This window comes from Primulina huaijiensis, chromosome 6, assembly GCF_012295235.1.
Source record: "Primulina huaijiensis isolate GDHJ02 chromosome 6, ASM1229523v2, whole genome shotgun sequence".
Taxonomy (NCBI): Eukaryota; Viridiplantae; Streptophyta; class Magnoliopsida; order Lamiales; family Gesneriaceae; genus Primulina; species Primulina huaijiensis.
Window position 1 is genome coordinate 10299969 of NC_133311.1, and position 72089 is coordinate 10372057.

General features: G+C 36.3%; 4 protein-coding genes and 2 long non-coding RNA genes across 14 annotated transcripts in view; 1 reads left to right on the forward strand and 5 right to left on the reverse strand.

Annotated features, from left to right (window-relative positions):
* Positions 1-19492: 19492 nt before the first annotated feature.
* On the reverse strand, positions 19493-21522 carry LOC140978690 (transcription factor TCP4-like). Of its 3 annotated transcripts, none has more exons than XM_073443892.1 (2): positions 19889-21522; positions 19493-19764 (listed from the first exon to the last, which is right to left on the reverse strand). In XM_073443892.1, the coding sequence occupies exon 1, from the start codon at positions 21196-21198 to the stop codon at positions 19927-19929; it is 1272 nt and encodes a 423-aa protein (XP_073299993.1). In that variant the 5' UTR covers positions 21199-21522; the 3' UTR covers positions 19493-19764; positions 19889-19926. The 3 variants fall into 3 exon arrangements, with proteins under 3 accessions (XP_073299993.1, XP_073299991.1, XP_073299992.1); XM_073443890.1 differs by having other exon boundaries at positions 19493-19773; XM_073443891.1 differs by having other exon boundaries at positions 19493-19800.
* Positions 21523-35064: 13542 nt separating this feature from the next.
* LOC140978659 (uncharacterized) lies at positions 35065-36519 on the reverse strand. 3 transcript variants are annotated; one of them, XM_073443855.1, is made up of 5 exons: positions 36413-36519; positions 36173-36280; positions 35827-36090; positions 35512-35628; positions 35065-35422 (listed from the first exon to the last, which is right to left on the reverse strand). In XM_073443855.1, exons 1-5 carry the CDS (start codon positions 36479-36481, stop codon positions 35135-35137), a joined length of 846 nt encoding a protein of 281 aa, XP_073299956.1. In that variant the 5' UTR covers positions 36482-36519; the 3' UTR covers positions 35065-35134. The 3 variants fall into 3 exon arrangements, with proteins under 3 accessions (XP_073299956.1, XP_073299958.1, XP_073299957.1); XM_073443857.1 differs by having other exon boundaries at positions 35176-35422; positions 35553-35628; XM_073443856.1 differs by having other exon boundaries at positions 35192-35313.
* A 259-nt stretch (positions 36520-36778) lies between these two features.
* On the reverse strand, positions 36779-43374 carry LOC140978660 (uncharacterized). Its single transcript, XR_012175595.1, has 4 exons — positions 42996-43374; positions 42006-42069; positions 37092-37564; positions 36779-37015 (listed from the first exon to the last, which is right to left on the reverse strand). It is a non-coding gene; the product is annotated as an uncharacterized lncRNA (long non-coding RNA).
* Positions 38643-40164, reverse strand: LOC140978658 (uncharacterized). Its single transcript, XM_073443854.1, has 3 exons — positions 39631-40164; positions 38892-39523; positions 38643-38790 (listed from the first exon to the last, which is right to left on the reverse strand). Exons 1-3 carry the CDS (start codon positions 40066-40068, stop codon positions 38742-38744), a joined length of 1119 nt encoding a protein of 372 aa, XP_073299955.1. The 5' UTR covers positions 40069-40164; the 3' UTR covers positions 38643-38741.
* Positions 43375-54761: 11387 nt separating the features above from the next.
* LOC140979648 (uncharacterized) lies at positions 54762-56937 on the reverse strand. The gene is made up of 2 exons (XR_012175781.1): positions 56798-56937; positions 54762-54961 (listed from the first exon to the last, which is right to left on the reverse strand). It is a non-coding gene; the product is annotated as an uncharacterized lncRNA (long non-coding RNA).
* A 10074-nt stretch (positions 56938-67011) lies between these two features.
* Positions 67012-72089, forward strand: part of LOC140979368 (uncharacterized) — a 10195-nt gene continuing 5117 nt past the window's right edge. For 2 of the 5 annotated variants that reach the window (XM_073444730.1, XM_073444732.1), the window contains exons 1-4: positions 67012-69699; positions 69788-69833; positions 69936-70045; positions 70243-70315. In XM_073444730.1, coding sequence (XP_073300831.1) covers positions 67399-69699; positions 69788-69833; positions 69936-70045; positions 70243-70290 — 2505 coding nt within the window. In that variant the 5' untranslated portion in view covers positions 67012-67398 and the 3' untranslated portion in view covers positions 70291-70315. Of the gene's footprint in view, positions 69700-69787; positions 69834-69935; positions 70046-70242; positions 70316-70888 lie in introns of all 5 variants that reach the window. The other 3 variants (XR_012175725.1, XM_073444733.1, XM_073444731.1) reach the window with 3 other exon arrangements.

A 72089-nucleotide genomic window follows, 5' to 3' on the forward strand; every position in this document is an offset into this window, starting at 1 on the left:
GGGCTTATCCCAAATAATTAATTAAGCTTAAATCTAATTTTTCATAATTTTTTCAGCTTAATTCGAGGCTTTTCATTTAATTCTTTAATTAATAATTCGTGAGGCGTTTAATTCCCGAATAAATTCAAAACTTAATATTTTCTTCCCAAACTTTAAACATACATTTTTTATTACCTAAACTACCCTTGTGAATTATGAGCCACCCCCGTGGACCCATGGTTCGAATTATGTTCATTAACTTTGAGATTTTGACCCTTGATAGAACCCACCGAGCCATCTCCCTATTCTGTCGAGCTACGGTCAAGCCACCTCAAGCTAGACCCTAGCCAACCCACCTAGGTACCCTCTTGATCAGCCTTGACCCTTTGAACCAGCCCCTAGCTCGCGCACGATCCCTGCAACCAAGACACGAGTGCTGCGCATATGAAGATTCTTCCCTAGGACTCATGATCGAACTAGGTCTCCTCTAGCCACTTAACCATCAATAATCTCTGACCCTCACCGACCCTGGACAAAGCTTATCCCCAACCAAACCCAGCCCAAGACCCTAGACAAGCTCTGCAAGCCCTGCCATAAGAATAAGAGCCGCGCTCACTTCCCTTGGCTGCTGCTGCTTTCTTTGTGTGGGGGTTTCTGCCTAGACCACCACCGAGCCCAGCCCTTCCCAAAAGCAGTTTCAATGTTCTTTTAAGAACAACCCGCTCTTATAGCAATTGATAGGATCGATTAGGGGAATCATCGTTGAGCTACAATAGCTCACTTCCTGAAATATTGAACACCGATAAATTAAATCGAGTTTGATTTTCAAACCAAGCGGAAGACACTCGAAATAATCCTTCGTAGAAACCGATTAAATATTTTGTAAAGCATTTAAAATATATGCAAGTTGAATAAGTAAAAATATTTTAGTTGAAGCATTTTATCAAACACATGGTATGCAATATTTTTGTATTTGAAGAACACATAAAATGCTTCAACAAAGAATCTTCAAAACAGTGGAAATAATAAGTAAATGCAGTAAATAAATAGACACGAATTTGTTTATTGATGTTCGGAGACTTCAAATGCTTCTACGTCACCTCTTCTTCCCCTTGGGAAGGATTCACCAGAAGACTTTGATTTATACAACTCTTTGTACAAACCCACTCAGCTTATAACTTACACTACTGCCTGACTAAACTCCTAGCTCTCTAGATTGTAGGCAGCACCTCAGAATCAGTATATTGTTTAATGTCTCACATGCAAAGACTACATACCCAAGTTTATTGTCTTTGTGCAAGACTCACTCAACTAATCTTTGAAGTTCAACTCTTTTGTATATGTGTGAGTGATTTTGTGTGAGGAATTTTTCTTTTACAATGTACATCTCAAAATGTATCCTCACACAAGGGCTTGTGCTCTCAACTAGCTGATTTATTCATGCTAACTGCCCATGCTTTGAATCCTCTTCAAAATCTCTTGTTTGATCTTCAAATTGTTGTATTTATAAGCCCCAACAATGATATATATGTTAGATATAAGAATATGACCGTTTGGAAAGTTTATGTACTGTTTCTGAAATTGCAACGGTCAAATTCACCTTGCTGGACTTTTTCCCGAGTGGTCAACTCTGGTCAACTGATCAACTCAACTGGTCTAGTTCAGTTCAACTGGTCTGGTTAAGTTCAACTGGTTCGGTTCAGTTTCAGCTGGTCTGGTTCAGTTCAACTGGTTCAGCAGGTTAGTAGCTGGTTACAGTTCAATTTAATTCAGTTTAGTTGGTCAGCAGCTGGTTCAGTTCAGTTTCAGCTGGTGTACTGAAACTGAATCGCTTCACTTCGATAACCGAGATGAGAAATATGACCAAAATACCGCAATTGCTCAAACCCAACTGATTGCTATTTTCGTGCAATCAGTTCGGAAATTCAACGATCAGTTAGACCTCGATAACATCAATTTTGCCCAACTAATGTGAAATACGACTTGTTCCAAATTTAGTTTTTTTATCACTCAAGTTGGCGGATTGTCATTTGAATCATCAAGCAGAGTAATATCATCAAAACACTAAAGCTTGCCAGAAATTCAGTTTGTGCAGAATTCAGTTTCAGCTTGCTTCTTGTGTTAATAACTTCACACTTGAGTAAATATGTTAGAAACACAATAACAAATTTTGTTAACATCAAAATCAAGATTACGAACATAAAATGTTCCATAACTTAGACGTAGAAGTCATGCTCACCACCAAAAGGACAATTTACTTATGACGTTCTAAATCGCTCGGAACTTAATCTCGTTTAAACATCGTACTAAAACATGACATCGAACCCCAAAACAATCTTTATATAGAGTGTGACCATTTCCCAAGCAATGGAAGACACGGCAACTCAACCTACAGAATTTAACAAAGGCACGGACCCCGTGTCAGGGTCCGGGTCCGTGTAGACTCTGAAATTTCACACTTCGAAAGAAACGAGGGCACGTGCCCCGTGTCAGGGTCCGGCTCCGGCTCTGGGTCCATGTAGACTCTGAAAATGGTAAACCAACGGAAATCATTACACTTGTGGCTTAATCCTCCTAACTCGATCATACGGACCGTGAACCAACACCTCAAGACCCATCCTAGGATGCTAGGGCAATGATTCAAACTCCCATGACGCCTCAAAACAATGATGCAAATCATACAATGCAACTCAAACCGTGAACACGACATTTTGACACCAAAATGCTTCATACGACTTCTAATGCAACCAAGTGCCTATCGACACAAAACGATGCACCAAAAATCATCCCAGCATCATATTCACAATATTTAAATTCAGCAGCAATCACCCAACGGTTCCCAACAAAGCCTGCAACAAATAAACTTCAAGAACACGTTAAGAACACATTTTCATAAAATTACAGTCTGAGCAGTCCTACGAAAACAATCATAACTCACTCGTTTTTTGTCCAAAAATTACGAATTTACTGTCAAATCGAAGGTATCATAAAGTTCTACGTTTTATATGCTGAAAGTTGTTCCAGAAAATTGACAAAATTTTCGCAGAAATCGAAATGATAGCAGACACATTTTTAGATCTAAAAATTTTTATCCAAAAATCATTTCAAATGTTTTTGCTCAAACTTTTACATAACATACATAGATTTTCACGCATAATAAACAACAAAACATATAATATGACGAGATCGATGCAAAAACGAAATATTATACATGCATTGATCTTTAAAGTTACCGAAACGAAGACACCGAAGTGGGAAGGATGCGAGGGTTAATCCGGAACGAAACGTGTCACGATTTTCTTGAAGAAATGCACGATAATTTGCTGAAAATTTTGAAGGGGAGTGGCTACTGGGGAAAAGGCTTAGAACCCTAGCTATTCTCTCAAAAAAAATCAAACAAACCAAATGAAATATGTGTGTGTGTATCGTATATGGGTGTGCGTAAAAATGTGTGTGTGCGTACGTTTTTTTTTGTGTGTGTGTTAACGTGTGTGTGAGTTATTATTAGGGGTAATTAGGGGCTAATCATACTTAGGTAAATAATTAGTTATAAAAAAATAATAATAATCTAATTACTTACCCACATTAAAAGATTTAAATAACCTAATTTACAAGGTTTAAAAATTCCTACTACATTTACAAAATCTCCTAATTAACAAAATAAATTCCACAATTACTAAACTTTAAAAGTTAAAAATTTTAAAATCACCTAATAATTAAATTAGGCTTTAAAAATGCTAAAATTTAATAAATCATTTAAAATGATATTTTCTTGACTTGAAATAAAATACCACATTTTAAAATTGTCAAAATCGTCGCCGGCCTCTTTTCCCCGATCCCGCATCGAATAACCGTCTGAAACATGAAACTCGAGGAAACATTTTAATGTGCATCACAAAAACATAAATAATTTAAAATAATGTAATTAAATACATCATGCATCTCTAAAAATAAAATATTAAATTTAAATAAACGATTTAAATAAATGGATGAGTTTTACGTGTACTGAATTTGGGCCCTACAGTTACGACACATATAAGAGCCAGTGCATTGTAGTCGGGAATTCACCTCTCACCTACGGGTGTGGATATCCTCTGTGATCTGATGAAATAATAGTGCATGGAATATCTGGTCAGAGTATGAGATGTAAGTTGGAGAAGGAATTCTCCAATAGTACATCTGATGCCACTATTTATATGTGTCACATAGTTATCGAATTATTATACAACCCTCGATGAACCAATGGTTGCAGATTCGATCGTGATATATGAGATAAAGGGACCGTACTGTACGTTAATCATAATCGACCTGTTCTTGCAAGCACTATCAGTGATACCTAGGGAATCATGGGGACATGCTTCTAGACGTATTTACCATTATTCGATGTGTTTAATCATAAATATGATTTCTGACATTCTAATGATCAATTGTTGATACATAGAATGGGGCAATTTAGGATTCTAATGATCAATTGTTGATAAATAGAATGGGGCAATTTAGGGTAAGCCAGAATAAATGATTATGTCCTGAATCACAATGAGTTGTGAACCCACGGCTAGCTGTATCCGTGAACCATTGAGGATCACACAAGCACTGGACCATTTGTTCCCGTTGAGAGAATAAATTCAAGAAGTTGAATTTATATTATGATATAGTAAATTCAAGGAATTGAATTTATGATAATTGAATTTTGAGAAAAATAAATTCAAGGAGTTGAATTTATAAAATTTGAGAATTTAATTTATTAAACAAAAAAGTTGAGTTTATTAAATAATAAACTTTGGAGGTGATAAATTCAAGGAGTTGAATTTATAATTTAAATATTAAATTCAAATGTTGAATTTATAATTGATTTAATTTATTAAGCTCAAAAGTTGAGTTTATTAAATATTAAATTAAATATAGTGAGAAGTATGTTTAATGGGCTTGTATGAGTACAAGTCCAACGTACTAAATAATTAAAGTTCTTAATGGACTTTGATTAATTAATTAAACTAGTTGGACTAACCCAATTACATTAATTAATCAAAACCATTAATGTTAATTATGAATATTGAGTCCTGGCTTAATTATAAAAGGGAGTAAACAAGCCATAACCTTAGCCTCCAAGGGACTCCAAATTTTCGAAAATCTCCTCTCTCAAAGCCTCAAAATTTTCGGCCTCCCTCCTTGCAAAAGGAGATTGAGCCGCCTCTCGATTTTTGATCTCAACCTTAAAAGTTCTTTCAAATAATCTAGTGCTATTTGGAAGATGAACAAATGATCTAGTCATGGACTTGATAGGAGGATTAAAGAAAGGAGATTTGAAGAAAGTTCGTAGAGAATTCATCAAGAGCTATCTCCGCTAACCCCGGAATAGTTGGAGCTGTGTGAATCTTTCATCAAAGGTATAAAATTTAAATTCTCTATGAATGTTTAATTTTAAAACTATACGAGTCTCCAAAAACATCTTGTATGTCAAGATCTAAAATTTTTAAAAATTCCGCTGCGTTTTGGGCACGAGAAAACTGAGATCCAACAGTGATATCAGAGCCAGTTTTTTCTATATCTTATGGTTTTTAATCATATTGAATAGTTTGTTTCTAACCACAAAAGAAATTTTTTTAGAAAATTGATGCACCATAAAAATTTTATTTTTCCAGAAATCAAAAATAAAAAATAAAAAATTTCGGATCTGCCCAGAACTGAACAGGGCAGACCTGCGCGCACAGCGCCCTGTGCACAGAGACGCGTAATGCGGCGCAGCGTGCGGAGTGTCCGCACTCTGTGCGTCGCCCTGCGATCCGCACGCTGCGCGGCGCGCCGCGCGCACAGGGCTGCTGCCATTGCCCGAAACGTTCGGGCAACCGTTCTCGGGAACCGTTCTGGACAATGGGTTTGAATTGTTTGGGCCTAGGGTGTGATTTTCTGATTTTTCAAAACTTTGGATTAAATTGATATTTTATAAAAATTAGTTCAATTTATTTTTTTTTGAAAAATTAATTTTTTGGAAAATTAATAATTTTCTTGTAAAAATAAATAATTAAAATATGATTTTAATTATTTATGGTAAAAATGAGTTTTACAAAAAAATAAATTATTATTAAAATAATTGGTTGTTTATTTAATTTATTAAATTCTTTAATAATTGTGGTGGTTAGTAATAAAATTATTATATGTATGATTTATCAGTTAATTAAATTTGTTTTATTAATTGATGTTGATATTTGATATTAAATGCATGAGGATGATCGAGAGCCTTGACCAATGTGTTAGGCGTATGTTAGGATATTTTATTGTTTTATTCATTTCGTTAATATTTGATATTTTTAAAGTGAGCCTGATTTATGGCTCGTTCCCACCCCATGAGATGTATCCCTTATGTGCTATGGCTATTTAAATGTAATTATTAGAAATAGTGGGAGATCAAGACTAGAAGATGGTGGGCCTGATGCACAAGATGAAGACATGTGAAATATTGGAAGCTTTTGTAATAAGTTGCATTTGCATCCCTACATTCACCTAGGTTTTGGGCCTGGATCCATGTCTAGCTCACATTGATCTAATAGTGTTGGCGATCAATCATACTTATTTATTGTTGAATGTTATATTATGATATATTTGTGATATATAGTAGTATGCATGTATGTATATTATTAAATAATATAGTTGCATGAATTTGACAAACATATAAACTCGTGGCACACAATTTTAAATTAAAATGATGAGAAAATTTTAAAATTAAAATCCCTCATTTTGAATAAGATTCAAAATTTATATCAAACCACAAAAATAAAAATTAAAAGAGTTTAATTTATTCTTGGCTTCCATCAACCGTGGTTGCATGTTGAACACTACCCGCGGACAGTATCTGGCTCATATTATTGGGGAGGCCTGGACGCCGGAAAGCTGTGACTTCCACCGGACATATGATGTGAATTGAGTGGAACTCCCATAACTTTGGCTCATATTATTGGGGGACTCATGGCGACCGTCCACTACAATTCAATATTGATGGGTCGGTTTGAGACGTGAAAATAAACGGCGTCATATATTGGTCTTTATTAAACGTGAGGCGAAACACGTGGAGGTTGCATAAGGATACAATCGGATTATACCTTTTAGAAATTATAATTGGCTGATATTATTCAAGATTATAATTGTCTAATTGGGCTCTACGTGCCCACTAAGGAAATACGATTTCCCTTTTTCATCAGAGCGTGGTGGAAATGTCAAAATAGTGGGAGGGAAATTTATAAAATAAAATCCATATTTTATATATTAGAATTATTTTAAAATGATCAGTAACCATAATTTGTTTTCATTTTCAGTATATCTATGATGACTGCTCGTAACCTGTTTTTTATCATTCTCGATCAACACAAATTGACTAGCCCGAACTATCATGACTGGTTTTGAAATTTAAATATTGTTCTGAACTCGAAAAAGATTGTGTATGTGCTTAATAAGAAGCCACCGAAGGAAGTAGGTGCTAATGTCAGTCAGACTGAGTTAGCTAAGTTTGAGAAATGGTGGGACCATGATCTTAAAGTTAAGAGCTACATGTTGGCTTCTATGTCGAATGAACTTCAGAGGAGGTTCGAGGAGGCGGTGAATGTTGCTGACATTCACCTTCATTTGAAAGAATTGTATGTTGTACAAACTCGTTCAGAGAGACATGCTGCTGCGAAAGAACTCATGACTACATGCTCGCGAGATGGGACTTCGGTCCATAAGCATGGTGTTAGGATGATTGGGCTCATTGAGAAGTTGGTGGGACTCGACGTGGTTATTCCTAGTTAGCTCTCGACTGATATTCTCTTGCTGTCTTTGCCTGCCTCGTTCGATGGATTTGTGGTTAATTTTAACATGAACAAGCTTGAGGCCAGTCTTGAAGAGTTGGTCAATATACTTACTACTTATGAGGCCACAATTAAAAAAGAAAAAAATGTTCTTCTAGTGGGTTCTTCTGCCCCTCTGAAGAAGAACAAGCCCAACAAGAAGCCATACAAGAAACCTATTCTGGGGCCCAAAAATCCTGACAAGTCAGAACAAGTCTGTTTCCACTGCAACAAGCCTGGACATTGGAGGCATAATTTCGCGGATTATCTTGCCCAGAAGCGTTCTGGCCATGGTATGCTTTATATTGAAGTTAATGTTTCTATTATGTTGGAACATTTCATGTTCGCAATCTTGATTTTAATGTTAACAAAACTTGTTATTGTGTTTCTAACATATTTAATCTAGTGTGAAGTTATTAAAACAAGAAGCAAACTGAAACTGAATTCTGCACAAACTGAATTTCTGGCAAGCTTCGGTGTTTTGATAATATCTCTCAACTGGATGATTCAAATGACAATCCACCAATATGATTGATTAGAAAACTCAATTTGAAACAAGTCATATATCATGTCAGTTGGGCAAAACCGGATGTTATCAAGGTCTAACTGATCGCTGAAGTACCAAAATGATTGCACGAAAACAGCAATCAGTTGAGTATGAGCAATTACGGTATTTTGGTCATATCTCTCAGATCGGTTATCGAAATGAAGCGATTCAGTATGCGTTGGAAAGATAAGACGATGTCTATAAATCATCTTCAAAAATCAAAGTCTGAATCGAAGCTCAAGATGCTGACAAATGACGATGAAGCTACTGATTCTGCACAAACTGAAATCATCTAGGCTGATTTTAGCACACCAGCTGAATGAACCAGCTGCTGACCAACTAAACCGAACCAGCTGCTGACCAACTGAACCAGACCAGCTGCTGATCAACTGAACCAGCTGAACTGAACCGAACCAGCAGCTGACCAACTGAACTGAACTGAACTGAACCAGCTGCTGACCAGTTGAACTGAACGACCAGTTGAGTTGATCAGAGTTGACTAGTCGGGAAAATGTCCAGCAAGGCGAATTTGACCGTTGCAATCTCAGAAACAGTACAGAAACTTTCCAAATGGTCATATTATTGTGTCTAACATATATATCATTGTTGGGGCTTATAAATACAACATTTTGAAGATCAAACAAGAGCTTTTGAAGAGGATTCAAAGCATGGGAAGTTAGCATGAAGAAATCAGCTAGTTGAGAGCACAAGCCCTTGTGTGAGGATACATTTGAGATGTACACCGTAACTGATAAATTCCTCACATACAATCACTCACACATATACAAGAGAGTTGAACTTCAAAGATTAGTTGAGTGAGTCTTGCACAAAGACAATAAACTTGTTTATGTAGTCTTTGCATATGAGACATTAAACAATATGCTGATTGTGAGGTGCTGCCTACAATCATGAGAGCTAGGAGTTCAGTTAGGCAGTAGTGTAAGCCCTAAGTTGAGTGGGTTTGTACAAAGAGTTGTATAAATCAAAGTCTTCTACTGAATCTTTCCCAAGGCGAAGAGGGGGTGACGTAGGAGCATTTGAAGTCTCCGAACATCCATAAACAAATTCGTGTCTATTTGTTTATTGCATTTACTTATCATTTTCATTGCTTTTAAAGATGCATTGTTGAAGCATTTTATGTGTTCTTCAAATACCAAAATATTGCATACAAAGTGTTTGATAAAATGCTTCAACCAAAATATTTTACTCATTCAACTTGCATATATTTTAAATGCTTTACAAAGTTTCTACAAAGGATTATTTCAAGTGTATTCCGCTTGGTTTGAACACCAAACTCGATTTAATTCATCGGTGTTCAATATTTCAATAGCCGAGCTATTGTAGCTCAACTATTTTTCCCCAAACCGATCCTAACATATTAATTCCTCTTCTTGGGTATTACATACCGGATGTGGTTCTCATCTATGCAATGATTTACAGGTGATGGGAAGAAGCAAGAGGCTTAGAGATGGTGAGACATTTCAAATACTTGGAAATGGAGCAAGAGTTGCTGCCACTACCATTGGAGACATTACTTTAATTTTGGACAATGATTTTAAGTTATTTTTGAGAGACGTTTTATATGTTCCTAAATTGGTTAAAAACATTATTTCTATTTCTATGCTTGATAGAGATGGTTATTCTTGTGTTTTTGCTAAAGGTGTTTGCAATTTATATAAGAATGAATGTTTGATTGGAACCGGCGAATTAACAAACGATCTCTATAACTTAAAATTAAAAGATATTTCGTTAAAAAATATCCAAGCGCATACGAAAACAACAACAAACACAAGAAAAATAGAAGATCCGAATCTTGTACAAATATGGCACGCTAGATTAGGTCATATTTCCCAAAGAATGATGCACAAGCTAGTGGGAGAAGGCATGTTTGACTTGTCAAACATAAATTCTCTACCTAAAAGGAAAAATGACTAAGATTCCATTCAATGGAAACGTGGGACGTACTCATGGTCTACTGGATTTGATTCACACGGACGTTTGTGGCCCGCTAAGTGTTAGCACAAAATTTAAGCATTCCTACTTCATTACATTTACTGATGACCATTCGAGGTATGGGTACGTTATTTGATGAAACACAAATCTGAAGCATTTAAAAATTTCAAAGAATTCAGATCTGAAGTGGAAAACCAGCTAGAAAAAGTATCAAGACACTTCGATCTGATCGAGGTTGAGAATACTTGAGTGCTGAATTTTTGGGTTATCTAAAAGAGAATTGGATTCTCTCACAGTGGACTCCACCAGCAACTCCACAATTGAATGATGTTTCTGAACGTCGAAATCGAACCTTAATGGACATGGTTTGATCCATGATGGGATTCACTGAATTGCCTACATTGTTTTGGGGCTTTGCGCTCGAAATTGCGGCAATGTTGTTGAATAATGTCCATACCAAAGCAGTGGATAAAACACCATATGAAATATGGATGTTAAAAACTCCAAAATATTCTTACATGAGAATATGGGGATGTCCTGCTTACGTAAAACAGACAGTAGGAGACAAATTGGATAGTAGATCCACTTAGTGATACTTTGTAGGAAATCCAAAGAATTCTGTTGGATATTATTTCTATCATCCCAATGAAGCAAAATTGTTTGTTTCAAGAAATGTCACCTTTTTGGAAAAGAAATTTCTATTAGATAGAAAAGACAAGATGATAGAACTTGAAAAAATTCAAGATATTCCCTCAACTATAAAAGTTGAATGCAATCCCCAACAACCAGTAGTTGAAGTACAAGCTCTTAGAAGGTCTGATAGGGTTATTAGACCACCTGCAAGATATACGTTTTTTCATGAACAAAGCCATGATGAGGCTTGTGTTGGATATGATCCAATGAATATCAAAGAAGCAATATCTAATACTGATTCAACCAAATGGCTTCAAGCCATGCAGTCAGAAATGGACTATGTATTCAAACAAAGTCTGGACATTGGTGGATCCACCTGAGGAAATTGTTTCCATAGGATGCAAATGGATCTACAAAAGAAATCTTGGAGTGGATGGAAAGGTATTGACCTTCAAAGAAAGACTGGTTGCAAAAGGTTATACTCAAAGACAATGAATTTACTATGAGGAAACTTTTTCACCAATTGTTATGTTTAAGTCCATCAGAATACTACTAGCTATAGCAGCATAGTATGACTATGAAATATGGCAAATGTGTTGGAAACTTAATTTCGGATGTTTGACAAACCGATTATGTATTGGAACTAACAGATCAAATATTCGATCTATACAGCTTGCTTAACTGAAGAGTATCGCGCATATTATCTAAGGCAACTGAACCCAGCTGAACTGAACTTTCGAAGAAAACCAACTGATCAGTTGAACTTAATTGAATTCTCGAAGACAGCTGACTGATTAGTAGGAAACCGATCAGTTGATATATTCAGCCGTATGCTTCCTTCAACTAAACATGTCTCGGGAAAGAACATTCAACCGACAAAGAGTCATAGCAGATTGCAACTAAATACGAAACACCGCACTTCAATCAATACAGCTTAGAACAACACATTTCGGCTAAAGCAATTAAAACGCCGCATTACAACAAACGAAGCAAACAATGCCCAAGGAATGATGAAGTGGCAATCAACGGATACAAAGATTCAAATATATCTCAAGTTACCGTTGGAAGGGAAGATTATAAATATGACAGAAGATCAGCTGAAAAAGAGCAAAAACTCTCTATTCAAAGCTTGTTATTACTCTGTCAAAATTTCAGCTCACACTCACTTGATTTATTCGTAGCAGTCAAGGCTACAATTTGAGCTCACTAGCACTTTGTAATAATCCTTAAATTTGATAGTGCTAAGATCAGTTACGCACTGAGAACATTCTGTAATACTAAGAGTTTCAGTTTTTGGCAGTGATAAGTCCAAACTGAAGTGGGTCAGTACAAATCTTGTATTCGATCAAAGTATTTTAGTGGAAATCCTATCCTTGAGATAGAAGGGGTGACGTAGGAGTAATTGAAATCTCCGAACATCCAGAAACAATCCTTGTGTCTTTTATTTCAGTTTTGTATTCTATCTTTCAGTCAGTTAATTTCCGCAACTACTTTAGTTTAACTGATTGTCATTGACCAACAAGATTCCAAGAATCAGTTTCTCACCAAACTGAACTCAAAACTCGAAAAGATCAATTTTAATTGTGAGTGTTTATTCAATCCCCCCTTCTAAACACTCTTGTTTCGTTAATCGATCCTATCAAAATGGATGTAAAGAATGCATTACTCAATGGAGACATCAAAGAATAAATTTATATGTCTCAACCTGAGGGATATACATCAGTAGGAAGTGAGCATAAGGTATGCAAACTTCAGATATCAATATATGGTATCAAGCAGGCGTCAAGGACTTGGAACCTCAGATTTGATAGCACTATCAAGGAATTTGGTTTTGCTAAAAATCCTCATGAACCATGCATGTACAAGAAAGTTGGTGGGAGTGCAGTGACATTCCTAGTACTTTATGTTGATTACATCCTACTCATTGGGAATGATGTAGGATTACTGTAATCAACTAAGATATGGTTAGCAAGTAAATTCTCCATGAAAGACATGGGTGAAGCATTCTATGTATTGGGAATACAAATCTATAGAGATATATCAAAGAGGATGATGGGGCTCACCCAAGCCAATTATATCGATACCATTCTGAAGCGATTCTCTATGGAAGAGTCCAAAAGAGGATACTTACCAATGTGTCATGGTGTTACTCTATCCAAAGCTATGTGTCACAAAACTGATAAAGAGATAGAGATGATGACACGTATTCCATATGCGTCAGCCATTGGTAGTATCATGTATGGTATGATATCGACACGTCCCGATGTTTATTAAGATCTAAGTGTTACAAGCAGATATCAGGCAAACCCTGGTCCAACGCATTGGAAAGCCGTGAAAGATATTTTTAAGTACTTGAGAAGGACTAAGAACTTGTTCATGGTCTATGGGGGTGGAGAATTGAAATTGGAAGACTACACTGATTCTAGCTTCCAATGTGATGTAGATGATTCGAAATCGACCTCTTGCTTTGTATTCATGCTTAATGGTGCGGCTGTCTCTTGAAAAGTTCCAAGCAAGACACCGTTACGGATTCCACCACTGAAGCTGAATACATTGCTGCATCTGCTGCAGCCAAAGAGGCAGTTTGGATGAGGAATTTTGTCCAAGATTTGGGCGTTATTCCTAATGGAGTTGATCCAGTCCCGGTGTACTGCGACAACAATGGCTCCGTTGCGCAAGCAAAGGAACCAAGGTCTCATCAGCGATCCAAACATTTACTGAGGAAATTCCACGTCATCCGGGAAATTGTCGGAAGAGGAGATATATCAGTCGAAAGAGTCCCCTCTGCAGATAATGTTGCTGATCCACTTACAAAGCCCTTGTCAGGACCATTGTTTGAGAAGCATCGCTAAGCAATGAGGTTAAAGTTTATGGGTAGTTGGCTCTAGGGCAAGTGGGAGATTGTTAGAGTAGATGTCCTGCAAGCCAACTGTTGCTAGGGATTTTATTGACTCAGTTATAATAAACAATCTTTATTTTAATATAATTCATTATTTCATGGTTTGTTATTTTTTCATTTATATACCCATGTGAATAACATAGATAAATATCTTTATTATATTTTAATACAAATGAATCGTAATTCGATGTTGAAACTGAAACGTCTGCCGTTTTTATTGCTTAAAAAGTACTAGAAATTTTTTTTTTCAAAACCTCACTTAGCATCGGCCGAACCATAAAAATTACATAAAATATTTTGGACATCATTTAAAATAAATCAACCAACTATATATTTTAGAAATATAGCCCATACTATAATCTCTCCAAAAACCTCTCGAAACATAAATAAAAAGTCGTAAAAATCCTTAACATGAATCATAAACATAATTGCGGAAAGCTAGAAGCGCTGGTCCTCGGGTCGTGTACACCTTCAGTCCAGTCAGGTCAACCATCAAGACCTCCCATAACATTAATATCATAAACACCTGCATCAATCACACCTAGTGAGTCTCAAGACTCAACACACCATAATCTTGATAACAAGTAATACGTATAAATCACATGCAACAGTGAAAAATACTCGTACTTAAAATATCGTTTTCATGAAGCTGCATAAACTTTAAACATGAACATTTTCGTAAACATTTTCATGACATGCAAACATAAACTTTAACCTTTTCCTTTTTCCTCAATATGACATAAAAACCTTTAACATGATCATAAACATTTTCCTTTTTCCTTTCCTTTGTTGAATTCAGATCGTTAATTGTGACTTTTCTCAAACCTCAAAAGTCGATGGATCCATCTACATGAAACTGCAGTACTGGGCGATGGGGGACACCAGCAACACTCTCACCTGTCAACTGGGCCCTGGCCTATCCTCTTTCAAATAGAAATACGATCGTCGGGGTTCCCTCTGGGGCCTTTTCCCATAAATGGGCTCCCTCCGGGGCCTTTTCCCCTCACGATATTCTCATTCTTAACGTTATCTCATACCGTTATCTCATATTCATAATAATGGAAATACGATTGTCGGGCTCCCACTGGGCCCGTCACCCTCACGATATCTCCAACATTATCGAATTAGTCACAATTACTTCACTTCCTTCAACATTTTACTTTCTCATCACTTTATAAAATCTTGCATAACATAACATTTTGTTTTTGAACCCAAGCATACAACATGTCTTTTAAATGTCTTCCTTAAATCATAAAAATTCCATAGACATTTAAAAATCATAATTTAATCATGTAACATTTCATAAACATTTCAAAATAATCATAATATCACAAAAACAGCATTTAGAGCACTGCTATGACGTTTACTAATTTTTATGTGTAAAAAGACCGTTTTACCCATGTACGTATAATTTTACGTTTTTGACTTTTTCTTAATTTATTTGACTCTAACATGTCCCAAATAATTATTTAAGCCTACATGAATTTTCTCATATTTTTATTTTAGCTTAAATCGATAACTTTTAAATTAATCTTTAAACATAACGTATTAATGCGTTTTAATCCCGAATTAAACCAAAACTTAATATAAAATTCCCGAATTTAAAAATTAGACTTTTAATAATTATTTGAGTTTAAATATAATTTTTTATAATTTTATTAAGCTTAAATCTAGGCGTTTTAATTAATTCTTTAATTAACGTTTCGTGAGTCGATTAAATCCCGAATAAATCCAAAACTCGTTACTTTGATCCCAAATTTTAGACATAGCATTTTTATTATTTATTCTACCCTTCCAAGTCATGAGCCACCCCCGTGGCCCCATGGATTCAATTTTAGTTCTTAAATTTTTGTTTTTGACCCTTTAATGAACCTACCGAGCCATCTCCCAATTTACTCGAGCCACGCCCGAGCCACCTTGAGCGAAACCTAGCCAACCCACCTAGGGATCCTACTGAAACTCGACCCAATATTCTGGATGTGTTCGTGTGTTTGTGTCCTAAGTGTAATAGGTTTCCTAGCTGCCTTGGGACACTACCAGCCCTTAACCATTGAGCACCCATGACCTCTACTGACCCTAGACTAGTCCCAGACCCGAGCCACCCCCAGCCTGAGCCCCTGAGCCACGCACGGGACACTGCAAACACACAGCAGCTTGCACGCCTATGGCCTCCCTCACGCTCTCCTGCTTCTGCTCGGCCCTGCCTGAACCAAACCATACCAGACCTTGAACCAGCCCCTTGTGCCCCTTCTTAGGACCCTAAGGACCTAACCTAGCCTAGCCCCAACACCCCTGACTGAGCCACAAACCCTGCACAATTGCTGAAACCTGCACAGCCCCTTTTGCTCCCCAGCCCATGGTCTCGAGTCCTAGCATGGCTAGGACTCTTCCCTTGACTCAACCACGTCCCTAGCTAGCCATTGTCCCAAGCCGTCTCCAAGCCAAGCAACCCAGCCCCTAAACCGAACCCTCACGACACAAACACACGTGATTGTATTTCCAGCTTCTGTTATTATTTTGTGCACCGTTTTTAGTGGATTTAAATGACTCTAAAACTTGTGTAAATCATCCTTAATTATATCCTAGCCATGACAGCCCTTTTAGCAACCATATAAACATGTTTTGGTACAATAATCAAGCTTTAAAATTCACATTTGATGCATGAACGAAAATAAAACAAAGTTTCCCTTATTTTTCATTCAATTTCAAATATAAATGCATAATATGGTGTGATGATGAGTAAAGAGAGAATATAGCGTGCCTTTGCGTATTTTATGCATGAAAAAACCGTTGATGATTGCGAAGAACGGTGACGACGACTTTGGCTAGAAGTTCCTTGAAGCCTCCAAACTTTTTCTTTCAAATTATTGAGTGTGTGTGCCGTGTATAAAATTGGTGGGGTAGAGTATGATTAATTTACGGTTGTGGGCGTGAGTTGTGAAGGGTTTGGGCGTGGGATTTAACATATTTTATAGTTAATAATTCCTTAATTAAGCTTAGGCCCATTAAGCATAAATTTAGGTCCATTAATATTTAATTAGAATTTAATTAAAATATTAAAAATAATTTTGTTTAAATAAGTTTGTGAATTTATTAGCCGGTTTGCCAAAACGTTCGTGTTTTTGTTGAAAAACAAACACCGATAAAAATTACGTCCATGTGTATAAAATCACCTCAAAACTCATTATTTTTAAAAATATGAAAAAGCATCGTTCATAATTTAAATAATTAAAAACAATTATTTAATAAAAATCATTTTCTATTTTTCAGCCATCGGTCTCCGTTCCTCGATCGCAACTCGAATAACTTTTAAAAATACATTTTAATGAAACCATGTAGAAAAATATATTTTAAACATGTCAATATACACAACATAATTAATTAATGCAATTAAAACAGTTAGTTGAAATACACAAGGAATTTAATAATTTATATGCATGTGGTTCGCGTGAATCTTTAAATTTTCGGAGCGTTACAGAAACTCATTTGTAAGCACTGTATAATCTAAATTCGTTTCTAGTCGATTCAGCCTCCTAAAACATGGATAAAGGTCGCTCGAGCTCGAGATTAGTATCTGTAATGTTGTGTACCGTGTTTCTTGGTAAGGGCATAGAGATGTCCAAACACGCAGATGTGTAGTCATATGGTGATTATACCGAACAGCCCTCCCTCGAACTTTCCAAGTGGTTATCATTCATAGAGAAGATAAGTATGTGGTTATGATTGTACATCATTAGTCGTTAAGACCCGAGACAACACTGAGGCTCTATATGCTAGAGCTGTGCTTTGACTCGTTTACCGACTCCATGAGAGTCATCATGTGGCGAGATTGGGTACAGTTACGACACATATAAGAGCCAATGCATTGTAGTCGAGAATTCACCGCTCACCTACGGGTGTGGATATCCTGTGTGATCTGATGAAATAATAGTGCATGGAATCTCTGGCCAGAGTATGATATGTACGTTGGAGAAGGAGTTCTCCAATAGTACATGCGATGCCACTATTTATACGTGTCACATAGTAATCAAATTATTATGCAAACCTCGATGAACCAATGGTTGCAGATTCAATGAGGATATATGAGATGAAGAGACCGTATTGTACGTTAATCATAATCGACTGGTTCTTGCAGGCACTATCAGTGATACCTAGGGAATCATGGGGCAAAGCTACTAGACGCTCTTACCATGATTCGATGGGTTTAATCAGAAATATGATTTCTGACATTCTAATGATCAATTGTTGATACATATAATAAGGCAATTTAAGGTTAGCCCGAATAAAAGATTGTGTCCTGAATCACAATGAATTGTGAACCCACGGCTAGCTGTATCTCTGAACCATTTGAGGGTCACACAAGCACTGGATCATTTGTTCCCATTGAGAGAATAAATTCAAGAAGTTGAATTTATATTATGATATAGTAAATTCAAGGAGTTGAATATATGATAATTACATTTTGAGAAAAATAAATTCAAGAAGTTGAATTTATTAAATTTGAGAATTTAATTTATTAAACTCAAAAGTTGAGTTTATTAAATATTAAATTTTGGAGGTGATAAATTCAAGGAGTTGAATTTATAATTTAAATATTAAATTTAAATGTTGAATTTATAATGGATTTAATTTATTAAACTCAAAAGTTGAGTTTATTAAATATTAAATTAAATATAGTGGGAAGTATGTTTAATGAGCTTGTAAGAGTACAAGTCCAACATACTAAATAATTAAAATTCTTAACGGACTTTGATTAATTAATTAAACTAGTTGGACTAGCCCAATTAATTAATCAAACTCATTAATGTTAATTATGAATAATAGGTCATGGCTTAATTATAAAAGGGACTAAGCAAGACATAACCCTAGCCTCCAAGGGACTCCAAATTTTCGAAAATCCCCTCTCCCAAACCCTCAAAATTTTCGGCCACCCCCCTTGCAAAAAGAGATTGAGCCGCCTCTCGATTTTTGATCTCAACGTTAAAAGTTTTTTCAAATAATCTAGTGCTATTTGGAAGATGAACAAATGATCTAGTCATGGACTTGATAGGAGGATTAAAGAAAGGAGATTTGAAGAAAGTTCGTAGGGAATTCATCGAGAGCTATCTCCACTAACCCTATAGTAGTTAGAGCCGTGTGAATCTTTCACCAAAGGTATAAAATTTAAACTTCCTATGAATGTTTAATTTTAAAATCATATGAGTGTCCAAATACATCTTGCATGTCAAGATCTAAAATTTTTAAAACTTCCGTTACGTTTTGGGCACGAAAAAGCCGAGATCCAACAAATAATAGTTACCATAGGTCAAGCAGCTATAGATTGCTCAAATTTTTACAAACTACTCGAGCTTCATGCATGAAGGAGTGGTATAAATTCGATTTTAGCTGGTGGGGTAGTAACAACGTCGCATGTGTTGCAAAAATGGCAGGATTGAATTTTCCGAAGTTCTTAAACATAATAGTGTCAATCTTGAAACACTTGATGGCACCCTTCTGGCAACGTTGTTCAAAACCCGAAAACAATGGGGCGTGAAGGATACATCACTTATAACAGTTCTTTCTTTAACATCAGATTTTTGAAAAAATTATGAACAAAAGCTTCACATAACAACCACATTTTCTGAATTGATCAAATAAGCACACAGTAGCTGGGAAACAAACTTGTAACAAAACCTGTGAATTCCAAATTGATCGACGCAAAGTTGAGCTCTACGCAGCTCATTCACGTATGAAACCAATAAACTTGAAGCTAGGAAAAGACACAACTAAGACATTGTGGCGAACTGGGCTAAAAAACCTGAAATTCAACTCACGATTCTTCGTATCATGACAGCTGCAATCGAGTTGAACTCATTCCAGCTTCCTCCCTCTGCTTCTCCAGACTCCCACAACCAACAGCAGAAACAATGAGCATTGACAAGTTTTCGCCAGTACTTGATTTCCTTTATGAATTTGTATTAATGTTAGGCCTTCAAAAGTGCATTTAATCTAACAATACATTGACTTTAAAGTACTCGAGACAATAGAAAAATCTCAAAAGTTCCTTCAGATTATCACCTGTTAATGGAATAAGAGAGGAGTTCCAACTTGATGAGTTAAACTTGTTGGAGAGAATCAGGGGAAGCAGAGGATGGATTGTTAGAGTAGCCAATTTCCTTCTCTTGATTACCTTGAATTAATGCAGGAATGCGGAACTCTGGGAATCCACCTACTCCAGAGGTGAATCCAATGCTGGACATTGATGATGGATACACAGGCCTAACTGCTGGATGCTGAAGTTGCGGCTGTTTGTTATTATCAGCACCTGCAATTGGAATTACGGATGGATCCATCCAAGCACTATCCGAAGGAGTGTTTCTGGACTGAAGGGTTCCCCTTTGTGAAACAAACTGGAGTTGGCCTAATAGCTGCTGCGACCCTGGTGGTGTATTGAACATGTATCCTGCAGCTGCGGCTGCTCCACCTCTCCCACTGACGGAGTCTCCACCTGGATTCAAAGCTCTTAGACTCAGCGACTGGGTAAGTTCAGCTGCCTGCTGATGGTGCTTTTGCCAGGCATCAAAGCCCAGTGGAGTGCCGCCAAGGAAAACTTGGGCCTGAGAATGAACTTGATGAGGATGGTGAGTGGGGTTCTGATGCTGCCGGCTCTGGGGGTGGTGAATAAGAATTGGATCATGGACTGAACGCAAGGAGAGTCTCAAATCTTGGCTGTGTGTACTAATTCTTGAGAAAATTTCAGGAGCTGGGAAGCTCGGAAACTGCATAGATGAGGAGATTGTCTCTGCTGAAGCACCCATTGGGAAGAAAGACATGCTAGTATCCAAAGATGGAGGTAAAAAGCTTGCATTTTGAACATTATGATTCACAATATCGTCACTTTCCAGCATTGAAATTGGCCCTTTAGGCGAAGGCCCTGAAACATCGGTAATTATCGAATCAGCTTGGTGAATGCTATGCTGTTCCTGTTGCCCTTCTTGAAGCTGTTTCTGGGCCGCCTCCTCCTCAAAACTCGTCTTCGCAGCAGAAATTCCAGAGTGAGTTTTCCACGCTGGAAGCTCCGCAAGATCATCAATGGCGGCCTTTGCTTTCTTGATGAGCCAATCCACCGCCTTACTGGGACGGTCATAGCCAAGTCGATCTTGGACGTCGTAGAACTGAATGGCCGTGTGTGCAGCAAGGCGCACACGGCGATCCCTTGGACCTTTGGCAGTGCACACTTTACTGTGGCGGTCTTTTCTTCCGGTGGACCTAATAATGTGGCCGCCTTCTACCTCCACTATCTCTCCGCCGCCGGCACTTCTCTCCCCCGCTAATCTTGATACAGATGATGGTAGCGGGAGGTTGCAATGTTTACTGCTCTCTCTCATTTTTTCCGCCAATCTTGCATGTTCAGCAGTGGACGCAAGAGATGAAGATAGAGGGAAATATTAAGCTTTCTCAATTCAGCTAATCGATCTTTCCTTTCTGCCAAATCTGAACATCCCCTCCAACCTTCTAATCTACACTCCAAAACCATACAGGAGAGCAACAATACAAAACTTTTTTGGCCTACCCCATTACTTACATTTCTCACTTTTGCACGCCTTTTGATGAGTAGGCCAATATTTGACAAGGCTTGATCAAGAAACCTTGCGGTGGTTTCTTGAAATTCAGTCCTTGGTTTTTTTCCTTATCCAGTAAGACGTCTCTCAACACTGACTCGATTCTTCCCTCTATCCTTCTGTATGAGAGGCCTTGAGAGCAGTAGTAATGTTGGCAGTGTTCGGGTCAGAAAGCTGAAGTAAGATATATGTAACGTAAAACAAGACTCTGCCTACTTTAATAAAACATATTCAATTAATAAACATATTGTATTAAAACTTCAAATATAACATAGACTCGACCATGAAATATTCTTATTTCATGTTTTAAATTTTTGCCCAAAAGCCCCCTATGGAACGCAAGAACAAAATCTATGGTTTATTCGTTTATAAATCATAACTCAAACTCTTTAATAAGAGCGTAAATTCATGTAAGAAATCTTGTTCTCAAATAATAAAAAAAAAAACTATATAATATCAAAATATATCAATATTCTAAAATCCAATTGGTATTTATGATTACTTGCTTGAGGAGACAAATAATTCTGGAGGCACGCATGCAAATATAGTTTAAATGGCACATGTACTATCAATCTCTGTTGTGGGATTAATGTCAAAATTAGTCCCTCCATCTATCATTAGTAAACCCTTCAATTCCTTCACTTCGGTTCCTTGTATTGTTTCTCCAAATTCAACTCTTTTTTCCCAAAAAAAAAATGCTATAAATTTCAATCTCATTGGATTATAATTATCTATATAGAAAAAGAAAGATATATGTTGATTGGTTGTTTCACCACTTAATGGAGAAAGTGACTGACTGGTTTATTTATGTGGTTATAAAAAAAAATGTTGTGGTCATATAACTTGTTAATGTTTATTTTAATATAGTAATTTGATTTTTTTAGTTTTGGTCATTTTTTATGCCTAAAATTACTAAATCTATCAAATATGATTTCTTTGATACTGATTCTGTCATACGCGACACATGTGACTATAATTAAACTCATATTAGTCAAATTAAAATTAACCTAACAAAAAATAAAGAGAAAATATAGCAAAACGACTCTCAAATACTTCAATATTTGAGGAAAAAAGAGTCATTTTCATTTATTTTTGTTTATGCATATTTTAATATGTGTAATACAAGCTTCTATTCTAATCACACGAGTCACGTAGGAGATTATTGATGACAAATAAACAATTTTTAGTTGATTTAATGGTTTAAAAAAATAATCTGTATGAAAATTAAACTTTAATAATTTACGTAACTAAAACCAAATAACATGTCAATTTACAGTATTAAAATTACAAATTTCCGTGACATGGAAGCAAATGTTGTGCCAATTGCACGTTCTCGGAGTTACACCACCAAAGAAAAATTCATCATAATATTATAATTGAATTCAAATTTACAAAAATATTTTTAAATATCAAATAGACTAACTATAGCAATACAAATGGGAAGATCTGAGAATAGAAACCTTATATATTTTAAATCTTAACATCAACTATTTTTTTTAATTAATTTTTAACTAAAGGGAGAAAATATCCTATAAATCCTGCTCAATGCCAAAATGATAGAAAATATTGCTAGATTATTATAGATTTATTGTAACAATGAGACAATATACAAATCTTAAATACTTACAGTACTTATTTACACTTTAATCACACAAAGTACAATTGATTTTTAATGATGTCATTATTGGATGAATTTGAAATCTTTTCCTAATTAACATAAAACACTATATAAACATCCAAATTACATTGATTTGAAGTTCATGGTCTTGCTTATCTAAAACAACAAATATACATTAGAATATATTTGAAATTCATGGATTTGAAATCTATCTATCCAAGTGCATCCTTATGGTTCTTTCATAAGTTATTTGATTTATTTGTTATTTTTCACAAATATAAAAGAAAATATATATAATATTTAAATATGGTTGTATTTTTTTTGTTAATATCACAAATTTGTAGATGTGATTTGTGGGGCCCCGGGTCCGATATCTAATACTAATAATTATAATTGTAACAAACCAAATGATCGAGTAAAATATATAATTTGTGGTTCACAAATCCACATAAACATCATCAAAATAATTTAATTGTCTCAAATGTTTGAAATATAATTTTCAACATGCCAAAATAAAGAAATCCCAACATCATAAAATAGCTCCTAAGACCCGAGAATCCCACTCTAACTCGTATCTCCTCGCCTTGAGCTGGACTCTGGCATCCCAAGCCTCGCCTCACCTACCGTCAAGCACATGAAAACAAGAGGTACCGGACATGCCGGTGAGTATAAACCCAGTATGATACAATCAATAACATATGAGAATTAAAGTGACAAATATTTCATATTAAATTCATAAAGATGCAATATAATGCAATGCATGATCAGAAGCTGTGGGCTATCAATAAATCAGAAGATCAAGTGAATCATCTGGTCATAGGGTACCCAAGGAAAGAGAATCCCCGAGCAACATCCACCGACTCATCCGCTCGAGGTGAGGTGCTGTGTTCTACAATCCCAGGACTATGGTGCGCATATAGAGAGTGTTCAGGCCAGAGCAGCGACCTCCGCATACACTATGCCAACTCAACTATAGCCCCATACGTCCAACAACTCAATAAATCAAGGCGACCTCCGCCATATCAAATCTGAATCAACAAGTGGCTCAATATGCAATGTAATGATGCAAATCAATATCATCATTTCGATATTATAATAAACTCATCTCAAGGCCACAATCATCGTCAAATCACAAGTAATTCATCGAGCCATAGAATTTTCAATTTAAAATAAAAATGATACTTTTACCTCGTATGTTACCGACCGTAACATACCTTTCAAATATTACCAAAAGAAGATAGAAATGTGTAGGTGAGAAGTCTTGAACCTTCGAAGTCTAGTATAACTCAAGAACTCGGATCATTTATCAAACAGAGCAATTTCTGTACAAAATTCATAGTTACTTCAATAATGCTTCGAATCAAGATCCGTAAATTTCTTAACCGCAATATGCCATAAAAACATTTATTGAATCATTTTATCAAACACATGCCATGCGTGCTAAAGAGTTAAATCCTTTACTTTGTCATTGGCTTCAATTCTATTTTAAAATTCAAACCAACACAATTTCAACATCTCCAACATCTCAATATCTCAAATATCAACTCAAATATCAATTCTAAATTTCAACCCATTTCCAAACTTGGATAAAATATAACATACTTACACGATCTTGAAGATCTTGAAGAGAGGATCACAAATCTAACTTCATTTCATAATTTCCTTGAACAATTCTCCCATATATTGAAGAAGAAATGTAGAAAATGGAAGGAAGGAGGGTTTCGTTGGAAGAGAAATAAGAAAAATGAGGAAAATTATGATACCATTCGATTTTTATGCCTTCTCAACACCAAAACAAGTTTTTTGTACAAGTGCTGGGCGCCATGGCTCGTGTTTTGGTGCAGCCGCGCGCCCCTTGCTGCCAAAACACCAAAATTTCAGCAACCGGCAAGCTAGGGCGCTGGATCCTGCGCGATGGCGCGCGGAATTCTGCCAAAAACGAATTTTAAACATCCTAATTTGCAAAAGTGGTCAACATGAAATTGTAGCCCTATGTCTTGGCTTGCATCTCCAATTGGCCTCATGTCATTTGGAGGTCTAAGTAAAGAGTTATGCTCAATCTCCCAACATGTGTCATTGTAGGAACGACGATACGCACGACACACTTCGGGGCGCTTTTGGCTCGTCTTCCCTAATGATTTGACCAAAACTCAAAATAAGAAAGTTATACCCTTATGTCTTATCTTTCTAATAAAAGTGGCCTCACATCAATTGGATCAATATACAAAACATTATACTAAAAACCACAACTACTGGCACATTTTTCATATCGTTTCTGCACTTCCATTACCTATTTAGCTCAAATTCAACCTTTGATTCTACCCATCCATTATCTATTCCATTCTATAACATTCATTACCATTCATATCATAACGTAAAGCCATAAACCATCACAACTACTGCCACCATTTTATTTTTTTCAAAATTCGGGCATTATAATTCCTCCCCTCTAAAAATAGATTTCGTCCTCGAAATCAATCATCTCTTTCAAGTCTAAGATGTAATGATCAATACTGAAAATAAAACCGAGAATAGAAGCGTACTTCATTTGAATAACTCTGGATATTTATGTCTCATTTTATCTTCTTATTCCCAAGTTGCCTCTTCGACATCATGTCTGTTCCACTGTACTTTAATCAACGGTATCAATTTATTTCTGAGTTGCTTATCTTTTCTATCTAGAATTTTAATCGGTCTCTCAATGTAGCTCAAATTCTGATCTAACTCAATTTCATCGGGTGGAAGTACATGAGAAAGATCTGGATGATATTTCCTCAACATGGACACATGAAAAACATCATGAACACCTGATAACGCGGGAGGAAGAGCTAATCTATAAGCTAAATCACCAACATGTTCCAAAATCTCATATGGACCTATGAATCTCGGTGATAATTTACCCTTCTTTCCAAATCTAACTGTACCACGGAAAGGAGATATTTTCAGAAAAACTCTGTCACCTTTCTCAAAAATCAACGGCCGTCTCCTGATGTTCGCATACTTAGCCTGCCTATCCTGAGCAGCTCTCATACGACTCTGAATCAATTTCACCTTCTCTGTCATATCTCTTATCATATCAGGTCCTACAATTGGTGCTTCAGATAAATCGTCCCAATACAAAGGAGATCTACATTTCCTGCCATATAGTGCTTCAAATGGTGACATTCCAATGCTCACTTGATAACTGTTGTTATAAGAAAACTCGACAAGTGGTAACGAATCCTGCCAACCAATACCAAAATCCATCACTACAGCTCTCAACATATCCTCTAATGTCTGAATAGTACGTTCTGACTGTCCATCTGTCTGAGGATGATATGCTGTACTCAAATGCAAACGAGTACCAAGAGCCTCTTGTAAACTCTGCCAAAAATGAGAAGAAAATCTGGGATCACGATCTGATACAATTGACTTAGGCACACCATGCAATCTCAAAACTTCTCTGATGTACAATCTGGCCATCTGATCATGCCTATATGTCATCTGATAAGGAATGAAACACGAAGACTTAGTTAATCTGTCAACGATAACCCAAATTGCATCGCAACCCCTCGACGACCTCGGCAATTTCGTGACAAAGTCCATGGTGATATGGTCCCACTTCCATTCTGGAACCTTAAGGCTATGCAAAAGACCTCCTGGTCGCTTTCTTTCTGCTTTCACTTGTTGACAATTCAAACAACGAGATACAAATTCTGCTATGTCAGATTTCATTCTTTTCCACCAAAATTGTTTCTTCAAGTCATTGTACATCTTTTTACTTCCAGGGTGTACACTGAATTTACTGCAATGAGCATCACGCAAAATCTGCATCCTCAACTCTGAAATATTAGGAACTACAATACGATCATTCACAAACAAAATACCCTCATTATTGTCCTGAAATTCTGATCGATGTCCTGATTTAACGAGTTCAACTGATTTCTGAATGCTTTGATCCAACCTTTGGGCCTCTTTAATTTTTACAAACAACTCGGGCTCTGCCTGAATCATAAATACTCTTACATGTTGAGTATCTACCACAAAATCCAAATCAGAGAAACAACATTCTTCTACTAAATCAGATACAATGCTAGTGATCAAAGACATATTACATACTTTTCTGCTCAAAGCATCGGCTGCTGCATTAGATTTTCCTGGATAATATTTTATTTCGCAATCATAGTCTTTCAACAAGTCTAACCAACGTCTCTGTCTCATGTTCAACTCCGCTTGTGAAAAGAGGTATTTCAAACTCTTATGATCAGTGAATATCTCAAATTTCTCACCATACAAGTAGTGACGCCAAATCTTTAAGGCAAAAAACCACTGCTGCTAGTTCCAAGTCATGCACTGGGTATCTAGACTCATGTGGCTTCAACTGTCGTGAAGCATAGGCAACAACACGGCCATGCTGCATTAATACACAACCCAGTCCTTGATGTTAAGCATCAGTGTGCACTGTAAATCCTCCTACACCTGATGGAATAGTCAGAACTGGAGTACTAGTCAATCTCTGCTTAAGTTCAAAAAAACTAGCCTCACATGTATGTGACCAAATAAATGGTGCTTTCTTTTGTGTCAGCTGGGTAATTGGCCTCGCAATCTGTGAGAATCCTTCAATAAATCTACAATAGTAGCCTGCCAAACCCATAAAACTACGCACCTCAGGAACTGATGTTGGTCTAGACCAATTGATGACTGCCTCAACTTTACTCAAATCAACTGATATACCAGCCCTTGAAATCACATGTCCAAAGAAAACCACTCTATCCAACCAAAACTCACATTTGGATAATTTAGCATACAAATTTTCAGTTCTCAAAATCTGCAAAACAGCTCTCAATTGCTCGGCATGCTCAAATTCAGATTTTGAATAAATAAGAATATCATCAATGAATATCACAACAAATTGATCTATATACCTTTGAAACACACGGTTCATCAAATCCATAAATACCGCAGGTGCATTGGTCAACCCAAAAGGCATAACCAAAAATTCAAAATGCCCATACCTGGTACGAAAAGCAGTCTTAGGCACATCTGCCTCTCTAACTCTTAACTGATGATATCCAGATCTTAAATCAATCTTAGAATATACAGAAGAACCCTGCAACTGGTCAAAGAGATCATCAATCCTTGGCAAAGTATACTTATTCTTTACTGTGGCTTTATTCAACTGTCTATAATCGACACAAAGCCTCATAGACCCATCTTTCTTCTTCACGAATAAAACCGGAGCACCCCAAGGTGAAACACTTGGTCTTATATATCCTTTAGCCAATAGATCCTCAAGTTGTTCCTTTAGTTCCTTCAGTTCAATTGGCGCCATCCTATAAGGAGCTCTAGAAATAGGCTGTGTACCTGGCATCAACTCAATGTTGAACTCAATCTCTCGGACTGGAGGAAATCCTGGAATTTCATCTGGAAATACATCTGAAAATTCACTAACAATTGGAATATCTGCCAATTTAGGTACTGACCTTGAAATATCAATTGCATAAACCAAGAAACATTCTGCTCCTTTCTGCAACAAACGAGTCATGGACAAAACAGATATCAAAGGAATCTTAGCTCGAGAACCCTTACCATAGAATGTCCAGTGATCTGTCATATCAGGCCTAAACTTAACAATATTCTGAAAACAGTCTACAGTAGCCCTGTATCTTGTCAACATGTCAATATCAAGTATGCAGTCAAAATCAGACATCTCCAACACAATACAATCAAGCTCAATGACATTATCCTCATAACTAAATTCACAATCACTTATCATTTCAACTGACCTCATCACTTTGCCCACTGGAGTAGAAATAGATAATGTAGATGATAATGGCACAGATTGCGGTGAATGCAATGAGACAAAGTGCTCAGCTATGAAAGTATGTGATGCACCAGTATCCATCAAAACATAAGCAAGATAACCTGAGAGAAAACAATTACCTGCAATGACATTATCTGGAGCTTTATGTGCCTCATCCTCCGTGAGTGCAAAAACTCGACCCTGTTGTCTAGGTGGCTGTCCTACCCTGTGGCTACCACTCTGTTTGTTCTGATCTGATCGGTTTGATTGCTGATAAGAATGAACTGTAGGGTTCTGACGATTCTGGTGAGGTGTCTGTCTCGATGACCCCCACTCTGAGACATATCACTACCACGGTTAGTACACACTCGAGCATAGTGTCCCACCTGGTTACACGAGTGGCAAGCTCACGAGATTCCTCTACACTGATCGGTATAATGTCTACCACCACACTGACCACAACTCGAACTTGAATAATCAGTGCTCTGAACTGAACCAGACTGTCTCGATCCACTAAAACTCGAAAAATTACTGCCATGCCTCTTAAATTGCTTGCCTCTAGCCCGAAACTGCTCTCTTATGTTGCCACTGTTACCGCCATTATTACCCTGTCTGAACTGCTGTCTATACTGTGGCTGTTGGGGTCGTTGCATCTGAGAACCTCTCTACCTAATGATTCCGGTTTCAGCTCCCTTGGCTCGATCAAGAGCCTCAGCAAAAGTGTTAGGCCTTCCGGTATTAACCAAGGTAAAGATATCAGGGTTAAGACCATTTATGAAGTGATCGGCCTTAGCTTCTTCATCGGATGCTACATGAGGAGCAAATCTCAGTAAATTCGAGAACTTAGCAACATAGTCCTCAATATTCAAATTTCCCTGCTTTAAATTTGCAAACTCGGCTCCCCTATCTTTCCTGTAAGAGGTAGGAAAGAAACGCTGATAAAATTCAGATTTAAAAATATCCCATGTAACAATCATACCTCGACCCTCTAAAGATTTTTTAGTCATGATCCACCAACTCTTAGCAACATCCAATAACTGATGAACAATTAACTTGATTCTACGATCATCTGGATACTCAAGAGATTCAAATAATTGATCCATATTCTCCAACCAGTTCTCACACTCTAATGCATTCTCGGTACCCTTCAACATCGGTGGGTGCAAAGACTGAAATCTGGCTAACAGTATCTCCATCGAAGTCGGAGTTATATCCATCTGAGTATGAGTAGCACTGCCCTGATCTTGTGCCACCGGTACGTTCTGTCTATGTCTACCACGACCTCTACCTCGAGTAGCCATGTCTGATATAAAATAGATCAAACACATATAAAATCACAAAATCACAATCATCTCAATCTTGTATCAATCATCTCTGGCTCTCGAGACTCAACAATCTCAAAAATCTCGAATAAAACTCAACAATATAATATCTCAATTTAAATCATGTATTTCACATCATAGCACAATGAAAATGCTAACAAATATATCGCATGATCAATCAATTCTAACTGACTCGATCTACCCTGTTCCCAAATATCTTACGCTCTGATACCACCTAATGCGGGGCCACGGGTCCGATATCTAATGCTAATAATTATAATTGTAACANAAACAAGAGGTACTGGACATGCCGGTGAGTATAAACCCAGTATGATACAATCAATAATATATGAGAATTAAAGTGACAAATATTTCATATTAAATTCATAAAGATGCAATATAATGCAATGTATGATCTGAAGCTGTGGGCTATCAATAAATCTCAAGATCAAGTGAATCATCTGGTCATAGGGTACCCAAGGAAAGAGAATCCCCGAGCAACATCCACCGACTCATCCGCTCGAGGTGGGGTGCTGTGTTCTACAATCCCAGGACTATGGTGCGCATATAGAGAGTGTTCAGGCCATAGCAGCGACCTCCGCATACACTATGTCAACTCAAATATAGCCACATACGTCCAACAAATCAATAAATCAAGGCGACCTCCGCCATATCAAATCTGAATCAACAAGTGGCTCAATAAGCAATGTAATGATGCAAATCAATATCATCATTTCGATATTATAATAAACTCATCTCAAGGCCACAATCATCATCAAATCACAAGTAATTCATCGAGACATAGAATTTTCAATTTAAAATAAAAATGATACTTTTACCTCGTATGTTACCGACCGTAACATACCTTTCAAATATTACCAAAAGAAGATCGAAATGTGTAGATGAGAAGTCTTGAACCTTCGAAGTCTACTATAACTCAAGAACTCGGATCATTTATCAAAACAGAGCAATTTCTGTACAAAATTCATAGTTACTTCAATAATGCTTCGAATCAAGATCCGTAAATTTCTTAACCGCAATATGCCATAAAAACATTTATTGAATCATTTTATCAAACACACACCATGCGTGCTAAAGAGTTAACTCCTTTACTTTGTCATTGGCTTCAATTCCATTTTAAAATTCAAACCCATTTTAAAATTCAAACAACAACAATTTCAACATCTCCAACATCTCAATATCTCAAATATCAACTCAAATATCAATTCTAAATTTCAACCCATTTCCAAACTTGAATAACATGTAACACACTTACACCATCTTGAAGATCTTGAAGAGAGGATCACAATTCTAACTTCATTTCATAATTTCCTTGAACAATTCTCCCATATATTGAAGAAGAAATGTAGAAAATGGAAGGAAGGAGGGTTTCGTTGGAAGAGAAAGAAGAAAACTGAGGAAAATTATGATACCATTCGATTTTTATGCCTTCCCAACACAAAAAAACATTTTTTGTACAAGTGCTGGGCGCCATGGTGCGTGTTTTGGCGCAGCCGCGCGCCCCTTGCTGCCCAAACACCAAAATTTCAGCAACCGGCGCGCTAGGGCGCTGGATCCTGGGCGATGGCGCGGAATTCTGCCAAAAACAAATTTTTAACGTCCTAATTTGCAAAAGTGGTCAACATGAAAGTTGTAGTCCTATGTCTTGGCTTGCATCTCCAATTAGCCTCATGTCATCTGGAGGTCTGAGTAAAGAGTTATGCTCAATCTCCCAACATGTGTCATTGTAGGAACGACGATACGTACGACACACTTCGGGGCGCTTTTGGCTCGTCTTCCCAAATGATTTGACCAAAACTCAAAATAAAAAAGTTATGGCCTTATGTCTTATCTTTCTAATAAAAGTGGCCTCACATCAATTGGATCAATATACAAAACATTATGCTAAAAACCACAACTACTGCCACATTTTTCATACCGTTTCTGCACTTCCATTACCTATTTAGCTCAAATTCAACCTTTGATTCTACCCATCCATTATCTATTCCATTCTATAACATTCATTACCATTCATACTATAACGTAAAGCCATAAACCATCACAACTACTGTCACAATTTTATTTTTTTCAAAATTCGGGCATTACATGATTATCCCTAAAACGATATGTACAATTATAACATATGTAAGTTTCCATGATATATGATTAAGCTCGTTATCTTCTGGACTAAACTAGGCATAGCTCACACTATATTTTGGCTCTGAATTACCAAATGATTTCAAACATGAAGATGTCAAGTTTGAATCAAAATTTTTTTTAAAAAAAAAGGTTTTTTTTATAAAGATTTATTATTTTTCAAGTTCGAACTAACGAGGAGTGTAACTGATCGGGTTAAAGTAAAGTCGATATTTAAAAAAAAATTCAGATTCACATGCATGTCTAGTAAATTTTCGAGTTCTCGAGACACAACATTTGTCTTTTACTTCTTAATTATCATATTTCTCACACTCAAACATGAAGTTTTGGAAAAATAACTCATAGACCAAAAGTCAAAAGAGTGAAACTGACAACTCCAGAAGGAAATTGGTAGCTTCGACACCGTCGCACATTTCCATCACTTAATATGCGGCTCTCTTAAACCTAAAATCCTAGATCACACCAGTAATCATAGATATTGTTACTAAGAGAATATTGAATTAATTTTTTTAATTAGTGACAAAAGAGAATTTTTTATGTATTCACTTCCATTGATTTTTATTGAGTCTAATGTTTAATTTTTGCTTATCTAAAACGACAAATATACATTAAAATATATTTGAAATTCATGAATTTGAAATATATCTATCCAAGTACAGCCTTATGGTTCTTTTATAAGTTATTTGATTTATTTGTTATTTTTCACAAATATAAAAGAAAATATATATAATATTTAAATATGGTTGTATTTTTTTTCGTTAATGCCACAAATTCGTAAATGTGATTATCCCTAAAACGATATGTCAAATTTTGAATGTCTTAAATGCAGCTTGGACTGGACTATTTCTATTTAGTGCTGCTTGGTAGTACAATTATAACATATATAAGTTTCCACGATATATGATTAAGCCCGTTGTCTTGTGGGCTAAACTAGGCTTAGCCCACACTATATTTTTGGCTCTGAATTACCAAAAGGATTTCAAACATGAAGATGTCAAGTTTGAATCAAATTTTTTTTAAAAAAAAATAGGTTTTTATAAATATTTATTATTTTTCAAGTTCGAACTAACGAGAAGTGTAACTGATCGAGTTAAAGTACAGTCGACATTTAAAAAAATTCCGATTCACATGCATGTCTAGTAAATTTTCGAGTTCGAGACACAACATTTGTCTCAATATAGTGTTGGGGATCGATATAGAGTTAAATAAAAATATCTAATTAATGATATGATAATCTAAAAAATTTATAATATTAGATATTATAATAATTTAAAAATATGTAATATTTTAAAATTTTGAATATAATATAAATTTATATAAATACAAAAGATACTCTTATTACAGATAACATATTGGCCTAGCTGTCAATAATTAAACATTATAATAATCAAAACGTATAACTATTAAAATACCCAATATACCCTACTTCAACGATTATTATAACTCATGATGATTTATAAAACCATTAGCACTAAAAAAAATCTTACAAAAATATCACCAAAGCTCATTATAACTAATGCACAAAAGATCATTGATAAGCTTGAGTGTCATAGAGATTTAAGAGATTTTATTTTATCATATTCGTGTTTATCATGAATTTTATTCCTTATTTTGTGCTTATCTGAATTAATTTTATATTATTTGTATATTTGACCAAAAGATGGTTAAACTTAATTTGGAGATAAGATCAAAGAATCTTGATAATTAAAGAAATAATTGATGAAGAATTTTTCTTTATTTTCCAAGGTAATTGTACAAAATTTCAAAGATAACAAAATACCAAAAGTAAGTCTTATATTTTATTTATAAAATTAACAGTGGGTCTTAAAGTTTTTGAAGAAAATCTGGACAAATCTTAATAGAGTGTTGGGGATCGATATAGAGTTTAGAGGGGGGAGAGGAATAAACTCGTTCTTTTGTTGGACGTTTTTGCAAAGGTGCTAGAATCTTGTTTGAGATTATAGCTTATCTTGTTCGAATATATATCCAACATATCACAATAACTAGTGCGAAAACGATCTGATGGTTTGGGGTGAAAACAATAAAATAGTAGGCAGTAGACAATGGTTGTTTCTGGAAGTTCGAAAATGAAATATTCTACGTCTCCCCTTCTTCTGTTTCTAGAAGGTATCGTTAAAAGACTTTGGTTTTTACAGTACAACTCTTGCACACACCCACTTCAGTAGGACTTACCTTTAGCCTACTGAAACTCTTAGTTTCACAACACAGTATAATGAATACAACACTACAAGAAAAGTTGGTTTCTGCAGCGTGCAATGTGCGCCGCGGAAGGATATCCGCGGCGTGCAATGCACGCTGCGACACATGCTGTAAAGTTAAAAGTCGTATTAAGTTTGAAACTATTGGCAGCGTGCGGTTTAAGCTGCGGTTTACTCTAATAACGACGTGCAAAGTGTGCTATTGATAGTTATCTTTCAGCAGCGTGCCGCGCATGCTATGTTTAAATGTATCAACGTCATGCAAAACATGTTGTTGATATGTTGTTGATAAGGTGAGCTCACATGTTCAACATTGTACAATCTGTGATGTCTATTTGGTTTATCAGCAACGTGCATCACATTAAATTTTCGATCAATGCATCACAACAAAGTAGTTATCTCTCGATCATGAAGATTTATCACACCACATCCAACCAATCACAAGATTTAAAGCAAAATAATAAGATAACATAAAAACTAAGTAATTAATGTCAATTCTCCATTATCCAATAAGACAAAAAACTTGATAAAGTCGACAAAATACTCATTCATATGATGGTTTGATGCAATAGTGTCTGTAACTCTAGAACTAATAGGATCTGTATCAGTCACACAAAACGATAAATTTAGAAAACCATACTACTGTGCTTCCAACTGCATCATCCAGAAAAATCATTTCAGAATTCGGTTGAATTAAGTCTACCTGCTCCACAAGAACTCTATCAACCCAAACTTTCCAACAAGATCCACCAAGAAGAACGTGATGCACTTTTACCGTTGGATCTGTGAATGCAATTCGACCTTCAGCAACAACTCCATCACCACACCAATGAAGCAACTTACATTTAGTATTTTCAGGTATATCTCCATGACTCACATTCTTTAAATTTGACTGCATATAAACCATACAAAGTATTAATTATGTCATATATATTTTATAACAAATGTGGTTTAGATAACACAAACTTTTAAGATAGTTACCCGAGATGCAACTTGATGTTGGTTCACATTATCAGCATTACCACTTTTTTTGGGACGATTGATATCACAGCCGCTGCCAATATCATTCCCAATCCCAATACTGCCACCACTACCAACCTACATATTGATATAAATAAAAAAATATGTCAAACAACAAATCTCCAATGTAAGAAGACAATACACAAATTATTATGACCACATCAACCAAATTAAACATAATACAAATTATTATGACCACATCAACGACATCACTAAACAAGAATTCTCAACAGCATCAATACAAATTATTTTATCGAATGTCGTTTAGTTACTAACCTGTTCTTGCTCATTTTGTTGCCTCATATTTTGGAAAACAATTAACCTCATTTGTTGCACTTCTTGTTGAAGGTTGTGCATCATACTTTGAAGTTGTTTAAAAGTTTCATTTTGTTGCAAAGATGCTCCAACTTTTGAAGGTGTAACTCCAAAGCCCATTCCACGCACTCTACCTCGAATTTCCTTCCCAAATACAAGGCTAATTGCATCCTCAGCAATGTTAGTAGTGTTTTGAGATTCAGGTGCACATTCTTCTATTTCTTTCTGCAAATAACAAACAAATAATTTTCTAGAAAATAATGAATTTAAGTTTACCAGTTTTTTCTGAAAGAAAAAATTTTATTACCATTTTTTCTCCAACAGCTTCACCACTAAGTTGTCCATTTTTCTTCTTATGGCCTTCCACCCATACTTTTGTTCTTGTAATTGGTATATCAGCAGAACTTGTTTTCTCCTGCAGTATGAGGCATATAGAAATATATGAAAAATCCATTAGGAACATAATTCAAAAAATGTATCATTACAATTAAAAAAAGAAAACTTTGAAAAGAACTTTTCATAAGGTTTTTCAAATAATAAAAATTACCATAATGTGAGCCAAACGGGCATAACCTCTCCTGCTCATTGTGTGGTTGTATCTTTGCTTTCCCTTCATTGCCTTAAATTTTTAACTCTTTTCATGAAAAGAAAAAAACATATAACATATTCTTATATAATTGATTAGTCACATGATTACTAAAAAATACAGTTGTGCTTCACTATCTTGTGCTTCACCACTTCTGATTTGTGAATTTATTTGCTAGGAAGCTACCACCGACTAAATAAAAAATGATAATTGGACTAAGAATTTCGTAACATCAGGTCAAGAACAACCGAAAAAAATCAGTGTGTAACTCAATTAATGAACAATACAAACTGTCACAAACAACAATAAACAACAGCACAAAAAAATCCATAACAATGAATTGATACTTACTTGAAATGGTGGTGATAGCGTCTTCTTTACGAACAAGTCTCATTGGTTTTGATCCATAAATTCGGGCTTCAAAAGACAAAGATCTCGTGAAGCCACTCGACTATCATCAACTTCTCGTATAAGTATTTGGAGTTTGGACTTTCTATCATGCCACAATTTACCTAACTTTTGAAAGATTGAATGTTTCTCCCACTCTTCAACTTTATAGTTCAACTACACATTAAGAAGCATAAAAAAGTTTCTACATTTTGTTATAAAATAGGAATAAAAATACAATGATAAGCATTACCTGAAGACAACGCCACATCTTATTCTTCATTTCCTCGTCTAAGTCCTTCCATCGACCTAATGTGTATGGCACAATTTCTTTTACCACGCAACCTAGAAAAGTGGCATACTTGACCGAATTATCTCCAATTGCCTGTCCAAACTCATTACGTTCCAGATTTTTGGGCTGTTGTTGGCCACTAACCAATTTAAACTTTGATGGACCTCGTCTTTTTTTCTTATTAGTGTTGGCGTCATCAATTAGCTCTTTATCATGCAAATATTCCGATGAATTAGGTGGAGTGTTGGAGTCCACTCTCGATACCTTATTAGCTATATTTTCCTACAAAATAGCACAAAGATATATTATCATGTAAAAATAAGACTTTATTAAAATTAAAATAAACCAAAATTAACAAAATAACAAAACATCACCTGAACTTCATCAACATATACCTTGCTTCGTTTTTGGCCCAATCTGTTCATTTTTTAATGCTGTATATGAAGATATAGTCAAACATGTAATATAACATGATAATTCAGTGAAAATAAAAAGAAAATAGACAAATATATTGCAACAGTAAATAAAGTGCAATGGAACCTTTTAAATTAACTATAAAATCTACAACCAAAATTTTCAATCACGGATCAGTCACGTCAATTCCCTCACACTCATTTCTGGCATACGGTTCTTTCTCGGTAATGTTAATCTCAAGTGTGGACACATCAAGAGGTGTGGATAATGTATAGGTTTCCTCTTCAAGCAAATTCATGTTATGCATACCCCGAGGCGGCTCTTTCAGCAACACATACCAGTTTGATTCGTCATTTTCTCTAGAATAGAATACTTGTTTTGCTTGTGATGCTAAAATGAAAGGATCGCCTTCAAAAGTTCTTAGACCTTGGTGTAAGTTGAAGTGTAAAACCTTCTTCCATTTTGATTCCAGTTTCATGATTTGCCCAATCACACCTAAAAACGGGAACTTTGAAAGAATAGTAATCTAGTAAAACAATATCTCGTATAACTCCATAGTATAATACTCTTCCAACAGTATGTGAATAATCATTCACACTAGACTGACAAACAGTATCTGCTTTAATCGAAACACCATTATCTTGTGTCGACCTTTCAACATCAATTGTGTGGAATCGATATCCATTTATAATATAACCCATATAAGATATAACATGTTTTCTTAGACCATGTGCTAGCCATTGAATTCTGTCTGATGAGTTATCGCAAACATGTTTTGATAACCATTGAGCAAATGTTTCATGTGTCGCTTCTGTAACAATGTTTCATTAATTAAGAAACGACGATCTGTTTGTTTAAGCTCCTCAATATGCATCCTATTTAAAATCATTAAAGGGTGATTATTAGAATATATGAATTGTGTAATAGACAAAGGCAAATATGATATGTAATTAGCTATACTCACTGTAAGTAAGGCTCAACTTCAGCAGTATTGAACAACACATATCGATGTGCAGCTTGCAACACATGGTCTTCTAAAATTTTTTCTTTTCCTTGAGAAATTGAGTGACATTCCACTAATCCATTCTCCAAATCCTGATTCCGATTAGAACGGATACCAATACTAGCCGCTTTTTCTATATAAGCACTACAAAATCGCGTTCATTCTTCTACAAGGTAACACTCAGCTATGCAACCCTATGGCCTTGCTCGGTTCTTCACATACTCTTTAAGTGTTTTCATAAATCTAAATAACAAAACAAATTTCACATGAAAGTAGTGTTTGTAGCAAATTTAAATTATATGTATAACATAATATTGGTCTAAAAATAATTTAATATCTATTACCTTTCAAATGGATACATCCAACGGAATTGGACAGGCCCACACAAGCGAGCCTCTCTTGCTAAATGAATTGTCAAATGAACCGAGATAGTGAAAAAAACGGGTGAAAAGTACTTTTCCAACATGCATAGAGTTTCAGCAATATTCTCCTCGAGTTGTTCTAAACGGTTCCTGTCTAACACTCTTTGACATAATTCATTGTAAAATGCACACAACAGAAATAGAGCACTACATGGACCTTTAGGTAAAAGATTTCTCAATGCTACTGATAGCAATTGTTGCATTAGAACATGACAATCATGAGATTTCAGGCCAATAAGCTTATTATCTTCTAAAGAAACACAGTTACCAATATTTGAGCTATAGCCATCGGGTAACTTTATTTTCTTCAATCTAGAGAAAAATGCATTCATCTCTTTTTTAGACAATTTGTAAGGTGCAGCAGGCAAGTGATACATATTTTCACCTTTCTCTTGAGGATGTAATTCTTTTCTAATGTTTAAGTGCATCAAATCTTTGCGAGCATTCACACCATCTTTGGATTTTTTCTTCACATTTAACAATGTGCCTATGATATTTTCGCAGACATTCTTTTCAACATGCATCATATCTAAGTTATGACGTAGCAGCAGTCCCTGCACATAACCATTAACACATTTCATAGTGTTGGTTCAGGATTCATAAAAATTTACGGGAAAAAAAAATTTATAAAACTTGATGAATAGAGTGCAAAATAACTCACACTCCAGTATGGCAAACTGAAAAAATTTGACTTCTTCTTCCACATTTGATCTGATTTTTGTACATTTTTTGAACTATCATGTGTCTTTCTCTTTTTCTTTGCATTATTGATATTCTTACTCCTTTTCTTTTTTCCCCAGTCATTTTCAATGACTTTTACCTCATTGAGAATTTCTAAATCAGTAAAAGGCCTCGGTTTTCCTTTTCTCTCTTTTTTCCCATTAAACCATTTCTTTTTCTCACGAAATGGATGATCAGGTGCAAGAAATCTTCGGTGGCCTAAGTATGAAAACTTTCTACTGTACTTAAGCCACATAGAACATATGTCTTCACCACATATTGGGCAACCAAATTTCCCTTTTGTGGCACATCCAGCTAGGTTACCATAAGCTGGAAAATCATTGATTGTCCACATCAATATAGCCTTCAGATTGAACATTGACTTGCTAAATGCATCAAATGCCTCCACACCTATGTCCCACAACTCCTTCAAATCCTCCACAAGAGGTTCCAAGTACACCTCTATATCATTTCCCCGTTGTTAACATAAGATTTTCCTTCGACATGCACTTCAATGGAGGAAGATTGTAATTGACCAAGATAACCGGCCAACAACTATATCTGGAACTAAGGTCACCAAAAGGGTTGAATCCATCTGTTGCAAGACCAAGACGAAGATTTCTAGGATATGATGCAAAAGCAAGCCACTTGTGATTTATTGTATCCCAAGCTACTGAATCAACTGGATGACACATCATATGATCTTGACTTTTGTGATTGGAGTGCCAAATCAAATCTTCAGCCATTTCTTCTGATTTAAACATCTTTTTAAATCTTGGTATCACAGGAAAATACCTTAGCACCTTTTCAGGAACTCCTTTACGAACTTTGAAGGTAACTTTGTACACCTTCCATCTTGAGGAACCGCACTTTGGACATGAGTCTAATTCTTTGAGCTCCTTTCTAAATAAACAACAATCGTTTGGGCAAGCATGAATCTTCTCATATCCTAAATCAAATGGTTTCAACAACTTTTTCATTGAGTAAACATTTTGTGGAAGTGTGGTTTTTTCTGGAAGCATGTCACCTAAGATCTTAAGGAGCTCATTGAAACTACTGTCAGTGTGACCATTGGTAGACTTGTAATTGTATAATGTGATAGATGCTGACAACTTAGTAAAAGACGTACATCCAGGGAAGAGAGGAGTTTCTGCATCTTCTAATAAATTAGCAAACTCATAATCTCTTGTGTCAGACGTATTGTGTCCAACCTCTTCATCTGAGACAAATACATCCCTATATAAGTGAAAATGCCTCTCTAATTTCATCCTCCGCTTCTTGAACTCCTCCTAAACTACCTTCACCTTCAAATTTTGGGGTATCAATTTCACCATGGAAGAACCAAATCATGTAAGAAGGATCGAACCCCTTGATAATTAAGTGCTCATACACTTTGTCAAATGTCACATACTTCTTATTTTTACAACGTATGCAAGGACATAATATTACGTCACGTGTTTCGGCTTAGTCCTTGGCTTGTGCAAGAAATTTTTGAACCCCTTCTTCATACTCGGGTACAAGTCTTGAAGGCAAATGAATCCATTCTTTATCCATTTCGTAAATGACCCAAACCTGGATCCTTGTATAATTAATCAGAAGGCCATAATTAATGACTGATAAAAATAATTGAGTCGTGTTTCATAAATAAAAGTTTGGGAATTTTAGTAGGGGAATGTTAATGAATTTGTTTGTATTATTTACTTACTGATAAACAAAAAAAAACTTATGTTCTCAATTTACAAAAAAAAAAATTTACATTTTTGCTTAATAAAAAAATATTATAAAAACCTATTTTTAGTAGATTTGATTCATTATCTGTATAAAAAAAAATCATTTTAAAAAGCTTAATTTTATTTTATTTAAATATTAGTTTTTACTATCCCAAACTCATTGTCTTTAAATGCAGATAATTTCCAAAATAATTTGTTTGTATTATTTACTTACTGAGACATCATTAAGTTGAAATAATTTGTTTGTATTATTTACTTACTTCTTTTTTATTTGTCTTTATTTTTATTTTTTTTACGATAAAAAAAATAAATTCTTTCAATAACATGCATCATTAATTGGCCCTTAGGTGGTGGAGGCAGGGGATGGGAAGTGTGTGCTTTTTTGATTAAGAAATCTATTTTTTTCAACTTCATGAACTTATGTACAGAAGAATGCATCCAATTTTCACAGTAAAACCAAATCTAAGAATCTAATGTTGTCCCAAAACATTTTTTCTCTTTTACTATAATAAATTTCATTTACACCAGAAAATTTAATTAAATAATCATAAATCAGCGAAAAGTACGCAATAAAAACGAATGGAACCTGTGTTTCTGGGTGAGCAGCTTGTTCCCGATGATCTTAAGTGCTGCCACGAGTTGAACTAGAACTGTAATGCAAGCAAACAAAGCAATTGATTGAAAAGCCATAATTTTTGTGTCACTAGAGAAAAAAAAAAAGAGAAACACACAAATTAAGGGATGCTTATGCAAAATATCCCCACATCCACGAGCAACACATCCACAATGTATCTTCAATAAACAAAAGAAAATATCATAAAATGCAGTCAAGACAAGTAGTTCATATAAGCTGCATGCAAGTCAAAAACTAAATGTATGGTTCATATCTCTTTGCTGCCTTCAATGTATTGTATTCTTTGACCTGTATCAGTCCTAGATCAATTATATATTCTGGAAACCTCTTCCCTGGACCAAAGATCTTAGCAAAATTTCTTATTTTCCCCAGCTTACTGAACTTACTGTTGCTCTTTGATCATCCTTGCTAGTTGAGGTTTGGCTTGGTTGATAAATATCTGAGCAACACCAATGTATTTGAGCATTCGGGGAAGGTGTACTCAGTTTTTGAGAATCATATACCTCAAGAAATTGATCCTTTAACACTGGAAACTCACGGCAATTGGGACATCAATGGAAGTTGGAACAGGCCATTCACTAGTCACCCCAACGTAGCTCCTTAACCCATTACCGAGCATTAAGAAATCTTTCTTTTAGCTGATGGAAAGAGATTACTTCACAAGGTGGATCTAAAGCTGAAAAGGTGTTGCCTTTTCCATGAAATAGGCATAACGAAAAAGTAATACTTATTTGCCCGAAAATCTTCATCATCACTAGAAATTGAATTGATACTTTGAATATACGCGTTACTTAAGGAAACAATCGGTATTGACAGATTGATAAAAAGAAACGAAACAAGAAAAGAAGAAGCATTAACTAGAAAAACAAAATAAATGATTTACTTTAAGGAAACTACGCTAATTGACTATGAATCATAACCAAACGAAGAGGATGAGCTTACCTTAGCCCTCATACCAACAAAAATTTCAGAATCTCGATTCGAAATCCCCCAATATTCTGGTTCAGGTGGTTTTAACTCAAACCGATGAAATCGTAGATTTGGAAGGAGCCCAGGTACACCGGTTGTGGGCTAACAAAATATTCTCGACGATGAGACAGCGGTGGTAGAAGGAGCCGACGATGACTGAAGCGATAAACTTACTCCACAGAAAACCGACGGTTTGTTAAAATTACGAAGAAGTTTGTTAAAATTCTGACGATGAAATTGTTGATTTGAATGCAAAGGTTCAAAAATTAGAATTTTAACAGGATTTGGCGATGATGGAGACGATAGAGGAAGGAGGAGGGTTTTGATCGGGAGAAAAAAGAGAGGCGCGTTTATTTGGGGATTTGGCGCCTTTCTCATTGTAAAGTACTAATTTTATTGCTAATACTCACAGCATGCATTGTGCACGATAAATGTAATTTTTTACAGCTTACTAAATGCACGTCGTTGAAACAAAAAGCTTTAACCACACACTTTCCGGCACGTCGTTGATAAGTATATTTACAGCGTTTTTGTTCTGCACGTCGTGGTTGGTGTAAGGTGCAACCACATTAACGGCGTGCATTTTAAAGCATGCCTTTAAAAATTACATTAACGACGTGCATTAAATGCACGTCGTTAATGTCGTGCCGCAAAAAACCATTTTTCTTGTAGTGCAACAAAGTTTTAGAAAAGACTCTTTTTCAGATTACAGACTCTTCTCAATAAGATGTAGTAAAGTGAATAGTTTGTGAAGAGATTAAGAAACAGCAGCACAAGATGATCTCAGAAGATCAAATAATTGCTATAACGAGTGTGCTGCTTTTCTGTATCTTTGAGCTTGAGGATAAAGAGTAGTTCTTTGGTTGCTCAAAATAACGTTGGATAGATAATGTATTCCTTGATAATAATGATCGTTGTTTTCTATATAGGGTTGATCCTTATATATGTAGAAAACTTTGAATCCAACGTCTATAAGTAAAACGGCTTCTTGACTCTGAGTGAATCAGCTTTATCACCTAAAAAGGGTGTTGCAGAAAGCTTCAGAATAATCAGTCTTTATTTTATACCAAAACTAGTAAGGAGCGTTAAATGTCTTTGTACAGCATTAATGATGCAATTAATACTAGTATTAGGTAAAGCAACGGTAATATTTAAGACTTGTAACGATCAAACAAAAGAAGTTAAGTTCTGCTTCTGTTTAAGCTAAGTTCTGCTTCTGCTTTTTATAATCCGTTTAAGTACTCGAAAAGTACTGCTTCTGTTTAAGCGATACGAGAGCTTCTGCTTTTTATACTGTCTTCTGATTTTACTATCACGTCCTACTGGTTTTGACTCTCATCACCACAATTAAATTAAGTCTAACAATTTCCCTCTTTGTGGTGATGCCAAAACCTACATGTTAGTAACGATGAAGAACAACAGTTATAACAAAAAGTAGCTAGCAATTATAACAAGATATTTGATAAGTAAATAAATAAAAGAGTTTAAAAAAGAGTTTATTCATCAGTGTCAATATCTCTGAACATCGTTTCCTCGTCCTGAGGATCTAGATTTCTGAAAGAAGATTCTGCATGATGTCTGCCATCTCCATGTTAGAGTAGGTGCCCGGCAAGCCAACTTGTGGCTCGGGCTTTATTGACTCTAATGTAAAACAATATTTATTTTAATAATATTTTACGATTTTATTCGATTATGGCATTATACTTTATCTGTATACCATGCAAGCTGCATAGATAAAGTCTCTTGAATATATAATAGGTACCATGAGGTCTGCGTCACAACGTAAGATCATGAAACTCATTAAGAAGTGTACCGTATATTTTAAACAGGTTCCTAGTCGATTCAGCCGCCTAAAACAAGGATAAAGGTCGCTCGAGCCTGAGACTAGCATCTGTGATGTAAACGTCATGTTTCATTGGCAAGGGCATGGAGATGTCCATTCACACAGATGGGTGATCATGTGATGATGCACTGAACAACCCTCCGGCGGACTGTCCAAGTGGTTCTCACTTATCGAGTGAAATAGTCTGCAGTTATGGTTGTATACCATTAGTCCTTTGACCCGGTACAATGTAGGGGCTATACGTACTAGCATGCACTTTGATCCTTTTACTGACTCCATCGAGGGTCATCAGGTGGGGAGGTTGGGTGTAGTTTCGAAATACGTAGGAGCAAATGCATTGTAGTCGGGGATTCATCGTTCGCCTACGGGTGAAAATATCCTTTGTTATCTGATGAGTTAATAGTGCAAGGAGACTCTGGCCCAAGCAAGAAATGTGCTTTAGGGAAAGGTGTTTTCCTAGTTGCACATACCATGCCACTATTAGTACTCAAAGATAAATCGCATCGTTATCGAATTCATATGTAACTCTCGATATACCAATGGTTGCAGATTCGATTGGGATATTTGTGTTGAAGGGACCGTACTGTACGCTAACCACGACTAAAGGTTCTAGCAGGCACTATCAGTGATATCTAGGGGATCATGGAGCGATACTACTAGACGCTCTTACCATGATCCGATGGGTGCAATCAGAAATGAGTTCTGACATTCTTGACCAAAGAGTTGATGAAAAGGATGGGGTTACTAGGGTAAACCCGAATAAAAATAAATGTTATTCTGAATCACATGGAGATGTGAACCCACAGCTAGCTGTATTCCTGAACCATTGAGGATCACACAAGTATCGGATTCTGTGTTCCCGTTGAGATAGTCAAATTTCAAGGAGTTGGAATTTGGCGACTATAGTGTGATGGAGATCAAACAAGAAGCTTATAAAGGAGTTTATGAGTTGATTCCATATGATGGAAGAAATGGAATTTGGCATGATTGCTAAATAAGGAAAGAGAGTGGAACTGTCTGTTTTGTGAAGGAGTTCACTAAAACTGGCAGCTGCCCAATATGGTAAGTGAAAATTTTGATCTTCGAAATTTTCAATTTTCATTATATGAACAAGATTTGTATCCTTGACATATCGGCGCTCTCGGATCGTCGATCGGGGTTATAATGAGTTCGAAATCATTTATTTAGTGAATTGAGAATTTACTAATTAAATGGTGGTGCTAGTAGTAGTGACTACTAACATGAACAAATTCTCATAAATATTCTAGAGGAGTCTAGAGTTAAATTAATCAAGGATTTAATTTATAAATTAAATAATGGTTATTTAATTTTATATACATATACATGTATATATTTTATATGGTGATATAAAATAAGTGTATATGATATTATTATATAAGGTATTATTAAAGGTTAATAAATACATTATATATTAATAATATGAGAATTTAAATATAATGAAATTATTAGAGTCTTTGTGGGAGAGGGACTCCTAATTAGATTAGGAGTCTCGCTCTATAAATACACTATTAGGGCTCATTGTTGAGGGATGAATAATTTTTCACACAAAACATAAGAAAATTCTTTCCTTTTCTTCACATAACCCACGGCCACATCATGTTTTTTATGGAAGAAAAATTTTGGCCAAAAGCAAATATGATTTGCTTAATTATGGATTAAGAATCTATAATTTTGGTTAATGATTTATTAAGAAAAAATTAGCATAAAATCATGATTTTGAATCATATATGTCGCGGCCAAAACTCAATTGAATGGAAAAAAGGTTTCGGACAATTTTTTTCTTCTTCCACCGCCGCGCCGCTTCGTCTCCGAATTTTAGAAATTCGGAGGCTACAGTCTCAACGCACAAATTGTTTGTGATTTCTAGTGCAATCCAAGCGAGGAACAAAGTTTCTGATCGTGGACCTAATTAGGGATCAAATTGAAGAGACGTTCGTAGGGAATCACAAGAAGGGCTATATCCGCCTCAAACCGGAATAGTTTGGACTCCGGCGTTAAGAACGCAAAGGTATAATTATTTAAACATCCTATGAATGGTTTTAAACACACGACACCCAAGAACAAAAATTTTAAACTTCCGCTGCATCTTGGGTGCGAGAATACGATGTCCCAACACTCCAGTCCTGTCTTCTGATTCCCCCTTTTTGGCATCATTAACTTGAATTCGAGTGAGTAAGTCATCCAGATATGGTGTTTGATTCGAAACTCGTTCATTAAGAGCAAGAAGAGATTGAGATTGGGACTCAATATTGGTATCAATAAGTTCAAGTTTCGAATCCATAGCTTCAACTTTGTTGGAGACAGAGAAAATAGACGAATCATGATCAGAGACAATTTTAGTGATCTCAGCTTGACCGAGCAAGATGTTACTCTGATTTGTGAAAACAGATTGTCTGAAAATACTGGTTTCAACATGGATCTTGGCCAACGATTCTGCCATGCGATTGACTTCTTCAGAAATATGTTCACGGAAGAATTTGGTGGCTTTAACTTCTCCAGCATGTTCATAAGACAAATGTTTTACTATTTCCGAGAGACCGTTGAGATTCCTTTGCAGAATATCTATATGAAATTCAAGATCAAACTGGTCTTCTGGGGATGGAGATCTTTCTAAAAGATGCTGTTTGATTTCTTCAATATGAGCAATGTGAGCAGGTGAACCACAAGGAGGGATGATCATTATACAGTTACTGGATTTGCAAGTTAGTGTATTAAATCCACGAATTTACCAATGAACGCTCATTCGGGGGAGGAAACGAATATCTATCAAATCATCAAAGCTTTAACAGACACACTGACCTCAGTCAAGTATAAAAGAATATTCATATGAAACCATCCAACAAGCACCATCAAATATCAAATCTCAACCAATAATTTTAGGGGCCACAAATGACTATGGTTTTACAAGCCACATAATGCCAAACATAGTATCGTGCTCAAAACCTCAGAATCAAAATCAAAATCCAATAATATTAACGTATTCAAGTATCATAGCTCAATGTGCATGTCATGTATCAATATATGTATAAAATGATGTGTGTTAACAAAATATTTATTTTATGCATCGATCTATCAATTATGAATGTCATGTATCTCACGTCAAATCAAATAGGGCACATTGACATATAATTTCATTCGAATCAATCAATCATATATCAAATAACAAGGATATCTCATGCATGTCGTATGTTACTTGGTCGCAACATACCTCATTTCTCCATCTTTAGTTTAATGTGTCTTTATTTGTAAATAGGATGTCAGTGCATAAATCAATCTACATAATCCAAAAATTAATTTCCAATTAAATAATTCGTTCATATTCAACTCTAATAACATATTTAATTTATCAATTTGGTTTACACTATTCACTTTAACATTTACATTATTAGGATAATTATTTATATTATAGATCCTAATAATTTATTCTTATACAACCATTAAGATACAATAAATTTAAAATAAAAAATTCAAGTTCTAGAATTGTTTTGAAACTTTGAAAATTCATATAAAATTAAAATCACAACATGACTCAAATATGAATTTGAAATTAAGTTTTTTGGTAGCTATTCTACTGCATATATTTGTTTCACATTCAAATACATGCTATTACATTAATTCAATAGTTGAAAAAAATCCAAGATAAAATTATCTCAAAAGAATGCTATCCACACGAGGATTCTGAATACATCGTTCGTTTGGGTTTTGGCAATGTTTCGAGGCAGTTTTGGGTTATATAACTAAAACTCATTCTTCTCTTTTCTTTCTAATGTTGAAAGCAAATGAAAATGATGAAATTCCTTAAAAAATGATTATAGGCCTTAAATATCGTGCAGATAAGGAGGTGGGGCACGAACATGCGGGCTTGCGCCTCTTGCACATAGTTTGAAGAGCGAGTGCGTACCTTGTTCTATCCGAAACTTTATTTTTCACTTTGAATTAGCAGAAGTAACCGATAAGAAAATTTTAGATTTATATCTTGCTTTCATATTCCGTGACTTCACTCAATTTGAAAATCAGACAAAAACGTTATGCACATTCTACTAATTTGTGTCATTGTCGAAACTTCAAAACACACCATACATTTTGGGGTGATGTTGTCCCTATTTCTAAAACGATTTGTACAAAACTCAAAACATAAGAATTGTAATGCTATGTATTATCTTTCTAATAAATTTGGTTTCATCTCCTTTAAATTAATATTCATATTATTATACTAGAAACTGTAATGGGTATCACTTTTATTTTACGATTTAGTGTATTTTTCAAACATTAATCAAATCCTATCAAACCTTCGTTCCAACAACATATTTTTCACTTTCATTTTATATAACTAATATACTCAATCATATGACAAAAATAAGATAATCATAGATTGTCGAGAATCAAAATATGATTTACGATAATACGGTGTGAGGGTCTTACACAATGGAAATGAATTTCATGATTTTGATTGAGCATGACAGTATTCGATATGTTGAAAATTGTTGATTGTGTCATTTTTGTGGTGAATCATTTAATATTTTTCTACTATATTTTTATTCTTTGATTTGTTCAAGGACGAACAAAAATTGAGTGTGGGTGATTGATAAGTCTGAATCTTATAGAAAGTTTATTTTATTATATTTGTGTTCATGAAATTTTTATTCCTTATTTTGTGCTTATATGAATTAATTTTATATTATTTGTAGATTTGACCAAAAAGATGATAAATCTTAATTTTTGAGATAATATCAAGAAATCTTGATAATTAAGGAAATAATTGATGAAGAGTTTTTTTTTTTTCAAGGTGATTGTACAAAACTTCAAAGATAACAAAATATCAAAAGAAACGGAATAAAATATGAAATCAGCGTGAGAGTCTTAAAGTTTTGGAAGAAAATCTGGGAAAATCTTGATAAAAAAAAGTCTACATTTTTTTAAAAATAAAATTTCTACAATCTTATCAACATGAATTTCACGACTCCTTGAATCAATATTTTTTCGATTTTTTTAATTGAGTATGTGACACAACACTTTGTTAATGGATTTGCAAGTTAGTGTATTAAATCCACGAATTTACAAAAAAAATTGAAGTTGTTGTGAAAAAGTAAAAATTTACGGTAAAAAATAAAAATCTCAAACTCTCAAAATTTTCACACTACACACTTTATAATATTTTTCCCTCAACTCAATTGTAATTTTTTTCACAAATGAGAGATCTATTTATAGAAAATTTTTACAAATAATCCAAAAATAAAATACATCATTACCTACATCATCACACACTAATTTTCAATATTCAACACCTAATTTTACCTAATTTTCAACATTCAACATTCACATTTTCAACACAAATATTTAACACATTTTTAAATAATTTTTCAACACTCCCCCTTGTGATGATGATCATAATGATTGTATACATTACGTGTTTTTATACTGCCTCGTTAAAAACCTTACTAGGAAAAACCCATTGGGATAAAAACCATAGTAAGGGAAAAAGAGTGCAGTCACGTAAACTCCCCCTCATGTTGACACGAACAATTCTTCACAAATTTCGTAGATTGCGCATCCCAATATTATATATGTGCTTTCTGAATATTGTCGTAGGAAGTGCCTTTGTGAAGAGATCTGATGAGTTTTCACTTGATTGAATGTGACGAACATCAATACATTTATTCTTCTCAAGCTCCTTGGTGAATGCGAAGAACTTAGGAGGAATATGTTTAGTTCTGTCGCTTTTTATGTATCCTTCTTTCATTTGAGCAACACATGCAGCATTATCTTCATATAGTATCACAGGCTTCTCGTCGAATGATAATCCGCATGAGATTTGGATATGTTGAGTCATTGATTTTAACCACACACATTCACGGCTTGCTTCATGTAGTGCAATAATCTCGGCATGATTTGATGAAGTTGTTACAAGTGTTTGTTTCTGTGAACGCCAAGAAATTGCAGTGCCTCCACGAGTAAATACATATCCAGTTTGAGAACGTGCTTTGTGTGGATCAGATAAGTATCCAGCATCGGCATAACCAATTATACTTGGATTAGCATCTTTTGAATACAAAAGTCCCAAGTCTGTCGTTCCTCGTAGATAACGGAATATATGTTTAATTCCGTTCCAATGTCTCTTTGTTGGATATGTGCTAAATCTTGCCAATAAATTTACGGCAAAAGATATATCAGGCCTTGTACAATTTGTAAGATACATAAGGGCACCGATAGCACTTAGATATGGTACTTCTGGACCAAGAATATCTTCATCATCTTCACATGGACGGAATGGATCCTTTTCTATGTTTAATGATCTAACAACCATTGGAGTACTTAAAGGATTTGATTTGTCCATATTAAAACGTTTAAGGATCTTTTCTGTATAATTTGTCTGGTGAACAAATATTCCACATTCTTTTTGTTCAATTTGTAAACCCAGACAATACTTGGTTTTTCCAAGATCCTTCATTTCAAATTCTTCTTTCAAGTATGACACAACTTCTTGAATTTCCTTATTTGTTCCAATGATGTTTAAATCATCAACATATACAGCAATAATTACGCATCCGGATGTTGTTTTCTTAATGAAAACACAAGGGCATATTGAATTATTTACATATCCCTTTTTCATCAAGTGATCACTTAGCCTATTATACCACATTCTGCCGGATTGCTTCAACCCATATAATGATCTTAGTAATTTCACAGAATAACATTCTCTGGGTTTTGAACTTTGTGCTTCAGGCATCTTAAATCCTTCAGGGATTTTCATATATATATTACTATCAAGTGATCCATATAAGTAGGCTGTAACAACATCCATAAGACGCATTTCTAAATTTTCAGATACTGCCAAGCTAATCAAATACCGAAACGTAATTGCATCCATCACAGGAGAATACGTTTCTTCATAATCAATTCCAGGCCTTTGAGAAAAACCTTGTGCAACAAGTCGAGCTTTATATCTTACTATTTCATTTTTCTCATTTCGCTTTCGAATAAAAACCCATTTGTATCCAACAGGTTTTACACCTTCAGGTGTAAGGACTATAGGTCCAAAAACATTACGTTTATTTAGCGAATCCAATTCAACCTGGATGGCATCTTTCCATTTTATCCAATCCTGCCGATTTTTACATTCACCAAAAGATTTTGGTTCATGATCTTCATTATCATTTATGATGTCGATTGCCACATTATAAGAAAATATATCATCAATTTCTTCTATATCTTTTCGGTTCCATATTTTTCCAGTATTAATATAATTGATAGAGATTTCATGATTCTCGTCAGTGTGTAGTTCTGACAGAATATTTTCATCATCATGTGTTTCTTCAAGAACAACATTCTCTATTTTGTGATCATCATGTGTTTCTTCAGGAACATCATTCTCTATTTTGTGATCATTGTGTTTCTCTATGAATTTTCTTTTTCGAGGATTTTTATCCTTAGAACCGACTGGCCTTCTACGCTTCAGGCGTTTTACGACATCATGACTTTGTTCAATTTGTTTCTTTGGAATTTCAATTCGAGCAGGAGCATTTACAGCATGTATATATGATTTAGTTACCCTTTTTACATCTGTAAATGCATCTGGTATTTGATTTGCTATTCTTTGCAAGTGCACAATTTGTTGTACATCTTTTTCACATTGTTGTGTTCTTGGATCCAGATGTAACAATGATGATACATACCATGTAATTTTTTTTTCGGTATGTTTCTTGTCTCCCCCTAACATTTGGAAAATTTCCTCATTAAAATGACAATCAGCAAAACGTGCTGTGACCACGTCGCCTGTCTGAGGTTCAAGATATCGAATGATTGATGGAATATCATAACCGATATAAATTCTAATCTTTCTTTGAGGTCCCATTTTCTTTCGTTGCGGTGGTGCAATAGGCACATACACCATACATCCAAAAATTCTCAGATGAGAAATGTCTAGTTCTTTACCAAATGCAAGCTGCAATGGGGAGTATTTATGATATGCACTTGGTCTGATGCGAATTAATGCAGCAGCATGTAAAATTCCATGTCCCCATATAGAAATAGGGAGCTTTGTTTTCATAATCATTGGTCTAGCAATCATTTGCAGACGTTTAATCAATGATTCAGCCAATCCATTCTGTGTATGTACCTGAGCAACAGGATGCTCAACAATGATTCCCATAGACATACAATAATGATTGAAAGTCTGGGAAGTAAATTCACCAACATTATCAAGTCTAATTTTCTTGATTGTATAATCGGAAAATTGATTCCTCAATTTTATTATTTGAGCAAGTAATCTTGCAAAGACAACATTTCGAGTTGACAATAAACATACATCTGACCATCTGCTGGAGACATCAATCAATACCATAAAGTATCTGAATGGTCCACATGGTGGATGGATTGGTCCACAAATATCACCCTGAATACGTTCAAGAAACATTGGTGATTCAGTTTGGATTTTGGCTGGTGATGGTCTTATAATAAGTTTTCCAAGAGAACATGCTTTACATTGAAACTTATTATTCTGAAAGATCTTCTGGTCTTTCAACGGATGACCATGTGTATTTTCTATAATTCTTCGCATCATTGTTGAACCAGGATGTCCTAATCGATCATGCCAATTAGTTAATATTGAAGAGTTATCAACTACCATGTTTGATTCAATGGGACTTATATGTGTATAATGCAATCCAGTAGGGAGCATTGGTAGTTTTTCAATCACATATTTCTTTCCTGATTTATATGTGGTAAGACATATATTTTTCATTCCCTTCATTCATTGTTTGAGTATCATATCCATGGGAATATATATCAATAAAACTCAACAAATTTATTTTCGATTGTGGTGAATACAAAGCATCATTGATCAAAAAATTTGTACCATTAGGTAACAAAAATTGTGTTTTACCACATCCTTTAATCAAGTCTACAGGACCTGATATTGTATTCACCATTGTTTTTGTTGGTTTTAGTTCCAAGAAATATCTTTTATCTCGCAGGATAGTGTGCGTTGTACCACTATCAGGTATGCAAACATCAGCTTGGTTCATAGCATTTTCCATATTTGAACTTCAAAAAAATATGCAATGAAATAAAATTACTAACAATACATTTATAAAAATAATATACAATACAATACATATTTAAAAATATAACACACTATAAAACATTATCATATGAATACAAGAAAAATAAATTATTGTACATTTATATTACACCAGTATATTGTTAATTTTAAGAGAAATCATTAAGAAAATCTGCAGCATAAATATTTTTCATTTCTATCCCACCAACGTATTGATCATTTCCAGAGAAATCATTCAGAAAATCAGCAGCATCAAAATGAGTTGAATTACTCAAACGGTCACTGCGTTCAGTGAAGTTGGTCTCTTTTTCTTTCTCCTTTATCGATTCTTTAGAGAGCTTGCAAAGGTGCTCGGGGGCTCGACAAATACGAGACCAATGTCTTGGAGTGCCGCATCTAAAACAAGAACTTTCAAATCTTTTCGAGTGATTTTCATTAACACTCATGTTCTCTTGATACCTTTTCAGTGGGTGGTTCGTGACGCCCTTTTGATATGAGTTATAATAATAACTATCTCGATTGTTTTCAAAACCACGGCCTCGACCACGACCATGACCAATTCCACGTCCACGTCCACGACCACGACCTCGACCTCGACCTCGACCTCGACCAAAACCTTGTCTTTGAATTTGATTTTGGTTTCCAGATTTAAATTCATTTTTACTTACAGCATTTACTTCTGGAAATGTTGTTGATCCAGTGGGTCGGGACTGATGATTTCTGTAAAGGCCTAGAAATCCTTACTTGAAAATTTGTAGAAAAATTAAAAATTTTCTTTTTAAAGTAATTAAAATGCCTCATTCACAAAATAATCTGATAATTCAAGTTTTTAATGTTCAGAATAGCAGCGGAAGAAATTATCGTTCGCAAAATAACAAGTTAAGGTAATCCAACAACTGATAAAAATGTTTGAGCGATAAAAATATTAAATGCTGAAAAGTGAGGTCCTCGGGTTCCACTACTGCCGACTAGAGCTGGCTCACTGATCCCCGCCCTCGGTCCCGACATCATCAGTACCTACAACAATCAAGTCTAGTGAGTCTAAAGACTCAACATGCATATATCGTAAATAACAAGTAAATAATTAATAAAGTCGCATGCAAGTGAAAATTTCCTATTATGAGGTGTAACGTAAAATATACTTTCAATGGTAATTATAGTACGTGCATAACTGAACTGAAAATATCATAGTGAAAATGTTTGCTCCTTGGAGCCCTGTAATGAAATAACTTGTAATAATTTTCTGGTGAGATTATGGTCTACGCAAGTGGTCCCTGAACTGAGCTGACCGGTAACTGACGACCGGAATGAAATTGAACTGACCGGTAACTGACGACCGGACCGGTAACTGGCGACCGGGTTTAATAATGTACGTCTGATCAGACTACTGCCACAGTATACTGGGTGAAACAACTGAACTGACCGGTAACTGGCGACCGGACCGGTAACTGGCGACCGAATTTAATCATGAGAGTAGAGTGACCACAAGCAATATCGCATAAATCTCAAAACTAATATTTTTGCACGTAATATAAATAAATAACATCATTAAATATGAACAATTTCGATCTTCTTGCATTAAAATCATGTATTTGTGATATTTAAAAATACCTATATGGCTTGACTGAAGAGTGAAAGAAGATATAAATATGCCTTGGTTTTTTTTGACAGAAAACAAAAGAAATAACGACGCGGCGCGGCGGAGACGGAGTGCTCTTCACGTTCTTACGTTTATCTCTTAATTCCTTTAAACCAAGCATGCACCATAATTATTAAAATGGCATAAAAATCGTAAACATGATGCATGAACAGTTAAAATATTATGATTTGTGCTCAGGGCGCTGCTAGGACTAAAATCTCACCCCGGGTGCAAAATGACCATTTTGCCCCTGGAAACCCGAAAATCCTCGTGTCAACCCTGGACCTCTAAAATTTACCCGAAGCTTACCAAACTCCTTAAAATGTCCCAAAAAATTAATAATAGCATTCCTAGACGTAAATTAGATCCCAAAACCAAACTTAATCGATTCGTTTTAAAACTTGGACCGGGGGCCCGATTTTAACCCGAATCGACTCGAAATTTAACCTAATTTTTTTCCAACTTTTTATAATATCCTACCAACACTTAAAGCTACTAAAACCTTGTAACCAATCCTCTAAACCCACGGCTAAATTTTTCCCAGACGGTCCTCTGCCTCTCGGCCCCCTTTTCTATCTCACCTTACAACACATGGCCCCCGTTTCATAAACCATTCGGTCCCCTCTAATTCTACCATATGTCCATCCATTAAATCTCCTTCTTATGACCATAAAGGACCTCCTAAACTAAGCAAAATCTAAGTGGAATATTGATGTACGATTCTTACGTATGAAACATTCGAACCTCTCCTCCAAGAACACTACTCGACCTCCCAATCCACAAAGCATGCGGACGACTCATTGATGGTCCTAGCGGTGGTGGCCCCTTCCAAGACCATGACTCAGACCCACCAGGGTCTGGTCTTGGCCTCGGTTCAGCCCTCACACCAACCGTTCCATCCCCAGCCCAACCACAGCCTCTACCAAACGAACTAAGCCATACTCCCTCGATCGCGCCTCCTACAGCAGCACCGATCGGTTTCACTCCAAAGATTCCATTATGATATGACCCTTAGCCTCTGTATAGCCCTGAGCCGCAGCCCTTTGCACCCCAAACAGAAAGAACGTGAGCATCATATGCAATCATGCAAGGAACCCATGAAAATTTCACTAATCTTCCCTACACATGCTTGGATCAAGAGTTTTACATGCTTAAACACATACACATCAGTAATATAGCGTAAATGATGCAAAAAAGAACGTTACAAAGCGTGCCTTGATGATTGATGAACCACACAAGAGGAGGGAGACACCGGGAGAGCTTCTAATGCAAAGAATGGAGTGGCCGATGGTTTGTTATGAGCTGCTGTTGAGAAAACCGAGAGGAAAATGCAGCTGAAGGAGATGTCGGCTAAGAGGAAGTGATTAGGGTTAGGTTAAGATGAGTTTAGGTTTAATTAGTATTATTTAAATAATTAACAATTAGGTTAATGGGTCCTTATTTTAAATTAAAAGGAATTAAAAGAGTTTAAGCCCAATAAACTTAAAAATAGGTCCATTAAATCCCAACACACTTCTGAAAAATATTTTGTGTTAGAAAGTTTTTAAAAATATTAGCCGAACCTTTAAAAAGTCATCCGATTCGATAGAATTTGCGTACCGTAAAAATATAAAAATCTTGCGGGTAAAAATACCCAAGAATACTCATTTTTGAAAAATACGATTAAAAACACCTTATTTTAATTTAAAAAAATAAATCGTGAAATAAAATAATTTTTCTGAAAATTCTCCGGTCTCCGTTCCTCGTTCGATCGCAAAATGCACCTAGAAACCCTAATGCATGAACTTAGGAAAATTTCATTAATTAAATCCTACCATGCATGAATTATGCATAAAAATAATTAAACACAATTTAATGAAATAAACATGCATTTAATGCATTTTAAAATTTTAAATAAAATGCCAAGGAAGTTCAATAACTTGCATGCATGCCAACTTTTTAAATTATATTTACTAACATGCTAGATTACCACTTCTTAAATAAGTCGGTATTAACTTATCTCAATACTCCATCTCCAATCCGGCCTCACTTATTTAACTGAAAAGGTGACAATTAAACTACTACGTAAAATAAATAAATTTAAGGAAAAGAATTTAAATACTCATGCAATAAAATCATTTTAATTTAAATACTAGAATTTATGCATGGCTTATATGTAGTCTACGTTACGGGTTCTACAAGCCTTCCTCCCTTAAAAGAAATTTCGTCCTCGAAATTAAAACTCACCGAATAACTCGGGGTACCGACTCCTCATCTCTGGCTCGGACTCCCACGTAGCTTCCTCCTCTGAATGGTTGAGCCATTTGACTTTCACTCGCTTAACCAGCTTGTTCCGAAGCTTCTTCTCCTGTCTGTCTAGGATCTGCACTGGTCTTTCCTCATAAGATAGGTTCGGAGTAAGCTGCAACGGCTCAAAGTTCAAGACATGCGAAGGATTATCCATATACTTCCTCAGCATAGAGACGTGGAACACATTGTGTACTCCGGCCAGATTCGGCGGAAGAGCAACACGATAAGCTAACGTCCCAACTCTGTCGAGGATCTCAAACGGTCCAATGAATCTCAGACTGAGCTTCCCTTTCTTTCCAAATCGCATGACACCTTTCATAGGTGCCACTTTCACAAAGACATGGTCGCCGACTGCGAACTCTAACTCTCTTCTTCTCTGATCTGCATAGCTCTTCTGTCGACTTTGAGCAGTCTTCATTCTATCACGGATCCGGGCTACTACATCAACAGTTTGCTGAATAATCTCTGGACCCAACTCGGCTCTCTCTCCTACTTCATCCCAATGAACAGGAGATCTGCACTTACGGCCATACAGTGCTTCGTACGGAGCCATACCTATAGACGACTGAAAGCTGTTGTTATAGGTGAACTCCACTAATGGCAAGTTCGACTCCCAACTCCCAGAGAAATCAAGGACGCAAGCACGGAGAAGATCCTCCAAAATCTGAATGACTCTCTCTGACTGCCCATCTGTCTGCGGATGAAAAGCTGTGCTAAACCGGAACTTCGTCCCCATAGTCGAATGCAAACTCTTCCAAAAAGACGAAGTGAATCTGGGGTCTCTATCAGATACGATCGAAACTGGAATGCCATGGAGTCGGACTATCTCTCGGATATACAACTCTGCATACTGAACCATGGTGAATGTCGTCTTAATAGGCAAGAAGTGCGCTGATTTGGTAAGACGATCTACAATCACCCATATAGCATTCGATCCCCTTGCTGACTTCGGCAATCCGGTCACAAAGTCCATGGTAACATTCTCCCACTTCCACTCGGGAATAGGGAGAGGCTTGAGCAAACCCGCTGGTCTCTGATGCTCTGCCTTCACTAACTGACAAGTCAGACACTCAGATACAAAGCGTCTAATATCCCTCTTCATTCCTGGCCACCAGTACAATAACTGCAGATCTTTATACATCTTCGTGCTCCCTGGATGAATAGAGTACGGCGACATATGGGCCTCTGATAGCATGTCTGCTCGGATAGAATCACTGCTGGGAACCCATATCCTGTCCCGGTATCGCACAATACCGTCACTAACTGTATACAAGACACTGCCCTTGGCCTCATCTCTCTGCTTCCACTTTGCCAACTGCTCATCTGCTGGTTGACTACTACGAATACGGTCCAGAAGGGAAGACTGAATGGTCAAGGTAGATAGACGGGGAACTCTACCTCGGGGATAAGTCTCAAGATCAAACCTTTGATCTCAAACTGAAGAGGCCTCGAAACTGCCAAATGAGCCATCACTGCAACTTTTCTGCTCAGTGCATCTGCAACTACATTAGCCTTACCCGGGTGGTAGCTAATGTCACAATCGTAGTCTTTCACAAGCTCCAACCACCGCCTCTGACGCATGTTCAGCTCCTTCTGCGTAAAGAAATACTTGAGGCTCTTGTGGTCGGTACAGATCTGGCACTTCTCTCCATACAGATAGTGCCTCCAAATCTTCAAGGCAAATACTACGGCGGCCAACTCTAGATCATGGGTAGGGTAGTTCTTCTCACGGGTTTTCAACTGACGAGAAGCATACGTTATCACCTTCCCATGCTGCATCAATACTGTGCCCAAACCGAGCTTCGAAGCATCGGTATATAGAACGAACTCACCGGGCCCTGACGGCATGGCCAGAACTGGTGCTGAGATAAGAGCTTGCTTCAAAGTATCGAAGCTCTTCTGACACTCCTCGCTCCACACAAATTTCACGTTCTTCTTAGTCAGTGCTGTGAGTGGAACTGCAATCGAGGAAAATCCCTTAATGAACTTCCGGTAGTATCCTGCTAAGCCAAGAAAACTGCGGATCTCTGATGCATTCTGCGGCACAACCCAATCTCTGACTGCTGCAACTTTCGCTGGGTCTACCTCAATGCCACTGCTAGAAACAATGTGGCCTAAGAACGCCACCTTCTCTAACCAGAATTCGTATTTACTGAACTTTGCGAATAATTTGTGCTTCTGCAATGTCTGCAACACTATGGTCAGATGCCTGCTGTGATCCTCCTGATTCTTGGAGTAGACGAGGATGTCGTCTATGAACACTATCACAAACTGATCGAGGTACGGCTGAAATACGCGATTCATGAGATCCATGAAGATCGCTGGCGCATTCGTCAAACCGAACGGCATCACAAGGAACTCATAGTGGCCATAACGAGTCCTGAAAGCTGTCTTCGAAACATCGGCGTCTCTCACCCTCAACTGGTGATAACCTGAACGCAGATCAATCTTAGAGAAAACCGAAGCTCCCTGCAACTGGTCAAACAGATCCTCAATCCTCGGAAGTGGGTATTTATTCTTCACTGTAACCCTGTTCAACTCCCGATAGTCAATACAAAGCCTCATCGAGCCATCCTTCTTCTTCACAAACAAGACTGGTGCGCCCCATGGAGAAAAACTAGGGCGTATGAACTCCTTGTCAAGAAGTTCCTGAATCTGCTTCTTAAGCTCTGCCATCTCTGTCGGTGCTAGTCGGTACGGTGCTTTTGAGATCGGAACCGTACCTGGCATAAGCTCGATAGAAAACTCTACCTCTCTCTCAGGTGGCATACCAGAGACGTCCTCAGGGAAAACGTCTAAGAAGTCTCTAACAATCGGAACATCTGAGGCTGACTGACTGGGTGCCTCGGGGACAGATATAAAAGTTGCTAAAAATGCCCGACACCCTCTATGCATGAGCTTCCTAGCCTGGATATAAGGAATAATGCGCGGTAAAGAAAAGTACCTGTCCGGCTCAAATAAGAACTGTGTCATCCCAGGCGGTCGGACTAGAACAGATCTCCGCTGGAAGTCTATCAACACCCTGTTCCTTAATAACCAGTCCATCCCCAAAATGATGTCAAACTCTGGCATCGGCAATAAGATGAGATCCGCATAAACAAGATTTCCATGCAGCTCAAGGTCTATGTCACGGATCACATTGGTGGCTGTGATCTCCTCTCCCGAAGGCAACGATACTGAATAGGCTACATCTAGCCCGATGGTCTTAACTTTGAGAAAGTTTGCAAAGACCTCTGAGATAAATGAGTGGGTAGCCCCTTAATCTATCAGGGCTTTGGTAGCTGAGCCAGCTATGAAAATTCTCCCTGGAAGTTCGGAACATTAAGCTGAACCCAAATAATCATAAGAGCTAAGCTTATAGACATGCAAAGGTCACAATTCTCCTAACTAAATCCCGAAAATAATACTGAGTAGAGCATGCAATCCTATTGCAATTCTAAGTTCAAAATCTTAATCCCGATTCCCAAAACATTGGAATGCAAATGTAAACTTTAAAGTTGTAAGGTACCTGTCATCAGCATGGTATCGGGGTTCGTCTCCGCAGCATGGAGAGCAAACACTCTGCCTTTGGTAGGCGGATTCCTCTGCGGGCACTGCAGAAATAAGTGGTCTGGACTACCACAATTATAACACTTTCCTGAGCCAAACATGCATGCTCCCGGATGGCGACGTGAGCACTTAGGGCAAACTGGATGCTCAAAAGTCCTCGGGGCGGCACGTCCCTGCTGCTGCTGCTGCTGAGGTCCTCCTCTGTTCCTGGGCGGGCCGTGATACGGCCTCTTATGCTGATGTTGGTGCTGCTGAGGAGGTGGAGGGCGGTGTGGTACCTGAACTGGTCGCTTCCCCAAGCGATCCCTCTCAATATCTCGCTGATCCTGCTCTGCGGCTAGGGCTTTGGAGACAGCGACCTCATAAGAAGTAGGGTCAGACACCCTAACATCACGGCGCAAGATCGGCTGTAGACCCACCAAGAAGTGCATCAACTTGGCTCTAGCATCATTCGCGATCAGGGGCACAAAATGACAGCCCCTTTCAAACTTACGGATGAACTCCGTAACAGTCATATCTCCCTGTCTCAGGCTCATGAACTCAGTGGTCAGCCTGGTGCGCACTTCCTCCGTGAAATATTTGGAGTAGAATACCTCCGTGAAGCGCTCCCAAGACAGTGTAGCCAGATTCAGGGCTACTGAAACTCCTTCCCACCATAAGCGGGCATCTCCTCCGAACAGATAAGAGGCACAACGAACTCGATCTGCATCCCCAATCTCCATAAACTCGAAAATAACCTCGAGGGACTTGATCCAGCCCTCGGCAATCATGGGGTCCGACGTCCCTGAAAACTCCTTCGGACGCATCTTCATGAATTTCTCATAGACAGCCTCGGGCCCTGTCGGCCTGGTCACCACAGCATGGTTTCCCGCAAACTGTGCGAAGAACTGAGTCATCCCAGCTAGCATCTGGGCATTCATGTCCGGTGGAGGTGGAGGGGGTAAATCTCCCTCCTGCCTTTGCTCCTCCCTGTCCTCTTGGCGAGGCTCCTCATTTCTAGTGCTCTCGGGAATGCGTCTAGGGGGCATCCTGTTCCATACATAACCCATACGTAACCAACATGCATAATTCCATAATTTAATTTAAATTTAAATGCTGCACAATAAAATCAGGACGTAAAATAATTCATGAAAACATGATGTTATATAATTCATGCTTTAAATAAAATACGTAAATGTAAAACTTACAAACTGAAGACGTGACTTCGTGAGCTTCTCGAGGTCAGTAGTAGTGCAACCCTATACAAAACCATTGCTTTGATACCAGCTGTAAAGGCCTAGAAATCCTTACTTGAAAATTTGCAGAAAAATTAAAAATTTTTTTTTTAAAGTAATTAAAATGCCTCATTCACAAAATAATCTGATAATTCAAGTTTTTAATGTTCAGAATAGCAGCGGAAGAAATTATCGTTCGCAAAATAACAAGTTAAGGTAATCCAACAACTGATAAAAATGTTTGAGCGATAAAAATATTAAATGCTGAAAAGTGAGGTCCTCGGGTTCCACTACTGCCGACTCGAGCTGGCTCACTGATCCCCGCCCTCGGTCCCGACATCATCAGTACCTACAACAATCAAGTCTAGTGAGTCTAAAGACTCAACATGCATATATCGTAAATAACAAGTAAATAATTAATAAAGTCGCATGCAAGTGAAAATTTCATGTTATGAGGTGTAACGTAAAATATCCTTTCAATGGTAATTATAGTACGTGGATAACTGAACTGAAAATATCAAAGTGAAAATGTTTGCTCCTTGGAGCCCTGTAATGAAATAACTTGTAATAATTTTTTGGTGAGATTATGGTCTACGCAAGTGGTCCCTGAACTAAGCTGACCGGTAACTGGCGACTGGAATGAAACTGAACTGACCGGTAACTGACGACCGGACCGGTAACTGGCGACCGGGTTTAATAATGTACGTCTGATCAGACTACTGCCACAGTATACTGGGTGAAACAACTGAACTGACCGGTAACTGGCGATCGGACCGGTAACTGGCGACCGGATTTAATCATGAGAGTAGAGCGACCACAAGCAATATCGCATAAATCTCAAAACTAATATTTTTGCACGTAATATAAATAAATAACATCATTAAATATGAACAATTTCGATCTTCTTGCATTAAAATCATGTATTTGTGATATTTAAAAATACCTATATGGCTTGATTGAAGAGTGAAAGAAGATATAAACATGCCTTGGTTTGTTTTGACAGAAAACAAACGAAATAACGACGCGGCGCGGCGGAGACGAAGTGCTCTTCACGTTCTTACTTTTATCTCTTAATTCCTTTAAACCAAGCATGCACCATAATTATTATAATGGCATAAAAATCGTAAACCTGATGCATGAACATTTAAAATATTATGATTTGTGTTCAGGACGCTGCTAGGACTAAAATCTCACCCCGGGTGCAAAATGACCATTTTGCCCCTGGAAACCCGAAAATCCTCGTGTCAACCCTGGACCTCTAAAATTTACCCGAAGCTTACCAAACTCCTTAAAATGTCCCAAAACATTAATAATAGCATCCCTAGACGTAAATTAGATCCCAAAACCAAACTTAATCGATTCGTTTTAAAACTTGGACCGGGGGCCCGATTTTAACCCGAATCGACTCGAAATTTAACCTAATTTTTTTCCAACTTTTTATAATATCCTACCAACACTTAAAGCTACTAAAACCTTGTAACCAATCCTCTAAACCCACGGCTAAATTTTTCCCAGACGGTCCTCTGCCTCTCGGCCCCCTTTTTTTATCTCACCTTACAACACATGGCCCCCATTTCATAAACCATTCGGTCCCCTCTAATTCTACCATCTGTCCATCCATTAAATCTCCTTCTTATGACCATAAAGGACCTCCTAAACTAAGCCAAATCTAAGCCAAATCTAAGTGGAATATTGCTGTACGATTCTTACGTATGAAACATTCGAACCTCTCCTCCAAGAACACTACTCGACCTTCCAATCCACAAAGCATGCGGACGACTCATCGATGGTCCTAGCGGTGGTGGCCCCTTCCAGGACCACGACTCAGACCCACCAAGGTCTGGTCTTGGCCTCGGTTCAGCCCTCACACCAACCGTTCCATCCCCAGCCCAACCACAGCCTCTAACAACCGAACTAAGCCATACTCCCTCGATCTCGCCTCCTACAGCAGCACCGATCGGTTTCACTCCAAAGATTCCATTATGATATGACCCTTAGCCTCTGTAAACACATACACATCAGTAATATAGCGTAAATGATGCAAAAAGGAACGTTACAAAGCGTGCCTTGATGATTGATGAACCACACAAGAGGAGGGCGACACCGGGAGAGCTTCTAATGCAAAGAATGGAGTGGCCGATGGTTTGTTATGAGCTGCTATTGAGAAAACCGAGAGGAAAATGCAGCTGAAGGAGATGTCGGCTAAGAGGAAGTGATTAGGGTTAGGTTAAGATGAGTTTAGGTTTAATTAGTATTATTTAAATAATTAACAATTAGGTTAATGGGTCCTCATTTTAAATTAAAAGGAATTAAAAGAGTTTAAGTCCAATAAACTTAAAAATAGGTCCATTAAATCTCAACACACTCCTGAAAAATATTTTGTGTTAGAAAGTTTTTGAAAATATTAGCCGAACCTTTAAAAAGTCATCCGATTCGATAGAATTTGCGTACCGTAAAAATATAAAAATCTTGCGGGTAAAAATACCCAAGAATACTCATTTTTGAAAAATACGATTAAAAACACCTTATTTTAATTTAAAAAAATAAATCGTGAAATAAAATAATTTTTCTGAAAATTCTCCGGTCTCCGTTCCTCGTTCGATCGCAAAATGCACCTAGAAACCCTAATGCATGAACTTAGGAAAATTTCATGAATTAAATCCTACCATGCATGAATTATGCATAAAAATAATTAAACACAATTTAATGAAATAAACATGCATTTAATGCATTTTAAAATTTTAATTAAAATGCCAAGGAAGTTCAATAACTTGCATGCATGCCAACTTTTTAAATTATATTTACTAACATGCTAGATTACCACTTCTTAAATAAGTCGTTATTAACTTATCTCAATACTCCATCTCCAATCCGGCCTCACTTATTTAACTGAAAAGGTGACAATTAAACTACTACGTAAAATAAATAAATTTAAGGAAAAGAATTTAAATACTCATGCAATAAAATCATTTTAATTTAAATACTAGAAATTATGCATGGCTTATACGTAGTCTACGTTACGGGTTCTAAACTTCCCTTATATGTTCAAATCTTTCTTTTAATCCTGTCCACAGAGCCATGGGATCTTTTTAGATGAGATATTCACATTTCAAACATTCATCAAGATGTCGGTGCAGAAATATTATAGTTTTGCTTTTTCTTGTGATGAAGATATACCATTTTCTTTAATAGTCTCGCTTAGACCCAATGACTCAATATGCATTTCTACATCGAGAGTCCATGGCATATAATTTTTCCCCGTAATGTCGAGTGCAATGAATTCGAGCTTTGCCAAGTTAGCCATGGTGGTACTAAAAAGAATTATGATGCATTTTATTAGTTAATGAATATTGCAATACACAGTAATGGATAAACAACAAGTACAAGCATTCGTAAAAATAAAGAAAACACACGAGGAGGATATTCTCCGATAAATACAAGACTCGTGAGTATGATAACCAAAATAATTAAAAATAACTTTGTGAAAGCCATCTTCTTTTTTCTTCAAAAATTTGATGAAGAATAATTTTAGAGACGAAGTGAAAGTTGGAATGATTGAATGTGTTTGTGAGATCATATTTATAGGGCAAAAACTAGCCGTTTTGTTACCGTTTATGACCGTTGGTGTACAAGAAAATAAATGTATGTATTTGTATAATTTTATGGTAATAATATGGTGTATATAATATTAGTAATGTTTTAAATAATTATGTATATCATATCACAATATTATAATGAGGTGTCATAAGATATTTTGTTTAAAAACCTTATAGACTTTTATACTTGTCGTATCCCTTACCGAGAGTGTGGGATGTCGTCTTAACATCCTCCTAGGATTTATAACAAGTTTTTTGAAAAATTTATTTTTATTATTTATAATATCATTATATTATATATTAAATATTTACACAATAAATAAATAAACAATAAATAAATATTATTACTTTTGTTACCTTTTTCTTCTGTTTTGGAGCTTGGAAAAATATGGAGGACTTTTAGAGCTTCGTGCTGATAACGTGTTGTGAAAAAGTAAAAATTTACGGTAAAAAGTAAAAATCTCAGATTCTCAAAATTTTCACACTACACACTTTATATAATATTTTTCTCTCAACTCAATTGTAATTTTGTTCACAAATGAGATATCTATTTATAGAAAATTTTTACAAATAATCAAAAAATAAATTACATCATTACCTTCATCATCACACACAAATTTCAATATTCAACAACTAATTTTATGTAATTTTTAACATTCAAATATTCGACATTCAATATTCAATATTCTATATTAAAATATTAATTTTTAACCTAGTGTATCCAAAAGTCAGTGAAATATTACATTACATTACAATATTAAGTAACGAGTGGGTCGGTGGGGATATGATTAGAGGTCAACGTTTTCAAATTCCTTTAGATTCCTTTCTCGGCAAATCCAACGTGATCCCTGTCTACCTTCAAACCTTAAAGGTTGGGACATGATTGTTTTTTGCTCTGTTGTACGTGTATGTTTGAGTGTAATCTTAATTTGTCAAATGCTTGAATCTTCCGTTTTTCTTAGTTCTGACGTCTGATTTTTTTTATTTACGAGCCTTGAATCTGCATTTTTATGTCGAATGGCTAGGACTATGGGTAGTTTCCGAGCTCAAGGTTTCATTTTTTTCTTTTGAATCGGGATTGGTTTTGATTTTGTTGTCGTAGGGTTGTTTGAGGTTTGATGTGGAAAAGTTAGGGTTTTGTGATCAATAGTAGTTGGTGTTACATGTATGGCTTCTGGCACCACTGGGGATTTCAATTATGATTATTTGAAACCGAGTACGGTTTTATGGACTGAAAACAGTAAAGTTTATACACGAAGGATCCGCGAGAAAGTCCCAAAAACTAGCATCGACATAGATACAGCAAACACCGGAACTGGAACCTCCACAGCCTTGTCTACCAGCACTGAGAATACCTCGACCACCGCTGCATCCACTGAGGCTTTCTCTTCCATTATCGCCACAGATGCCTCCACCGAGCAACTTATCCATTATGCGGTTGCGTTGACTCCGAAGCCCACTAATGGCATTCCAGCCACATCCCCCAGGTATGTAGGTGACATTATTCTGCAAGAAAGTGTGGAAGCATCAGTGACCAAGGGTATTGATTCCTCTCGGGAAAGGCTTCAAGTGCAGTCCCTGATTGAAGAGACTCATTCACAAACATTGGCAGACAGAGATGTGGATTCCTTCAAGTCTCAGCAGCTGTCAGGACAAGCAAAGAATTATGCGCAGAGGCCATCAGTGTCTGAGAATGAGTGTTCGAATCAGAATGTGGTGGGGCGAGGCAGTTGCTGTCAAAGTTTGGGGCAGCAGAATCAGAGAAGATCGTCTCCATTGCTAAATGATGCTGAAGCCCAGAGCCCAAAGGAAACTGCCTCGTTTCATAGTGAGAAGAATGATAAACTGCAGACAAGTGAGAATGAGCGACAGAATTTGAGGGAATCATCTCCATTATCATGTGAAAACGATCTGCCTAATTACGGTCAGATTAAGCTGCTAAATGATGAAAATTCAATGTCAGTGCCACCGCCAGCTCCCTCTAGGAATCGGCCTTCAAACGCAAATGAACTGGTGCAGGCGCTGGTGATAACTAGGATAGATGATAGGGTTTTGTTTAGGTTATCGAAAGCAACACAGAAAGATGATATTAAGGAGCTTAGGAGCAAGTTAGAGCATGAGCTTGATCAGATTAGAAGGTTAGTTAATCAGCTTGAAGTCAAAGTGCAGGAACTTGCTTCATCAAATACCCAGGTTAGCAATAATAATTTCAATGATATAGACTCTGGTGTTGAGGGCTGTGAAATTGGTGGATGTTATCGTCCTCAACCAGTGAATGTGCCGAATGATGCAGTGGAGAGGAGGGCATTGGTGAGAATTAATTCAGAGGTGAGTGTGATGGGGTTCCAAGAAACTGCATCCGTGAAGTTAACTAGACTTAGTTCCGATGTGGGTACTGCACGAACTCTAGAACCAAAGTCATATTGCAAGCAGCTCAGTGTTGCTGTAATGGAGAACACCCATGATGCTGGTGAAATTATTGACAAGGAGAAGAGAACTCCAAAGGCGAATCAGTATTACAGAAATTCAGAGTTCCTGCTAGGGAAGGAAAGACTGCCTCCTGAAAGTAACAAGAAATTGAAGACCAATCATGGGAGGAAGCATGGTGGTCGATCAGAACAGGCACCTGGTTTCGCCTTTGGGTTTGACAAGAACAGGGATAAAGTGTTTAAGAGCTGTAGCGGTATACTTCAGAGGTTGATGAAGCATAAGCATGGTTGGGTATTTAACGAGTCAGTGGATGCCAAGGCCCTAGGGCTGCATGATTATCATGTTATCATTAAGCATCCAATGGACTTGGGTACAATTAAAAATAGATTATCCCAAAACTGGTACAAATCTCCTAGAGAGTTTGCAGAGGATGTGAGACTTGTGTTTCGCAATGCTATGACTTATAACCCAAAGGGTCAGGATGTTCACGTTATGGCGGAAGAATTGTCTGGTATCTTTGAGGAGAAGTGGGCTGTTATGGAGACAAAGTATAATCCCTATTTGAAATATCATGTGTACCAGGACGCAGGGTTGCCTACTCCCACTTCGAGAAAGTTTCCTCAGCCTTATTTAGCACCAGCCTCTGTTCATGCCTTCACACCTGCTGCCCCTATGACTATTGATTCAAAAATTGAACGTTCGCATGTTGGCAGGATGCCCGTTCCTAAGAAACCTAAAGCTAAGGATCTGAATAAAAGGGACATGACTTACGAGGAGAAGCAAAGACTTAGCACTAACCTTCAGAGCTTGGCTTCTGATAAGCTTGATGCCATTCTTCAAATCATCAAGACGAATAATACTGCACTTTCTCAGCATGATGATGAGATTGAGGTGGATATTGATAGTGTCGATCCAGAAACACTGTGGGAGCTTGATCGATTTGTGAGTAATTACAAAAAGGGCTTGAGCAAGAATAAAAGAAAAGCTGAACTTGCTCTTCAAGCTAGAACAGTATCTAATCAGTCTGTTTCACTGATGGTAAGAATTGGTGAATGATTTGAAATATAGCCCAATGCTTAAATAATGCATTTCTATTAGTTGAAATTTTCCTTGCAAACTGTTTCAGACCACCACCCCAACAGTACAGGAGGTCCAGGTTGAAAGTGGAACAGGTGTTAGTTTACTCTTGTATTTTCAGTTTCCTGTTGACGCTTTTTATGGATTATGAATTGTATTTTGGGAAATCTGAGGTCTGTTTTCTGCTTTTTCTGAAGTCATTGATAAGCAGGAGACACATGCTGTTGAAGGTGGAAAGCAGGGGAATGATGTAAGTAGGTCTAGTAGTTCAGGAAGTTCCAGCAGCGATTCTGGAGCATCTTCCGGTGATAAATGTTTATCCTCGTCCTTCCAACTTCACCTTATTTGATTTTTATTCTTTTATGATAGTTTGATATTTTGCATTCGTAATTAGTCTTTCTAGGTCAGGCCTAGATGTAATTCTTATGTTGTCACCTGTCATGATCTTTATATTTCTTCATTAAAATGACTGATGTATGTTCATTTCTGTATATTTAACCTACAGATTCTGACAGCGGCCAATTCTCAGCGAATGAATCGGATGCAGGATAATCACTTGGACCAGAATGATATTAAGGTACAGGAATGGTTAACTATTGATTCGATTTGTCTTTTTGTGATTAGATTCTCATGGATTAGAGCCTAAACTTCCTTCTCGCCTTACCACGTCCAACCAGATTTTGGGATCCATTATAATTTTTGGTATTTAAAGTAGTTTCATTTGTATTATCATATTGATATAGAAATGTATATAGGACTTTCAATGATACCACTTTGTTATGCAGACAATTTTAGAAACTTTGTGAATCTTGTGTTCACAATGGATGTTGTACATGTGGAATTTATTAGGTATTTGTAAACTTGTTTGTTTGCGTCAAATTTCTGGAGACATGCTTCAACTAGTTAAAAATTGTCTGTAATTGCTCAAAGTAGTCATGCTTTTCTTGCATGATCCAAAGAAGATTCACTTTGAATTTGTAGTATCAGATAGGCTTTGCCATTCTGTCCGAATATGCTAGTATTTTTATCATTATTTCAAATTAAATTCATTTCCAATTATACTCGATATGCATGTTCTTGACTGTTGTTAATACTTCGGAAGTGTCTGAATCTACTGCTAGAATAATTACATGTTTTCCACTGATTGCAGAAATTAATTGACCAAATAATGATGAAACAAAATAAATGAACTACAATCAGAGTTTCCAAAGACACGGAAATAAAAAATCAATGCTCTTGAAAACACCCCCAGGTGCATTGACATCAAAAGGCACACGCCCCTGCTGATGAGCAGGGCATGGCCGAGGTGCAGCATGCATGTGTCCTATGATTTTTTTTTCTTCATAAAAATTAAGGTGTTGCGTAGTTAGAGTTTGAAGAAGTTCTACAACAACTCAACTTAAACCAATCCTCCAATTATGGTAGTGGACAGTGGCAGGTTTCATATTGAATTTTCTTAGGCATTTTAAGGTTATTTTTGCCCTTTTTTCCTTTTAATTTCATTTTTTTAAATCTTTAGTTAGATCTAGATCTTTATTGTTACATTGACTAAAAATAATTAGGTTCCTATGTTATTACACTTTTTGCAGACTGTTTGGTTATATTAGCTGAAATTTTCAGCGCTGACTGTTTTTATGATTGAAATTTTTTGTAGCTTCTATTGAACGGCGATGCTCAATAATCGATGTATATTTGATTTTAGTTTATGTGATTTTTGAGTCAACTGTAGTTTTAATTTGATTAAGAATTGTTTTCTATACTTAATTTTTCCCCTAACAGCACCTTACATGTGAAAAGCACGAGCTTCGTCATACGCTTTGTGGTGAGGGGTCTTGGGATTTGTTCCTTAATTAACGATGACAACATTGATGAAAAATTAATAATATCTTGAAATAGTTAAGATATTAATTGAAAGTATACGAGGCATTATGTGATTGATCTCACCATGTTATTCATTTATAGTGAATTAATTCAATCCTAAATGTTTGTTCTTTCTAAATACTAGGGGTGTGAGGCTTAATAGTAATAGAAGATAATAATCCCCTTCCAAAATAGTATAAAGTCAGTTGTCAACATCAATTTATGAGTTAATTCAATTTTTAATGTTTGTTCTTCTTAAATATAATATTTCTCTTTCAAATAAATGTAAGCAGTTTGATATTAGGCTGGAGTTCGGCATCATTATTCAATATGATGCTGGTGTGGCTCAAATAAATTGTACCCTACATATTTTAGACAAATCTATATTGGACATACACATGAGCATGTGTTAGAAGAATGTTTACACTTTAGTTTAGGGGAGAACAGGAAGAATAAATTGGGGTGCTTGTTAGAAATTGGAATTAGTTAGC

Bases quoted from the DNA above. Each gene is read 5' to 3' on its own strand.
- LOC140978690 (XM_073443892.1), bottom strand. From the start codon at position 21,198: ATGAGAGAGAGCAGTAAACATTGCAACCTCCCGCTACCATCATCTGTA.
- LOC140978659 (XM_073443855.1), bottom strand. From the start codon at position 36,481: ATGAAGGGAAAGCAAAGATACAACCACACAATGAGCAGGAGAGGTTAT. The intron at 36,281-36,412 runs GTAATTTTTATT...CTCATACTGCAG, and splicing joins CCCGTTTGGCTCACATTATG to GAGAAAACAAGTTCTGCTGA. The intron at 36,091-36,172 runs GTAATAAAATTT...TGTTATTTGCAG, and splicing joins AAGCTGTTGGAGAAAAAATG to AAAGAAATAGAAGAATGTGC.
- LOC140978658 (XM_073443854.1), bottom strand. From the start codon at position 40,068: ATGTTCAATCTGAAGGCTATATTGATGTGGACAATCAATGATTTTCCA. The intron at 39,524-39,630 runs GTGAGTTATTTT...GGTTATGTGCAG, and splicing joins TCAGTTTGCCATACTGGAGT to GGACTGCTGCTACGTCATAA. The intron at 38,791-38,891 runs GTAATAGATATT...TTTGTTATTTAG, and splicing joins TGGATGTATCCATTTGAAAG to ATTTATGAAAACACTTAAAG.